Consider the following 55,891-nt stretch of genomic DNA (forward strand, 5'->3'; position numbering starts at 1 on the left):
TATAATCAAATATGAGAAAATCATTAACCAAACATAACGACATAACATTAATGTTTATGTGTGTGGTCACACATTGAGATAACCTTATTTGAGCCCAATAATTTTCTCTACTCTATTATAATGGTGGAGTCAGTTAGGCTATGTTTGATTCCCAAAAAAATTTGAGGAAAAATGTGAAGAAAAGAAAAAGTAAAGGAAAATAAAATATATTCCCTGAAAAATGTTAAGGCTGAGCCATTGTACTGAGTTCCACATTGTTCATAAGTGGCAAATTTATGTCCTAAAAATAATTGGTGGAGACTTGAAGCGTGGAGGAAGGAAAGGAGTTAAGCCCGGGTGAGGGAAAATAAAATATAGAGTCCTGGCAAAATGAACAATGCTCAAAAATTTTCCTTTCTGCTTTATCATTTCGTTTACATGTGCTAATCACAAGCTCACTATTACATGAATGCAACTATCATTATGCATTTTTCGGATCCAGAACTGGATCTCTCTCTTCTCTCTCTCTCTCTCTCATGTGAAGAATAATTTTACAACCATAATCTAATCACCAGCTCTTCTTTCCTGGAACCGAGGATGGAGAAGTTTGCCTGGGCTGATTACAATGGCCGCTCATTGTGTATCTTACATGCTGTGTCAGCCCGAGTCAGAAGGAGCAGCACTCATCGAAGCATTTGCTGGAGCTGAATGACTTCTTGCTGCTGTTCTGGTGGCAGTGAACTTAGCTGCTCTGGTGTGAGGTTTAATACTTGCTGCAGCAAGGCTGACTCAATCTCAGGTGGAAGCTGCAACTGCAGAAACAAAGCAAAATTTCAAATGCAAGAAAACAATTGCGCCAAAAACCTAACATTTGCAGCACCTTTCAAAACAATATGCATTGAAAAGACTTTGACCAGCTTGAATAATTTCAAGAAATTATGTGTTGAGTAAACTATCTAGGACAAGTTACAGAAGGGGAGGGAGTGGTGTGGGGAAGGTTGGCATCTATTTAAAAAACCACAAACTTCAACCCCAACCACCCGGAAATCCATTTTATATCACAAAATTATAAACTAAAAGGGTAAATCGACAACCCTCTATAGTCCTGTGGCGCCTGCTACTGCCTTTTATCTAACTTAATGATGTCATGTCTTGCTTCTTTTTGTGTGAATGCAAATTGCAATAGGATCAGCAAGCAGCAAGCAACTATTTAACTTGTAGGTTACATTGAGGCAGAAATATCCTTCAAACAGAGCATTCACCCAAACTCTAATACACTCAACCTAGAGATTCCAAATTCCTCTTCCATTTGACATCATATCACACCTAGAGCAGGCACAAGAAAATACAAAGCTGAACCAAGATCACTAATTACCTAAGAGTCTTCTCCTCTTAACTTTGTCCTTTCTCATATTAGATAACTAAAGTTCCTGGAAATTTACATCTATCTCATGATAATAATAACAATAGTAATAGTAGCAATAATAATAATAATAATACTAAATAAACTCCATACATGGCTTCACTTAGTTACTCCGTAGGAGTGCTATAGAGAATAAGCTTGAATGAGCTTGAATATCTGCTTCTATAGCAAACTCGACTCAAGCAAGCTTAGAATAAGCTTGAACAAGGACACTCCTCATAATAGTCTCCCTGATGCCCACCTGGCCTAGTTTACCCAGAGACCACCTATCAAAATTGAACTGAAAGTTTCAGCAAGAGCAAGAGTTTATTAAAGAGTATCACTCACTTTACTCTGATTTCCAAAGAAGTAGCCCCCCTAGCGGAAAACAATGGCCTAGAGGTAATGTCATTGAATTACCTGGAGATAGAAACTCAAAAAGCAGTTCAAACCGGAACAGGCTTTGTACCACATATTTTTAGCATTCCCCATATTCTCTTCGAAAAAATTATGCACGTCTTTCCAACCAGATGACCTGAATAGTATCTACAGAAGCACACCTCCTGAGAACTTTACACTTTAACCCAGTAACCAAACCATCAAAGGAGATAACCATCAAATTTGAAACTCCCTAACCAGGACTTAAAACAAGCAAGTGAGAAGCTTGACTAAGAGAAACAAGGGTAAGGTTAGTCATAGATTAGCTGCAGGCTAAGCATAGATGAGTTTTGATCCAAGAGGAGAAAACTGAAGGGTACACTGTGGCATAGTAAAGAAGCATCCACAGCTCATTAGAAAGTGATAAGTAACAGATCAAATTGAATAGGAACTCTTTCATCTAGTATGTTCCAATTGTGAGAAGATGAAAACTTAGTGGTCAACATATCATTACTTTGATAGGAGCATACCTGGTGAGCAGTTTGGATTTTGAGAATGGAAGCATGTCCCTTTTAGGCTTTCTACTAAGAGTCTAAATAGTTTAGAAGTAGGGATACAAAGATACAGTACATGCATATTGTAATACAAATGGACTAGATATGAACAACCAAGCCAATCCAAGAAGATCAATTATATTTGACCATATCTGGCATGATAGAGGAAAATGAAGAAAAAATACTGATTATTTGTCCATTTCTCCATGCACAATAAACAAATGTCAGTGGCAATAGCCTTGTGGGTGGATTTGGTGTGAGTTAATGGTATCGAGTCTATTGATGCTCTTGCAACTTCTAAGCAAGAAAATTGAAGAAACCAATGCCTTCTGTCTTCCAAATTGAAGAAGCTGATGGGAAAGTGGACCATTCATTACTTCTAGGGAGGGTAGAACGAATGAGAGGAAAGTAAAATCTGAATTTTCTGAACTTCATGGATGAATGGAGATGAGAGGAGAAAACACAGAAAAACCTTGGAAGATGTCCAAGGGCAAAATAAGAGTTTTCACTATGAGTTTAGCATCACATCCATTAAACTGCAGATTATACTTCGTTTTAATAAAAGAGTTCCAAAGAGGAGTTCAGTACTTAGGGATCCTCCAAAGCCATTTACTTGTAAACTCAAATAAAATGGCCCCCATACCGAACTCCCGTCTCTTTCAGGGCTTGATGCACCTCCCAACTACTGAGAGGACAGCATCTAACCTCCCCCCTACTGAGAGGATAGCATCTAACCTCCCCATGCCTAAACCATGCTCAGAATTTTCTCTAGAACAGTGGCAACATCATTGGAGATTTTAGAGACAGACACGCTTTAAATGGGGATACAAGCCAGGCAAAACAGGATGACGTGACTCTTCCTAACCAACCAAACCCAAACCATATAAACCCACCCTACTCACCCTAGGCCCAACAACTGGAATCTTTCTTCTATACATCCAAACACTTGGAAGCTTTCTCTGCAACTGAATAACAGAAACTCAAACCTCTTAAGGTTTCCTCCTAAACGTAGGCCTAAATGTTGTATGGGTCACTGATAGATGCTACCTCAGAATAGAAGTTGACCAAGTTACGCAGTTTGGATTAGCATTAATCTTTAGAGGGGGATGCCTGTATAACAGACATATGGTAGACATCCGCCAATTCACCTGGGGCACCTGTTCTGAAATCCCCTTTTTTGCTAATGGTATGACTTTGGAAATCCAAACCACAAGGGCATAGATCATATATTACTTTCTTGACCAATATGATAAGGGGATAAATGCAACACGATATCTACATGACCTATTGTAGGCTTACTTTTACCTCAACCAGGACTTGAATGAAACTAAAAGCTGGAAAACTACTTCATAGCCATCAACCAGGAAGCAGAATTAGTGGCTAATAGCTGCACTTTGATGCAATCAAGATTGAGTTGCTCTTGAGAACAAAGGTGAATGATTGAAATCCAAAAGAATTAAGCAATGGTGTTATTGGTCAGTCTAACTTCATCTATGCTGTCTAATTTGTTATTTTTAAATGGCCGATTTCAAGCCTGGATAAGGGAGAACAATGATAGGCAGAAGGCTAACACGAAAAACAGTCAAGATATGAATGATAATCTTGAAAAAGAATGTGTTGGGCCATTCCCTACTAGAAATGCATTCTATTGGACCTCAAGCTTAGTGAGAAGTGGACAAGGGTTATCTAGATTTCCCAGGGTGAAAAGCACCACATCATAGCCTGGATACAGTGTAAGTAGGCAAAGGTGTGTTGCACAGTTCAACTGATGACACAAGGTGAAGAAGCTAGCTCAAGAGAGTAGAATTCAATTAAGAACTTCAAATATTGTCACTAACAGAGGAAAGGATTGAATCAATAGAGAATTGCTATAGCTTGTGTACAGAAACTAAGTAGATAAAGACAGGCTTAGGGAAAATTTGAAAAAAGAAAAAAAAGAAGGATATGATACTCTAATTTGTTGTTTGTTGAAGATACTCTCATCCTTTATGATGCCAATCAAGAACATTTGGAGTGTTTGCGTTAGTCTTTCATATGATTTGAGATAACATCAGGATTAAAAATCAATTTGGAGAAAAGTTGATCCAGGTCAAGATGAGCGGTAATGAATATGGAGGATCTAGCAAGTGTTTTGGGCTGTAGGGTGGGCACCCTCTTGACTATTTATTTGGGCCTACCATAGGGACCAACTTTCAGATCGTCATGGGTTTGGGATGTGCTGGAGGAAAGAATTAAGAAACGGCTTACTATAGGGAACAAGCAATACCTATCAAAAGAAGGAAGACTAACTCTGATAAAACATACTTTTTTAAGCTTGCCAATCAACTTTATGTCTTTACTTATCATCCTTAGAAAGGTGAGCCCCAGATAGGAGAAGATCTAAAGAGATTTCTTTTGGGGAGGGGAGGTGCCCAAGTGAATAAGCCACATTTGGTGAATTGGCCAACAATTTGTATGCAGAAGAGGAATAGGGCCTTGGGTATTAGAAGCCTATCCATTCTCAATAAGGCCTTTCTCGGCAAATGGTATTGGAGATTCTTTACTAAGGCGAATTCCCTTTGGAATCGGGTGATTGCAAGGAAGCATGGGGAGGAAGATGAGACAGTTAGTGATTTGTTTATCTGCAAGGCTATATGTGCCTATGTCTCTCCACGTGTGGTATGAAGTCACACATGAGGGAGGGGGTGTTGGAATGCATGATATACATTGTGGGCCCAAATCCTACAAGCTTATACTTCTAGGAAACTTGGTTGTCTAATATTTCTCAAAGCCTTGTTCTTTTGGTCTAATGAAGCAATGAGGAATGTAACCTCTCCAATTTTCACTTTGTAGATAGATTGGGTGAGCCACTTAGAAGTGTGTGGTAATTTGTAGTTCCTTTTTTTCCCCCTACTTTTTCACAACTTGTACACAACACGCATACGTGGATTGTGCCCCCTTTGGATAGGAGTCAACATATATGGTAAGAGATGAAGAAATTAAAGAAAAAAAAAAAGCAGTTATTTTCACATAATGCAAAACCAAGTGGGGGAGTAAGTTTGAGATATCTTAGCAATACTACAGGAGACAAATTATACACTTTGGTTTTTAACAATTAGGATAATAGAGGCAAAGAAAGTAATTTTCAAGAAATGATGGCGAAGTTTTTTGAAATGGAGAAAAAGGCTTTCTAGGTAAAGTTTGAAGCCAATGGGGGAACTTGGATCTCAATAACAAAGAGGAGTCGAGGGTTTGTTGTTTCAGTAGGATTTGGAAAGGAGGAATTGGAATGGTTGTCGGAGCATTTGAAGAAAGTTGTGGAGTTGGAGGCTTCCAGGGGTTTTATTCAAAAGATTAGGAGCAAGACTAGGACTCACTTGATGGAGATTTGTTTCAATAGTAGAGGGTGATTCACGAAAATTACAGAAATTGTTACAAAAAGGACATCATTAATCCTTGTTGTTCCCGAGGGTGTTAAAGGCAATGGGTAGGAAGCCCTAAGGAAGGCGATTTCTTCAGTGCTAGATTTTTCTGATCAAGCTGGAAGAGTTTCGAAGGAGACGATTGAAGATTTTCAGGCGAGTAAGGGCATTTATAGAGGATGTCAGTCCTATGCAGATATGGTTGCAGAGGAAGGACCTAGGAACGGAGCTCTATTGCCAGTTGGAAAATGGGTCAGAGCTGTAATTTATGAAAGCAAAGAAAAAGTTCAAGATTGGGTTCATGTAGGAAAAGCTATTGCGGGGATGATGAGTATGAAAGGAATGGTGTCTGTAACCCCTATTTCCGCTTACAAGGGGTGTTTCTTTGTGGATTCTGCAAAGAGAGTTGAATGGTTCCAAGAGCAGGGAAGTTTATTAATGAGAGGAAGGTATATTTTTCTAAGGAGATGGTTGCCAAGAGAAAATACGGCTGTATTTGGAAAATTCAGCAGGGGTTGGTTAGAACTAAAAGGTCTTCCTTTTCATTTGTGGGACGAAGGTCAGTTGAAATACATTCTGAAGAAGTGGGGGAGGGTAACGAAGGTGGCACAGGACTCTTTGAAGCTTGTAGACTTGTCGAAGGTGAAGTTGTGGGTGGAGATGCTTCCAAATGTCGTGCTACTTGCATTGCTAGAGGTGGAAGATGAGGCCTGGTCATTCACAGTTGCAGTTTCAGTCACCGAAGAAGATGAAGAAGACGACCTTTTCAGGTCTGAGTCAACCCATAGCAGGGACGAGTTGATGCCAGCGGGAGGTTGCGTCTCTCAAAGGCCAAAGAATGCAGAGGGGCTATGTGGTAGCACTAGGGATAATGAGTGCTACAGAAGGAGGCCTTTTCCTCGATCACGTTATCGTCTCCTGGGCCCAGCGGAGGGAAACAATAACGGGCCCACTAAGCCTGAGGCCTTGTTTAAAGCCCGGTCTGTTAGGGCCCAGATTGGAGCGAAAAGTCTTGGGCCTCCTGCTGGTCCAATTTTTATTCAAGCCCACAAGACTGTAGCGCGATCGTCCTCAACGCTCCAGTGCGCAGAATCTTCTGCAAAGGAGGTCCCGTTATTTGTAAGTTCTCAAGGTCTAGTCGAAGCTAGGGCCGGCGGGGACAAGGCTTTCTCAGATGAGAATGGTTGGGCCTTTGAGAGAAAGGCCCAGTCTCTTCCCAACCCTAGTCCACTATCTGCCGCAATAGTGGGTTGTAACTTAAAAGGCCCGTCATAGTTGGGCCAAAGAATAGGAGGAATGAAGCCTTCTGTTAAGACGGGTTTGTTACGAAGGGAAGAAGATGCTGCAGTGAGAAGGGGAAAGCTTCTGAGGTTCAGACGAGAGGCTCTGTGAAGAAGAAAGAGAAATTTGGTTCAAGGAAGCTATGGACTACCCTTTTTCCTCCAAGTAGATAGCGAAAAGTGTCCAAAGGAAGAGGATTTCGGGGCGGGATCTCAGGTGGAACGAGGATTTAGAGTGAGTCCTCTCTTTCACTGTCAATCGTCAAGGAATCGAAAGCGGTATTCGGGGGAAGGGACTTCATCGTCAAGAGGCAAAGCGGCTTTGCGCAAACCCTATTTCAAAAAAGACAAAGAAGGATTTTTGGGCCAAGTGGGGTCTGATCTTCGTGGTTCATCAGTCACGGATTTGCCTTCTAATCAAGAAATCAGAGGTAAAGGGCTCAGTTTTAAGGGGAATTGTGGAATGTCGGTAGTGGAAAACATGGAGGTATGCCCGTCTTCACCTTCTTAGTCACCCGAGTCTTCTTTTCTCCCTTCTTGTGGTTTGGCACTTCCTTTGTCGAGTCCCTCTGGTCTAGATCTTCCTACTTCAGTCTTTCATTCTCAGTCTCCTATGGAAAATCGAGTAATTTCTGAAATTTTTTCTAAAAAAGATGTTGGCACTTTTTATCAAAAATCTGTTGGCAATCCTATCCATGATGTGGTGGAGGCCCAATTTGCTTATTCAAACCAAATGTCCAAGAGTTTTAACCCCATTAAGTCTAAACCCAATTTGCCTAAGGAGGTTTCCAACCTGGTTACAGTTAGCCAGGGTGATATTGTGGTCTCCCCATCGGGTGATACTGAAGAAGAGATTTCTAAGGCTATTTTTCAGTTAGATAGGGATAAGGCGCTGGGGCCTGATGACTTTACCATTGCAGTATTTCAAGATTGTTGGGATGTGATCAAGGAGGATTTAGTGAGAGTGTTTGCAGAGTTTCACAGAAGTAGGATTATCAATCAAAGCACTAATGCCTCCTTCATAGTTCTATTACCCAAAAAAAGCTTGACAAAGAAAATCTCAGACTTTAGACCTATTAGCTTGATCACTAGTCTCTACAAGATAATAGCCAAAGTGCTATCAGGGCGTTTAAGAGGGGTACTACATGAAACCATCCATTATACTCAAGGCGCTTTTGTTCAAGGGAGACACATATTGGATGCGGTTCTCATAGCCAATGAGATAGTAAATGAGAAAAGACGATCAAGGGAGGAAGGAGTCGTCTTCAAAATTGACTTTGAAAAGGCTTACGACCATGTGAGTTAGGATTTTTTGGATCATGAGTTGGAGAAGAAGGGGTTTAGTCCTAGATGGAGGAAATGGATGAGTGGTTGTTTGTCCACGATATCTTATGCAGTCTTAGTGAATGGAAACGCTAAAGGGTGGGTCAAGGCATCTAGAGGCTTAAGACAAGGCGACCCTAAATCCCTTTTTTTGTTTACTTTAGTTGCAGATGTACTAAGTAGGATGTTATTAAGAGCAGAGGAAAGAAATTCGTTGGAGGGTTTCAGGGTGGGTAGGTACAGAACTAAGGTGTCCCATTTGCAATTTGCAGATGATACCATTTTCTTTTCTAACACTAGGGAGGAAGAATTGCAGACTCTCAAGAGTCTATTGCTAGTGTTTGGTCATATTTCTGGGCTCAAGGTTAACCTTGACAAGAGTAATATTTATGGCATCAATCTTGATCGGAATCATCTTTCTAGGTTGGCTGAGTTGCTTGATTGCAAGATTTCTGGTTGGCCTATACTCTATCTGGGTCTTCCTTTGGGAGGGAATCCCAAGGCTTGTGGCTTTTGGGATCCAGTGATTGAGAGGATCTCGAGAAGATTAGATGGGTGGCAAAAGACTTATTTATCTTTTGGAGGAAGGATAACTTTTATCCAATCTTGCCTCACCCACATGCCCTGTTACTTGATTTCCTTGTTTAAGATACCCACTTCAGTGGCTGCAAAAATTGAGAGATTGCAAAGGGATTTTTTATGGTTAGGGATTGGGGAAGGTAAAAGAGATTATCTAGTTAGTTAGGATGTAGTATGTAATTCGAAGGCAAAAGGGGGATTGGGATTTGGGAATATTTCTCTAAGGAATCTCGCTCTCTTAGGGAAATGGTTGTGGAGGTACCCTAGAGAGGGTTCAGCTCTATGGCATCAGGTCATTTTAAGTATTTATAGATCACACTCTAATGGTTGGGATGCTAACACTATAGTCAGATGGTCACATCGTTGTCCTTGGAAGGCTATTGCACAAGCCTTTCACGAGTTTTCCAAGTTTACTCAGTTCGTGGTAGGAGATGAGGAAAGAATTCGGTTCTGGGAAGATTTGTGGTGGGGGGACCAACCTTTGAGATCCCAATATCCAAAACTATTTAGAGTAGTCTCGGATAAAAATTTCATATTTCTTCAATTCTCGGTTCTACTCGTCCTTTCTCTTGGAACTTTAATTTCCACCGTAACCTTTTCGATTCTGAGAAAGAAGATTTAGAAGGCCTCATGCGGTCACTTGATGGTTTGCATCTATCACCTTTAGTTTCAGATGCGAGATCCTGACCTTTATCTTCTTCAGGGATTTTTTCAATCAAATCTTTCTTTCTAACCTTATCCCAATTTTCTGGTTCTCCTCCAACTTTTCCTACTAAAAGTTCGTTTGGAATTCTCAAGTCCCTCTTAAAGTCAAGTCCTTTGTCTGGTTAGTAGCACACAAGAAGGTAAATACTAATGACTTGCTACAATTGAGAAGACCCTACAAAGCTCTTAGTCCTGATAATTGTAATATGTGCATGAAGAATCAACAGATCATCTTTTCCTACATTGCTCTTTGACGATGGGGTTGTGGCACAGATTATTTCAGTTAGCCAAGATGGATTGGGTTCCCCCGAGGAGCATCTTCGACATGTTGTCCATCAATTATAATGGTTTTGGTTTATCTAAAAGAGGGATAGTTTTGTGGCAAGCTGCGAACATCGCTTTAATTTGGGTTGTGTGGCGAGAAAGAAATGCGATGATTTTTTAGGATAAAGCAAGGAATTCAAAGTATCTTTGGGATTCTATTCATTTCCTTGCTTCTCTTTAGGCTTTCTGTTCCAAGGTTTTTAAGGGGACTCCCCTTAATGTGTTACAACTTGATTGGTTAGCGGTGTGCAATTCCAAAGGGTTGGTCTAATCTAGAGAGTTTGTTTGTTTTTACTTTGTATTTTCTTGTTTTTATATTCTTGTAGTTTAGTTTTCTTTGGTGGGAGGATTCTTCATCCTTCTCTTGTACTCCTTTTTTCTATCAATATATCCCTTTGTCATTTCCTATTAAAAAAATAATAGAGGCAAAGCAGTGGAGAAAGACAAAAATATAGGGAATAATTTAGGACTAGATCGAATTCTCATCAAAGTAAAATCTATAGTTTTTTTTTTTTGTTTCTAATTAGACAAAATTTGTAGTTGTTAACTCATAAAACATATCATGTATCATTTTTCTATTTTTCTATATCGTGTATCGTAAGTATTTTATATAGTGAAAAAGAAATATAAAAATATGTATATGTGTGTATATCTGTTGAAAGTATGAAGTATAGAGTAATATATAATCAATTTTATGCAAGATAGTAAGATCTAAAGAGTTAAACTATATCATATCACATGAAAACATTGAATGTTAAAATTTTGGAAAGTTTAAATTAACAAAATGACTTTAATATATAGATTCATCACATAATCCACAAAAGCAAACTTCTTCAATTTTTAGCTATAATTTTTAGTTCCAAATTCTAACTAAGTATATACGCTTATTGTGTTGTTAATTGATCCATATATATACACCCTTATAAAAAAAACTAATATTTTAAGTAAAAATATTTATTCATTAATCACCATCATTTTCATTGTCAACATTTAAACCACTCAAATGAAAGTTTTCCAATATTCATTGTAAAAAGAAACTTGACTTCTAATATAGCATTTGATAATAAGAAGGTAGTTTTTCATATAAGATTATTTTACCTATTTCTCCTTTTTACGATCAATTTGTAATCTATTGCGTATCGTATATGTATTGTAAGATACACTTTAAAGTAACATACGGATTGCAATACGTATCAATTTCTATAAGAAATGTATCGTACCATTGTTTTATATCGTATATCGTAAGTTTTTAACAACTATGCAATCTGGTTAAAGCCCCCACAAGCAGCTCAACTAGCAAGCATTCCTGTTTAGGAATGGAGGTCGCAGGTCCAAATCCGGGGCTTACTCAAAATATTGCTCCTAGGGAAGGAGACATTTATCCTTGGTTCTTCAGTCTTACATAGTGGATGTCCACATTACCAAAAAAATGTTGTGGTCTGTTCACGTAATTTGTTCAACAAGATCCCAAGGATGAAGATGTCGAATAAATGGAGTAGAAGCATTTGGAAATATATAAGATCAAAAGTGATATTTCAAAGTTAAGCCAATAATCATGGTATCAAGTTTTTGAGTCATATGATGAAGCTTTGATAGACAATGAACAAAGCTATAGACAACAAATGACAGTGTGGAAAAATTACTTTGGTTTATGCAGATGTAATTCATACTTAACGAGATTCATGGAAAGATTTAAAAAGCAGAAACTAAGACCTCAATATGTTGTTTTGCTTATAAAATGGAAATGATAGGATTGCATGCATCAGGTTATCAGTTTACCCTAGTCAATGGATATGAGGCAGCATTTGATATTTTGAACTTCTCTTATTCACAGTAACCATCTGATCCCAAAATTGAGCAAAAAGAAAACTTAGAACAAACACTTGCGACTACAAATAACAAACATTAAATTAATGGTTAAACTACCGATTTGACACAAAAGTTTCAGTTATTAGGTAATGAGCCAACAATGTATATCAAGCTGATTGAGATAAAACACTAACACCCCACCTCACGGATAACCATCTTTAAGCTTGCACTTTGGTTTAATAAATGAGGAAGGAAACATCAACATGATGATCTCCCTAAATCAAGGCTCTAATGTCATGTCAAGCTACCAAGTTGACCCTAAAGGGTTTGGAAAACAATGAGGGAGTTTAGTCAGGACTTGAGGAGATAACATCTATATGTATTTGTATGTGGACTAGACCTTTTTGTATAGTGGAGGAGTTCAATCATATTTTGATCAGGTTTTTGTAATTGTGGGGAGGACTCTTCATTCTGCTAATGTTCTTTTTATCCATAGTTAATACTTCTTTTGTTTCTGATAAAAAAAAATTGGACCCAAAACCTTAAGTCATTAGGTACTAAGCCAACAACATATATCAGGTTGATTTGGCTGAAGTCTTAACACTAATCAAGCTTAAGCAATGGCCTAATAAGTGGAGAACAGGAAAGCCAGGAATTATTCATATCATAAAATGATAAAACAGTACCTGAGGGGCCTTCTTATCCATGTGTTGCACTTCTTCTGCTTTACTTATTTGGTTTGCAGAGACTGAGCCAATTCCAAGAACTTGGGATGGTCCAGATGCAGATGCAGATGCAGAACTGGTAGATAAATTCAAACCCACAGTAGAAAAAGGGGCCCTCCGTCCATCATCCAATTTCACCATTTTTGAAGGGTGATTCATTGGTTCAGAAGTATCACGGGCCATGCTTTTTTTCATAGATAACCCCGAAGGCATGTTTGAATAGGTGTTATTAGTAACTTGAGAAGATCTATCAGCATTGTTATTAGTTGTCTCCGGAATGCTCGAAAATGTTGAGGAACCAGGCTGTTAGTTAAAAAAAAAAAAAATGAAACAAAAGAAAGAAAGAAAGAAAAAATGGACACAGGAAAAATATATATATATTTAGTAGAATTGAAAACAGGAAAAATAAATATATATTTAATAGAACTAACTAAAACCATTCAAGAAAACAGTATCTATAGCCACTAACTACTACATATTTTGCAGAAGGAAAATAGCAAAAGGCATACTGATTTTTTTCCAGTAATAGAAAAAGTTAGACATGTTTTTCTTAGGTTTTAAATTATCTTCAATAAAACAATAGAATAATTTAGCAAATCTATGGTGACGAAATGATTGAATAATCTCACTAACCAACTAATCTTCTTTTATGCAGCTTATTTTCCTCTCTTATTTTGTTAATCTATGACAAGACCAAAGATGGGAATGCAATCAGGATTATTCTTCCACGAAATAAAGCACAGTTATCACCAAGAGAAGTTCGGCACCTGAAAGCCTGAATCTGGGAATGAAGGACGAGTCATAAGTGTAGGTCGAAGAGTTGCATTTGGAATAACCAGCTGACTATTATTCCCTGATTTTGCAGATCCAAACTGTCCTGGTTGTTGTAACAAAGGGGGTTGCATTTGATGCTTCAAAGAAGAGGAAGATGCCACCTGAATTTGTGGCCTAACAGGCAATTTGGCTGGCGGCTGTGGGCGTACAGATGGAAGCGCCGTAACTCCTGACTGTCCAGCAAATGTGGCTTGTTGTAGAGCTTGGTTGTGGCCTTGGGGTGGAAGCTGAATTTGAGGCTGTGCCGGCTGTTGTGGAAGTGCAGAAAACTGGCTATGAACCAAAGAATTATGAGGCATGGCAGACACTTGGCCTTCTTGTCCTTTGGGCATCAACCCAAGCTGCATCTTGCTCTGTGCAAGAGGGGGTAGCCCACTAAGAGTTTGAACTGCTAGCTGCTGACCCTGTTGACCATCTTGTAACACAGGCTGTGTGGGTGGAACTGAAGCCTGCCGAATATTAGGCATCTGCAACTGCAAGTTCAAAGATTACATAGTATCTGTCATGCAATTCAAGTGTTGAATAATAAATGATCGCACAATAGTTTGAGGTAATGAAACAAACCACTTGAGGAGTCACCATTCCTAGCATTATCTGCGCCTGCAGTGGAAGTTCAACAACAACTTGTCAGATGAAGTAGTGTGTGGCAAATGTCATCATTAAAATGATGACGATGATGTATATAATATTAATAATGACAATTACAATGATGATGATAATAATCGTAAGTGTGTGGAAAATGTCACAATTTAAAAATAATAATAAGAAGAAGAAGTAAACAAATAAAATATTAGACATAAACAATGCACAACAAGATAGCATCACTTGAGTAGAAAATTAATGCACAAAAATGAGAATCTAGCCTCCAAAGGAAGAAGAAGAAGTAAACAATGCACAAAAAGATAATATCTCTTGACTAGAAATTTAATGCACAAAAATGAGAATCTAGCCTGCAAAGAACTGATGGATGTTAATAAGATCTTGTGAAATGGAGAATACATTCACAGAAATTAGGTCAGAGATAGTTAGGACTGAGATCTTTGGTGCTGCCTAATAAGGCCTTACGGGAATTACTATTGAGATCTGGTGACAAGCCTGTACTTTCATGGTTTTGTTTTCTTTCATTGCACCAATCTTGTTAGTCCATTTGACAATTGATCCTTATTGAGAGAGACAGTAATAGAGAATTTACTTGTTAACAATAGGCAGGAAATATATCATCACTAACATGTAGAAATCACCCAAAACATTTCTTTTCTGTGGTTTTCTAAAGCTCAGTTTTATTACAAATAGTCACACATATTGGCTTTCTAAAGAGTGCAACTGAAGTGTCAACCCAAACTGATTCAAGGATTCCTTGTGGTGACCCGAACCTGAAGGCCAGGACACCACAGTCATTTCACATGTGAAACCTGAAAGCTTAACATTAAAGTGATCCAACAAGTGAAGTATAGTAATTAAGCTAACAAAAAGTATGAATAAGAAATTTTGATTCCATATAAAAATCCATAAATCAAAATATTACAATTCTCCCAAAAAGTAGTAGTAAAATAAACCACTAATATCCACTTAAATTAGTCTCATCACTAAAGAAATAAAGTAACTTCTCGAGGCCTTCCTACCCATGTCACTCCTTCTCAGAATCAAGTGTACTCGAAACATTTAATAGGAGTAAGCTTGAAAGCCCAATAAGGGGTAGAGATCGAGTACATTTATTTTTCAAAAATGAAATAGAGAATGTTTGTAACATGAGTACAATCATACAAAATGAACTTGTATTACATGCGCTATTTTTAGAAAGTCTCAAATCAAATTTTTTTTATAAATGTGGATATATTAAAAAAATTTCTCATTGTTAACAAAAGTGTTCATCGTAGTGGGATTTATAGAAGTAGCTAATCTTAGAGTTCTTTACATGTTGGTAGGCAAAATCAGAACCAATATAATGGTATACCATAAGTTAGTAACTACCCAACTAACACAATTTTCAAATCATCATTACCCCCATCAAAGGTAATGAAGGTGAACATATTTTCTCTTGTTGACTAAGGCCAGATAACCAGAATGCACATGCAAGACAAAAGATGGTCAACTCTCGATATTAATACTTCAAACTTATCTAAACATTTTTCAGAATTTACAAAAGAATGTACTTGGTAATTAAAATAAAATAAAAACATTTTTTCACAAAATCCCATTGCATGAGTTTGATAATCCTAAATGAACGAAATTACAGAATTTTCTTATGAAACACCTAAGAAATTTAAATAATCCTTCAGGCTAAAGTTCCAATAATTGTTATACTTTAAAGTATACAATTATTTACTATTGAACCCTATGCCAAGATTAGGTGAATTAATTCATTTAGGGAAACCTCCAATTTCCATCACACAAGGTGACTTGACTTTGTTTTCCTAAAGAATTAACCCAATTTCTTTCCTAAGGAATTTTAGCCTAATGTTTTTTTCTGGCATCCAACCATCCACAATTTATTTTGCCTTACATGTGCATTATGGTTATCTAGCCCTAGTCAATAAGTGAAAAGATGTTGACCGAGATAATAATGATCTGAAATCCCAATTAGTAAGGTAGTTATTGACCTATAGTATACCATTATATTGGTTCTAGTTCCGTCAACCAACATGTAAGGAACATCTAAGGCTAACCACTTCTATCAATCCCACTATGATGAACACTTCTGTTAACAATAAGAAATTTTTTAATATATCCACATTTATAAAAAATTTCAAATTGAAACTTTTTTAAAATAGCACGTGCAATACAAGTTTATTTCATATGATTATACTCATGTTACAAACATTCTCTATTTCATTTTAAAAAAAATAAATGTAATTGATCTCTACCCCTTATTGGGCTTTCAAGCTTACTCCTATTAAATGTTTACAAGTACACTTGATTTTGAGGAGTAACATAGATAGGGAGGGCTCGAGAAGTTCTTTCATTTCTTTGGTTATGAGACTAGTTTAATAAGATATTAATGGTTTATTTTACTACTATTTTTTAGGAGAATTGTCATTTTTTGATTTATGGATTTTTATATGGAACAATAATTTCTCATTAATACTTTCTATTAGCTTAAACTACTTTAGACGGGTTTTGTGATTAGCATGTTACTAATTATTCCAAGTCATTAGGTGACTTTAATGTTAAACCTTCGGGTTTCATATGTGAAATGATCATGGTGTCCTAGCCTTTGAGTTTGGATCGCCACAAAGTGGTATCAGAGTTGATCTCTGACCTTGATGTGGTCCTTTGTTTGTTTAGTCCCACAAAGGGTGTCTACGACCCTGAAATCTCATGATGCACAACAAGGACGTTGTGTCTATATTGGAGATGATTGTGATATCCCACATCATATGAAAAAGTTTTTAACGCTATATATATATATATATGTTCCTCTTAACCTTATAGATGTGTTCTAAAACCATAAGGGATTTTGGGCCTAGAGAAGACAATATCCACATAACTGAGAGCAAGACGTTACAAAAAGTATCAGAATCGATCCTCGACCCCAATATGGGAGTATGTTTAACCCTACAAGGGGTATTTATCTATTAAATTCCACAATCTTGTAAGACACAACTAGGATGTTGTATTTTCATGAGAGGGTGATTGTGATATCTCACATCAGATAAGGAACAAAGCTTTTAGCGTTATATATGTATGAACTCTTCTTAATTTTGTAGACATGTTTCAAAGCTATGAGGGTTCATCGGGCCCATAATGGACAATATCTACACAATTGGGAGCGAGATGTTAAAAATGGTATCAGAACCAATCCCTAACCCCAATATGAGTCTTTGTTTGTTCAATCTCGTAAGGAGTGTCTATTTGTTTAGCCCTGCAATCTCATGAAACACAACGAGAACATTGTGTCCACATAATGGGATGATTGTGATATTCCATGTCGAATAGGGGAAAAAGTTCCCAACACTACATATGTAAGGGTTCTTCTTAACCTTATAGATGCATTTTAAAGTCATGAAAGTCTTTTGGGCCTAAAGTGGACAATATCTACACGGTTAGGAACAAGTCATTACAATTCTCCAACCAATGCTCTCTTTAAGTGGCATTTTCATTCAAAGAGGTTTCCATTTATCAACATTTTCTTTTTGAACTAGTTATCAAGAAAGAGTCAAGTTCAAGTTCAAGTACTAGAAGCAAGTGGATAGAGAAACCATATAGGAGACCATTAAAGGACCACTATCAGGTGGTAAGCAGATATATAGACACTGGACAACATCCTCAAAATTTCAGAACTGACAGTTTAGGATGTGCTATCCATGAAACTTTGCTGCACAAACCACATGAAGACATGCAGAGCAGGGAAACAAGCAATCCTACTTCTAGAGTACTATGGATTCATATGAACTACAAAGGTATGAACAAGAAAAAAAAACATTGCTTAAAACCCACTATGTTTTAATTTACAGAAGCATCAAAAGGGAGATGATAACCTGAAAAAGAGCTTTTGGCAACTGTGGGCTTGTGAGCAGTAGCTGTCTTGCTAATTCCTTGTTTTTTGTAGCCATTACCTGTCATTTAAGAATAAAACTATGCTATATATTTAAAGCTATTCATAAAAAAAAAAAAAAAACGAATGGACTTCTTCAAATATTCACCTTCAGGTCAGAAATGACCTCATTCAGCTGGTTTCTAGACATTTTTGCTAGATGAAGAGTTAAAGGATCACTTCCCAACATTGCCTGACTCTGAAAACCATTTTGATTGGACTTGCTACCAGCCTGAGCACCTCCCAGAGCTCCTGCCATGACAGATGAAGCAGCCATAGCCAATGGAAGACCAACTGGCTGATGCAGAGCAGCATCCCCAAGGATTGCTGGTCCACCCACTTGTTTTTGAGGTTCTGTAATATATCTCGTAAAGAAAAGACACATTATTAGAACTTGTATTAGCCAAAAAGGCAAAAGGAAGTGGATAAAACAAGAAGACTGACCAACATTAGCAACCATCCCAGGCCCACCACGACCCTGCATAAGGAGAAGCGATTATTGCAGTGTTATGCTTACAAAAATAAATGATGCTTAACACCACTTATTGCTCAATCATAAATTATCAAAAAGCTGAGACACAATGCCATGGCATGAAATATCAATGGCTGATCCAAACAGTGGAAGCATAAAGCATCACACTCAAGCTGAGAAAATTACACTTGGAATGAGGATGAATGCTATTTTTATTATTTTTCCATAAAATTGAAACTTTTTTAAAAGCAAGTAGGATAAGATGTAAGATTCCAGAAAACTTAACTCCCCCTTCATTTTAATCATATTATTAGCTCACTTACCAAGGATCAACATAAGCTCCATCTGGAAGTGTAAGACTCTTAGTTATGATAGCAGCAATATTTGTTGCCAATACCTATATTTACATTAAGGTGGTTGGGGGAAAAAGACCAAAAACACCGAGTAATGAAAGTGCAGCATTTTGGTCTGCACCATATTTGAAGAGGCAGGAAGCATATACAAGCTTTTACCGTAAAATAGGGCAAGATATAAGCCTCTCAAAATGTAAGAAAAAAACCATAACTAATTCACAAATAAACCTGGAAAAATACCAAAAATATATTGTTGAAAAAATCAGAGCATACGGAACTTGAAAATTACTTTTTACATGTTATAATAGCCTTAAACAAAAATGTTTTATACTATTTTTGCTATTCATGGGTTTTTTGCTCTTCTATACACCAAAAGATAAAAAGAACCAATAGCTTCTAACTACAAAGCAAAAAAGGAGAAAAAAATCACATGCAACTTTAATTCATCTCAGATTTCAATTCTAACAAATAGTAGGAAAGAACCATACTGAACATTTAAGACACAATCAAATCTACATAGCTGAAATGAGAAAGCTGAGATAATGGGTAGCAATACAAGAAATGATAGAACAAAGAAACTAATGCATTTCTTATATTGATATTCTGGTTAAACCCTCAACTTAACCCAAAAGATGACCTCAGACCTGATTTTGAGGCAAGGTTAGAAAAAGAAAACTGAAACAAGTTAGTCGAGTGTAGCTCAAGCTCTGCTAGGTGGCAAGTTAGTTCAAGCTTACTAGCAAGTCTAGCCAAGCAAGGACCAATCCTGAGCAACACCATACTAGGTACATAAACAGTCAATGTAGGTTTAGTCTTTATTTGGCAACACAGCCCTTGCCATTTCAATGGGTCTATGCTGTATCAGCAACTGCATGTTTCATACAAATGTAGAATTCTAAGATAGATACAAATATCATTTTTTTTTTTTTTTGATAAGTAAGCCAGAATTGTATTAAACCAGAGGCAAAAAGCCACATTGCATACAAGGGGTATACAAGGCAAGCTAAGGCCTCACAAGCAAAAAAGAAAGCCAAAAGAGCCTCACCACCCCTTAAGTGGAAGCTAAACACTCCAAAAAGCCTACAAGGGAGAGAGACTCCTCTCCAATATACAATCTAGCCCAGCTCCATAAATTACAAACAAAAAAATTCTTGAGTTTCTGAATACCTAACCCCCCCCCCCTAAAGGCTAATCTATTTCTCTCCTTCCAAACCGTCCAAAAAATACACAACGGGATGGATTTCCATATCTTTTTCCTTTTCTTCCCCACAAAAGGGTCCCTCCGGCAATTATCATATTAGACCATGAACAAGCAAGGTTACACTCATAAATAGGCTCACCGGCCAAAACCATGCTTGAATTGAATACTTGAACTTGTTTTGTTGTTTCCCCTCATTGCAGATGCTTGGGTGTTGTCTAATAACTGAAGGCTACACTGGCTAGTTCACAAGGCAGTTTTGTGAGGAAGAAAATGCGGAGACTGGCCCCTTAAAGTTTTGCTTGCTGTCTTTGGAATAAGAAAAATTACATAATCTTTTAGGGCTTGGAACTGTCACATTAGAAACTGAAATATTATACACACAGACACGCATATATGTGTAGGTAACATTTTTTTGTTCTTTTCTTCTTTTTTCCGCATATCCCCACCCCAATCCTCGTAACGCTTAAGGCAAAGTGAAATTTATCTTCATTTAAATCTTTGTTTGTCTGGTGGAAGGACTCCCTAGTGAAGGGGAGCTTATCATTTTCAGATTTCATTTGATAGGTTGAAGAAGATCTAAGGCCATTGGTTTTGGCTCTTTATTGTTTTCCTTTCTTTTGCATTGTTGAGTGCAGATTGTATAGCTTTTTATAAGGGAGTTCCTCATATACTCTGATATTCCATAATGCTCCTATCACTTAATAAACACCCAAATTAGCCTTATATATTTGATATATTAAGACTTTACTTTTGCAATTAGAACTGCCATTCAAGTTATTAACAACCCCAAATTCCCTAAAACTCTCTTGGGACCTTCTGATTCTGTAAATATGCAAACTTACAGGACACATGTCACTTTTTACGTATTATTAAGCAAGGAGTACATCTAACAGACTAAGGGTGTGAAGATGAACATCAAACTGGGCAAAAATTAGAGATTGTGTATGAAAAAATGAATATCCCACACTTGGTTTCAACCACTGAAACAGCCAAGCAAATACATTTTCTCTAAAAGAAACCACAATTTATTGAAGAGCAACCAAATTACACAAGAAGAAAACAAGATGTCCTTCAAGAGAAGATAAATAACATGCAAGGAAGAAGAAAATAAACTAAACAAAATATGTGGCCACAAAGGAAAAAATTAACTTCTTCAGACTCCTAAGAAAGTCATGGACCTTCATGATGAAACCAAGCAAAATAAACAGAGAAAATGAAGGATTTCATAGCCAGGCATCTAAAAGTCTTACCTGTTCTCTATTTCGGTCAGCACCTTTATCATTTTCAGCAAAATCGACTCGTAATTGCCGGCCATTGATCTCATAGCCCTGAAGATTACGACGAGCACTTAATGCTGTCTCTTCATCCTTATACTCACAGAATCCATAACCTTTTGGCTTCCCTGTTTCTCGATCAATAACCAATCTGAAGCAAAATAAATAAATAAATAAATAAAGAAAAAGGAAATAGAAACAAATTGCTGTTACTAAAAGAAAGTGAGGGAAATGTGGAGAAAACGTTCATTTCCCAGTTTCTTTAAATCAAAGGACAAAATACTGTTCATCTAAGAAGCTTTGAAGGGTTTAACTTGGATTATTGAAAAAGCAGTTGTGAAACCCTAATGCTGCAGCTGAGGTAAGGAACGAGGACTTTAGTCTAATCAAGCTGCCACCAAGTAATTGTTAGGTTCATGGTCCAGTGGTATCCATAGAGCAACCAGTTAGGAGAGAATTGGGAAACTTCAGGATTGAGTTAAGGAATGCCAATTTATCTCAATTAGGAAGCAATACCATCTAGCAGCAAGTAGGCATGTCTAGACTACACTTACAAATAAAAAGGGGCACCCACCCTATGATGTTTGAATGGGATCGTTATTGCATAATTCCATGAGAAATAAAATATGACCAATAGCAGTTTTACCTAATGGCCCCCAGAGGTAGCTTATTTCTTTACCCCCTATTGTGCATGGTCTTATTTGAAGAATGCATCCATCTACAAGCTACTAATCCAAGTTCAACAGCTTTAATGACCCCAAACAATTGATATCAGGGAACCTCTCATTGATAAGAACTTCCTATCTTTTTTCTTTTATTTTTAATTTTTATTCAACTCTAAATATTCTTATATTCTCTCTTTTTTCAATGTAATAATTAGAGAAAGAAATTCAAAAAAAAAAAAAAATAATCAATCAAAATCAAACAATCATACCAAAAGCAAAGTAAGAGCATCCGAGAAGGATCCCAGACTTACACCCGCATTGCATTGTGTAGACAAGGATACATTGGGTGAAGTTGGAGAGTTTGGGCATCATACGGAATCAAGAACTAACCCCATAGGTTATCACAACCCTTTTTCTTTTTTTTTTCTTTTTTTGATAGGGAAAACAACAAAACGTATTAAAACTGCCTCAAAAAAGGTGCATCAAAAGTCACATGAAGTATACAATAAGTGCCAACAAGCAAGCAAATAAGAAGAGAGAAAACAAAAAACAACCATCCTCTCCTTACTTGAAACTCAACCAATCTATAAAGCCTATCATGGTTATAGAATGATCATCTATGTACACTCTAGCCCACTCCAAAAAGATGTTGTAGGTTTGATAGAGACAAGGGACAGCCACCTTTAAAAGTTTATTTTTTTTTTTGATAGATAAACACACAGAAATATATTAAAAAGGGGCATAAAGGCGACCCAGAGTATACAGGGAGTATACAAGCATCACCTACAAAAAGAACCAGAAACAAAAAGGACAAACCCTTACCAGCCCTCAACAAGCCACCTTTAAAAGTTTATCAAAGGTGCAAAGGAGTGAGCTCCAAGGCCTAAACTTTAATTTGGCACTCTCTGAATGATGATGGGCTTAATTCGAATCTTATATAATTCAATATGGGTTCAGCCTAGAAAGTACTTCTCAAAAATTAAATTATGAGCCTAGTCAATGGTCATAAGTTGTTATTTTCAGTTATTAATATTGTCATTTTCCAAGAGTCTTTAGTATGGTCTCGTAGTCAGTCCAAGTTTTTGTCATTTTCAAGTTGCATCACTATTATGTGAATAAATCCAAGGATTTATAAGTCCCTAGAAAAGTTTTATACAGTAGTTGATGTATCTTTTGAAAATAATTGATGAATGAATGATAAAATTTTCAATAGCCACTATCTTCTTTGAGTAATACAAAGAGCACTCGGGTGTGAAGCCTAAAGGTTTCTACTTTCCTGTCCTGTAGCAATTTTGGCATCAAAGCTAGGGTGAGATCATGGCTACACAATCTAGAAGGAATTGTAGAGGAAGAATAATTAATAGCCAGCGTGATGAGATGCTAATTCAAATGGTGGATCAGCTTGATAGCCTCCACATTCAGTTAAGCAACGTTAAGACACGAATATCTCAGCCCACTAATGAATCATCACATGTTGAGCAAGGGGAAACATCTCAGGCTAACAACCAAGAAAATGAGAAGCAGCAAGAGGCAATTCAAGCACCACAATACCCTATGTCCAAAGGGCTTCAACTCTGAACCATTCTTTATTTATTTGCTTGGGTGTCTCCAACATGTTTGTACATGAGATGCATGAAAATGAAAGTTGTTACACCATCAAGCTGTCTGATAGCTAGTGAATAACATCATGTGCCTAAGTCATAGGACATTATGAAGCTAAAAGCCATCCTGAGGCATCTCCCTGTGCCAATAGACTTAAAGAATGTTCCTACATGACAAGATCAATTTGATCCGGCACTCGTCATCTATTTTCCTTGTGCAATCGCCTTTTATAATATACTCACTCCACCTTCTCTTTGCAACCTAGCTTTCATGCCTATCATGGTACCACTCCTTGTTCAATCCCACTTCCCTGTCCTCTGCTTATCAGAAACAAGGCTAGAATCCTGGTATCAGCAATTCCCATTGATACAATCTCTTAAGCTTCAATTGGATCTCAGAAGGTATCAGGGAAAAAAGGAAAAATAGAAAGGAATCTTAAGGATTTCATATGGTTTCGATCTGGAAAACATTTACACCATTCTCACCACTACTTGGTAGTGGGTCCCTATAAGGTTAGATATTTAAACCCAAAATTGGTTCTTTTACCAACTTTAAACATTGCAAGAATGAGACAAACATGACTTGTATTCAACTATCCCCGATTCCCCCTCCCAATTTAAACCATTCCTGATAAACCCCTACTGTAATCCCGATATCCCGCAGTCCCCCATTCCCAATTTCCAATCTTTTTCTAATACCGATGTTATTTTCCTTCTCAAATATCAATCACAGCAGTGGGAAGAAAAGAAAAAAGAGAACTTCACACCCAAGGTCGTTGCCAATTTCAAAAAAGATTCAACTTTCGCACTCGAATTGATTCCCAAAAAACAATCATAAAAACTCATAAACGGAGAGAATTTAAATATCGAAAGAAAAAAAAAATAGAATTCTAGGGTTGTTGAACAGGGAATTTGATAGGAATGGACCTGAAGGACACGACTGGACCGACCTCCTCGCAGATTTGAATAAGCTGTTCTTCAGTAGCGTCATAGGGTATGTTCCCAACTGTACAGAAAAAATCAAGAAACCAAAAAGATGAGATTTTCCATTCGGATTTCTCAGCAACCAAGCAAAGAACAACGATGGAGGAAGAAAAAAAGAAAGGAAAAGAAAGAAAGAAAGAAGAGAGAGACCAAAAACGCAGCGGTGTTGAGAAGAGGCCATGACTGAAGAATGAATACGTCGTCATAAGAAGAAGGTGAAGCAGAGCTTCAGCTTCTTCTTCTTCCTCCTCCTCCTCTCTGCAACTTCATATTTATTTCTGGGTCTTATTGGAGGCGGCCTTCGCAATTAGAATCGAGTCAGATGCCCAAATCCAAATAGCGTGTTTGGACTTCAAACTCCAAAATATTCAGAAAACATTAGGTTTTAAAATATTAAATATTATTTATGGAATCTCTATCAATCGCAATCCATCTTATTCACTTTATAGTTTATATTTCCTTTCTTAATATAGAAATAATCTATAAATAATTTTTTTTGAAATAATTTCCTATTTTTAAAATATAAAACAATTTTTCTAATTCAAAAATAAGTTAGATAAAATCAATTTTTTGAGAATTTATTCAAAAATATTTTTTTTATTCTTAAAAAATAAAAAATATTTTTAAAATTTTTTTTAAAATAAGAATATTTGACAAGTTGTTTTTAATAAATAAAAAGGATATTGTTTGGATAAATTGTTTTTAAAAATAATTTTTTATTTTAATTTTATACAATCATTATAAATTCAATTTACATAATATTAATTAAAATTAATTTTAAGTCTTGTTAAAAATGAAAATAGTCTTATAATTATAAATAAATTTTAAAATAACTATTTTTTAGTCAAATATGTATTTCAATATTATAATAAAACAATATACTATTTTTTATTATAATAAAATCATAAATAATTTCTTTTTTATATTATAAGAATATGGATATCGAAAAATAATAAAATCATTGTAGATCAATTTTTGTTCATAAATTTTAAATTTGTTTAAAAATTAGTAGACTCATTAATATATTAAACACATTAAGTTTTATTTTATTCAAAGTTTATTTATATAATAAAAAAATTACAAAAATATGATTATATGCAAATAAAAAATTAGTCAACTCAGTAAAAATGAATTTTGATATATGATTTTTTATTTTATTAAATTTTATGACTTTTTAGTACTTGTTAAATCAGTTTTTTAATTTTAAATTATTTTAAAAATTAATAAATTTTATACATCAATTATAACTTGATTTGGCAATTATTTTTTTAGTAAAAAATTTAGAGAAGTTAAAAGAAATTTAGGTAAAAAAAAACACTTATGATTTAAAGGAATATCATATTTAAATATTTTCAATATTGATATTGAATCATGGAGTGAGAAAAATAGAGATATCATGTTTACTTTTATTTATTTATTATAATTTATTATATTTTTATATTTTTCTTTTGATTTTAAATAAGATTAAAAACAATTTTTAGTCATTCTCTAAATATTGTTCTCTATTTTATTTTGTTTTTAAAAACTTATTTCTATGTTTATAATAATTTTAAATTTTCATTAACAAGTTTAAATCATTATATTTATAATAATTTTTTAATCTCTTTCAAAAAAAATATATTTTAATATCGCGCTTATAGTTTATATCAACCAACTTTACCTTTTTTTTTTTCTTTAAGTTTAATTTTCTTTATGAAGTGCCACTTTAATCCTTTTTGTTTTTTTTCTGTTAATAGCAATCATAAATCAATGCTAGGTTAGTCTATTAGTAATTTTTGTTTAAAATTTGATGAAAACAATCCTTATGAAAAAAAAAAAAAATAGGATTTTGTTAAGTAGATGATTGTAGGAAGTGCTTTTAACAAAAAAAAAAAAAAAAAATGTTTTTGAAACAAATTATGTGTTTGTTGGATAACTGTTTTTTAGAACAGTGTTTTGTTTTTCATAAAATAAAATAAAAAGGCTATTGAAGAAAAATACGTTTGACAACTAGAAAACTATTTTATGTTTTCTCTTTTCAAGAACAGAAAGCATAGTGTTTAAAAAAACATATTTTTGTTGTTTTTAGTTGTTATTACTTGATTTTGTTGAGTTATTTAAAGAAATAATTATACAAAACATGTATAATGATTAAAAGTAAAGCTCTAGACATAAAAATTATTTTTAAAACATATTTTAAAATATCAAAAATAGATTAAAAATATTTTAAATTGCCAAATAGACTTTTGTTTTATAAAACATCAAATAATAGTTTTTAAAAATTATTATTTCAAATTGTTTTAAAAAACAGTTACCAAATAAAGTTTGTATTTGACAAAATTTAGGAAACATTTTTAAAAATAAAAAAATCACTTAAAACCCGTTTGGTAATGCTTTTAGTAGAAGTGTTTTCTTCTGCAGTACTTATATGAAAAACGCTTTTATGAGAATTTGAAAAAATGATTATTTTTTATAATGTTTCACACTTTTAATATTAATAAATTACTAGAAATGATATTCATTGCAAAAATAAAATATTATAATAAACCAAAAGTTTTTATTCTAATTACATATATATATATATACACACACAATTATATTGTTAAAAAAACTCAAAAAAAATATTTTTATGATTATGAAAATAGAAACAATGTAGAATATAGGAAAAATTAAAAATTGATGTCATTGCAGTGATTTTCAATAAGATTGTACAAAATCTCAAAATTATTTTATACATATTAGTTCTTTGGCTTTTTGTGAGATATTTTCATAAAAAATAGAAAAGAGTGAAAGGAAAAGAAGGGTAGTGGCTAGTGGGAAACAAAAGAAGGGTAGCAAGAAAAGTATTTTAGAAATATTTGAAATTTTTTGAAGTATTTTTTTAAAAAACACGCTCAAGTGCTTTCCTCAAAAACATTTCAAGTGTTTATCTGAATTTTTTAAAATATTACCAAATACCTATAGTGTTTTTAGGGGGTAGAAACACTTTTAAAAAGCATTATCAGACGGACTCTTATAATGTTGAAAAATCACTTGTAGTGTTTTATGGAGAAACACTTGATGATTATTTTAAAAACACTCTAAAGGAAAATACTTTCACTAAAAATATTATCAAGCGCACTTTAAATTGTATATTTTAAAACATATAATATTAAAATCATTAATATCTATTTGCATACGGTATCATTTTTATTAAAGGATTAATTTTATGCATCCTCGTTAAGATTTTAACTAAAATACATCTAATTTTTGATGGTTTGAAATTCTATCACATATATTTCTTATTTCAAGTTAAAGGATGTCAGTGAATATAACAAATAAAAATAGTAGACGAGGTATTTAATGAAAATTTTCAAATCAATAAGAGCTAAGTGTATTTAGTCCAAACATCGGGGAAGCAAGTAAAATTAACCCTTTATTAAAATTTAACAAAAATTATAATAAAAACATTTATTAGGCATTGAACATAATTTATGATTAATATTATTCAAAAAATTAAATTAATAGAGGAATAATTTTTAATTTTGTAACTAACACAAACATTTACCATAAACCCCTTCTAATATATTAGATTTACTTTGAATTTAAAAAAGCGACAATTATGATTCAAAGAAGTGGCACATTCGCATGATGATTAAAGTGATATGAGACTCGCGGCTGAAACCAAATACCACATTCATAATATATATATATTTTTAAATAAAAATTAGGTATTTTAGGTATTAAGTTTAAGTACTTTTGGAAAAATAAATAAAAGCTATATCATACTTATATTTAATTTTTAAAACCAAAAAAATGAATATATATATAAATATTACTTTTTACTGTTTGATATTTGCTAAAAAAATATAAAATTTCTTTTACTTTCAACAATATTTATTTTTTATATCACATTATTCAATAAATAAAAATAATACATATATTAATATTTTTTTATAATATATTTTATAAATGTTTTTTTTAGTTTTTTTTTAACAACAAATTTAATTTTTCAATCATTTTTTTTAAAGAAAAAACTTATGATATATGGGAAATGTGTGTTTTAGCTTAAAATTAATATATTTCATGTATAATATAACGGAAGATGAAGAATATATCTTATTGTTTTATAAAATAAGTAATATAAAAAAAACCTTATGCTATTTAGCTTTTAAGCTTAAAATTAATATATTTTATATATATATATATATATATATAAACCAATAACGATAACTTATCTTATTCTATTACACCCATGATATAAAATATATTATCCTTTTTTAAATCCTATTACATACTATAATCAATCAATCAATCAAAATAACTCTCTTAGTGGATCAAAGATAACCCCCAATGGTTAAGTACATTCACCACTTGGGTTATTTTAAAACTACACTAAAATCTAGTAGAAATTAAAAATTAAAAAATTAAATTTTGTAAAAAGCTGCGTTAGAAATCTTACAAATTGCTGAGTTAAGTTTCCTCCTCTTTCATCTGACTTAAGTTATATTTGAGAAAATATTACACGACTATAGATGTAAATGAATGGGGAATAATGATCAAAGACTTGTACTCACAGCAAACAAATACCCACTAAAACCTCTGTATATACTGCCAAATAAAATTTCTCCCATTGCGTCTGAGAGCTTTAAAATTTGAATCTGGCTAAGGAGTCTCATAACAAGAAACACCCATCTTCATCTTTCGTCTTCATCTTTTCATTTACATAAAATACTTAGTTTTATTCATTACCCATGACTCATGAGGGGAGGCATCTTCCTAACATCTTCACAGGTCCTAGCATTAGGACCCAGAATATAGCTATCAGTGCTCCAATAACTGAAAGAATGATGAATCCCCCCTTATTTATACCTCCCTTCCATGTGGCTGCACCTCCATTACCTGCATTTGTGTTCAATGCATTCATTCTCATCCTACTAAAGCTAGACATTCTCACCAATGCCCGATTTACCAACGCATTTTCTGAAGCTGATGCAGGTGTGGTAGGTATTGACTCCACAAAGGACCATAGAGCAGAAGTGAATCGGTTCCCTGCACCGTTACCCCCTTCGCCATTCATGTTTTGATTTCCTTCGGTGGGAACATTTGTAGAACTGCTGGCATATACAACACCTAGACAATAGCAGAAACTTGGAGTATTAGAATACTATACTACCTGAGTTGGAGGAAGAACTCTTGAAGTTGGCTGAAAACTCCTCCCCTGATGAGAGAGGAAAGGCTACATTTTTTCTCAACATTTCATTGAACGTTGGATGAATCCAAAATTGCATTAGAAGAGATCTTGAAGCCAAGTCAAAACCCTTCATCCGCTTAGTTTTTTCTTTTTTCTTTTTATTTATTTTTTATTATTTTTTTGCCACGTGGATGTGACATGTCAACCAAAACCATCCATCTGATTCAAGTCCTCCAGCCAGATATGCAATGTAGAAAGTTGTGCTTTGGACAAATCAAAACATAGTTTAGGAAAATTTGTAGCTTCAGTTGCAGGCTCATTGCCAAGGAGAAGAATGGACATTGAGGTCTTTGCAGATATATGTACCTGAGGTTGGCTGCCCAATGATCCCCTGAATAGATTCTGCTGAGGTACAGACACTTTGATCGAGTGTCCACAGCTGACCACTAATCTGATCTGCACCAACAGAATGGGGCTGCAGCTGGTAATTCAACTGGTTCACCATCTCATTCTCAATGGTATTCAAATATGGATGCGGAACCGTTCCTTGATCAATAGGGCCAATGTCACGAAGAAACATGGCTGCATCATGGTACAGGTCAAGTATGCTCAATCCATCGCCTTCAAACTGCAAGTTCTCCTCAGTTTTTTCATAGTTTTGAGGAATGGGTTCTGGACCAAGGAGATCATCCATTTCTAGAAAGTCCTCCTCACTTAATCCACGTTCCTGCTCACTAATGTTAGGAGCAGATGTGACCTCAGGTGCCTCGTGCAATTGCAACTGAGAGGAGGCTGATTGTGTAAACTCAACGTTCTCTGGCACAGCATACTGCTGAGAGGTAGGGGTTAATACTGTGCTTATTGGATCAGCAACGAAAGCTCCATTGAGTGATGAATCCACCAAAGGAGTTTGAGCTTCTTCTTCACCAATAACCTACAACAAATTATATAAATCAATAATCCGTCCACAAATGAATAAATGTAAACAAACAAGCACATGTGCAAGCACAAGCACAAGCACAAGCACAATAAACTACCACATTTTTTCGCCAATGCAACTGTTATGCTCACAGGTTACTGTTGTATAAATAAATGGTTGAAATAGGTTCGATTTCCCCCCTATGAGACAAGGATACATGCAAGGATGAAAATATCGGTAATCACGGATATATCGGTAACTTGATTTTACGGATATATCGGAGAAATATCAAAGGATATTTTGGAAAAAAATTTCGGTATGCCAAAATTTGATCAAAACTCATGGAAATGTAAGAAAAACCTCATAGCAATGTAATTAGAAATATAATAGACAATTTAAAGTTGTTTTGTTGAAGAATTTGATATATGTATGATATAATTTGCGATATTAAATGTAATTATATCTTGTCAATCGATAAGAAATGTGAATTTTGTAATTGTACACTCATTATGAAGCTTCATGAAAGACTTGATTTCATTAAATATCAATAATTTGTACATGTTACATTGCAATGACCCTTTAGTTCTATGAAAATCTACTAATTCATTCAAGATTTAAAAAATGTACTAATTAATTCAAATGTACTAATTAATTACGATTGAAAATATAAAAAAAAAATTTAAAAATTGAGAAGCTACTAATATTGTTAATTAAGTTAATAAATTAACTAAACTAAATTAATTCTATGAAAATCTACTAATTCATTCAAGATTTAAAAAATGTACTGATTAATTGGGAAAAATGTACTAATTCAAATCAATGCGGGGAAGTTGGGAGCCGTCGGATCAATAGCAGGTGCAAGGCGCCAATTTTTTCAAAAAATCGGCGAAAAATTGCCGAAATAAATAGAAAGAAAAGGAAATTTCTCCGAAATTTGGCGAAATTTACGGATATTTCTTCCGTCGACATTTTGCCCCCCTTTTTCGTTTCGCTGACCCCCAAAACACGAAATTTCGGCAAAAAAAACCAAAATTTTCATCCTTGGATACATGAACAAAATGTAAAAGTAACCTGCTTTGCAGTCAATACAACCACTTTGATTGTCAATGGAAGTATATAAAAAGTAATAAAACACGAGCTATTTCCACCTATAAAAAGGGGATATTCTAACCCCCTCATTATATGGAGCAATTAAGATCAAGAAAAAGAAAGAGAAAAGAACACATCTGCATTTATTTCTAATTTTTTTTAAAGGGGACAAGAAACACCTTTCTCCATTTCTATAAGGAATCTGGCATTCCAATCACCACTCAGTAGATCCCACACTGTCCCATATGGTGCAGAGCATACATTTTTTTCTTGAAAATAACCCCATTTGAATATGTTTTTCTTTTAATCAGCATAACCCAATTCAAAGATTACCAGCAAGGGAAAGCTAGCATACCAGAACTTGAACAAGATATAAAAAATTTAAACCTCATTTCAACAATGCAGCCATTACTATTTTCTAATACAAAAAATTAGAAATCATTACAAAATAGAAAATAAAATAGTGAAGGAGAGTTAACCAACCTGAGCTAGTAGATTAACATAATCATCAACACGCAGAGGAACAACTGGAGGTGCTTCTGCAAGTCCTTTCCAGATGTCATCCCAAGCATCTGCTTGACAGTCTTGCCCATTAGGTTTGGAATTATTGACAGAAATAACGCCATTCAACTGCTCTGGAGGAGTCTCTTCAACAGAGTAGTTACTAACATCTAGGTCATCTTCGTCAGCCCATTCCTCTTCTTTAAATGGAGCCCCGTATTGCTCACCATTTTTGGGACCAGGTCCACTCTTCTTGAAGACCTTATAAAGTGCATAATAATCCTGAAACATGGAAAGATAACCAATTTCAATAGACAATTATCGACATAAGATACTAATAATTAAAAAAAAAAATCATTTTGAGCAAAATACCTGCACATTCGGGCATCTCTTGAGCTCCTCTTCATCCATTGTATACTCATGCATCACCCAGTCTGTGCGCTCTTTACTTGGAGCACGGCCTTTATAGAAAACCAAGGTCTTCTTCACACCAACTGACCGAATATTACAGCTAATAGTTCGATCCTTTCCTGTTGCTTTCCAGTATCCATGCCTGGTTGCCCTATTAGACCTAGCTCCATTAGGGTACTTCCTGTCTCTGGGGCTAAAAAAGAACCATTGCCTATCTCCTGTCTTCAATTTAGATAGTCCTGCATTTAATTTGTTAAAACAGAATCAATTAACTGACCAAACTTTTCTCAAAACCAATAATTTGAAATTCTTAAACATCAATAAATAATCGACCTCACCCCAACCCCCCTCCCACAAAACCAAGAGAGAGAGAGAGAGAGAATTTACTGCCAAACCTTTCAACACAAATTCTATATTATCTCAGAAAAGCAAGGTGGATACTAAAGGACTCAACAAAATGCAAGAGACCTTATCATTACCTATTCCTGTTTTGTGCAAAAATAGTGTATATGCCAACGCTTGAAGAGTGATTTCCCTCCATTCAAAGTTTCCACAAATAAACCAATCATACAAACTTTACCTTAGTCCTCACCAATCTTTCAATAAAACAAATCAGTTAACCAAAGAAAGTCAGAATTGCACCCACCAATGTTACAAACCAAATTTAAGCAAACAGCAATTTTTATTAGAATTCAAACCAAAATTACAGAAAATCAATCAACTAAACAAAACCAGAATGAATCAGCCAAGCAGAATGTTCACTTCAAAGTGTAGCTTTGGCTTGAATCCAACCCACTTTAAAACAATAAAAAATAATTTATTTCCAAAAACAAACAAAAAAACTCACTCTTATATTCAAATATTGAGACAAAACCAATCAAACAATTAACCAAACAACATATTGACATGAGTCCAAACCTATGTTTCAATTGACAGAACAAACTAATCCAGAAAATTTTTGACCTGAATATATGATCAATCCTAAACCACACAAAACCTTAAACCACAGACCGAATTGATGCCTCAATAAAACAAATCAGATCAGCAAACAGAACTTCAACTCCAGTTCAAACAAATCCCTAGTACAACAAAACTATCTAATATCATCCAAACAACATTTCGGTCTGTGGAACATTTCCAACCAAAACAAAATTACACACTTATCCCTCATGAAAATTTCAAATGTAACAAATAAACTAAATAACACTTTCACTTGTGTCAAAACCAATCATAAACAACCAGAAAACCCCAAAAAAGAAAACAATTGAACCCAAATCAAATATCAACCACAGAACCACAATTCTTATCATAATCAAAACACTCGAATCCGAAACGAACCAAACCAACTCAAACTCAGATGAATAAACGCAATAGTTAACCTGTAAAGCAGGTCAATGAAGAAAACCAATACCCCAGGCATTCAAATTACATTCAAGACAATCCCCAACTCATAACCAAATTACCACAACCCAGTTCTCCATCCAAGAATCCAATCCCGTACTAAGATAAAACAAACCCAGATAATAAAAAACACAAATTCATTCCTTCATCAAGTCCAAGGAGAAGAAAATCAAAGGCAAGAAATGGGTTTGATACCAGGCAAATCCTCGGGGTCCCACTTGTAGACATCGACCTCGGCGATGATATCGAGCTTCAGCCGTCGCCGGCAGATCTTCTTCTTCAGATAATACAGAACCAGCTCTTCATCGGTGGGATGGAATCGGAACCCGGGTGGCCACGCAGACTTTTCGTCTCCGTCAAAGCACGGCGACGAATCACCCACTGTCACCTTCATCGATTCGGGTCAGATTCTACTGAAACAGAGTGAGAATAGAAGATGGAAATGGGGAGAATCGGGAATGAGAAAACCCTAAAAGAGAGCGAGTTTTGGAAGAAGAGAGGGCATAGTCAAAGAAGTAATAGGATAGAGAGCGAGGTGGTGGGCGAAGGGAAACTTCCTATTTCTGAATTAATTATATTGAGAGAGGATTGGGTGAGGAAGGGTTTAGTGTGGGTTTTTAAGGGTTCGACTTTTAAGTGAAAAAAATGATTCTTTCTACTTTCGATTTTATTTTTTAAAACAAAAATAAAAATAAAAGCGAAAACCAACTTTTTCTTCCATGATTGAAGAAATTTTTTCTTCCTTTTTTGGTTTTTTTTTTTTTTTGTGAAATTTTAAAGTTTGTTCACAATTGATAAACCTTGGATCAAATGTGTATGCCAATTCCCATTTTAAAATTTGTTGGAAACTTCTTTTTAATTTTGGCTATTCAATTTTGAAAATAAAAAATAATTTTTGAGAATGATTATTAAAAGTAGTTTTTAATTATTTTCATAAATAAAAATCATGTTTTAAAACTCAAATATGAAAAAAAAAACTCCACTTATCCTCCAAGATGGTGTCATATACAAAATTTCAAAATTTCTCACTTATTTCAAAATAAATTCTCAAAATTATTAGATATTTTAAATAATGAAAAATGGAAAATGTGAATTTTCATGTACTCATATAAAAATAATCATAAAATATGAATTTTTTAAAAATAATTCAAATTTTATCCACTCATCGATCAAAGGTTACTATCTAAGACGGTGAAATGTAGTACTTATATCATTAAAAGATAGTACTAAATGATAAAAGAAAGTACCTTTGATCATCACTTAATAGCATAATAAGAGTATAAGGACATTTTTTCCTTGTGCTCCCATTTGTTGGAACACGAGTAATTTACTAGTAAAAAACTATATAATAAACTTGTGAAAGAAAATATATATATATATTCTTGTAATTCTTTAGGTTGAGCTTAGTTTGTAATCGAGGATAATCCATTTTGATTTTTGAATATGTTAAATTATAAATTTTAGTTATATAATTGAAGTTTTGATTTTCTTAAATAAAATAGACTTATATCAATTGTTTTACGAAGATAACGTAATATATATTTGATACCATTGCAATGTTCTTGGCTTAAAGTAAAATTGTATCTTACTAGTAAATTGATAGAAAAAGACAATGTTTAAGCATGTACAATTGACAAGATATATAAGTGTATTAATAGTATTAAGATATGATACTTCAAGATCAAGTAATTTTTCACTGTTTTTACAAAAAACAAAATTGGTCTTTTTTCACTTTAAGTGATCAAACAACCATTAAAGAACTTAATAGATGTGTTTTATCCATATGAAAATGCTTCAAGATTTTTTATATATATTTTGATTGATGTATTGAAACTTTATTTCGCAAATGCTCGATCTGTAGGCTAAAACAATTTTTTTTTCTAACATCTTTCATCTCAAATTCCTTTTTCGAACATTTTTATTGTTCTTGAGAACTCCTTCAATAGTCATAATAAGATTTAAACTTACATTGCAATAATTGAAAATTTGGTTTTTGATTTCTTAATGAGAATGCATGGATTATAGGATAATTCATATATTCTTTGTTTAATAGGCATTTGCTAAGGCAATTATACCACATGTGTATGGATTACTTCAATCCATATAAGGATCATTATAGCTTAATTGAGTACATGTTATGAGTCTTTGTATTATTTGTTTTAGGCAATTTAAATCCTTAAGAGATTTTCATGTATATTTTATATTCCATAAATCCATATAAATATGTCGTAATGACATCCATGATATACATATCTAGTCTTTTTGAGATAACTAAACTAGTTGAAAATTGAAATGTGATTGCATCCATGACAAGAGAGTTTATTTCCTCGTAGTCAATGCCATGTCCTTGTGAGGAAGCTTGTGCTACTAATTGTATTTTATATTTTATAATCTCATTTTTCTTATTATTCTTTTATACAAATACCCACTTGTACCTATCAAACTTTTTGTCTTTAGGTATTTGAACTATAAATCCAAATACTTCTTATTTTATTAACGAGTTTAACTCTCAGTATGACTTCTTTCTAATTTGACTGATCATTTTATGTCAGTATTCTTCCACATTTTGTGGTTTGAGATCCTTTCATTTGTTATGATGTCCAAGGTCATTTGGAGAGAAAGAATATTATTAATAACAATATTATTTTGATCATATTTTTCTCCCATATGTACATAATTTATTAATATCTCATTATTTTGGGGTACTTGTGCCTCTTCAATGTTACTCTTTTAATTTATATATCTTCAATGGTTACTTGTTCAATATGTGTCTCTTCTAGGGCTATATATTTTTTTTGTGTTTTTTTTTGTGGGCTATTGGTTCATTAATTTTAGATTGATCAATAATTTTTATGGCATTTTTGAAAGTGACAAGTTTTCCTTGTATTTTCCTTTTTTTAAGGAATCACATCCTTTGAGCTAATAGGTATACTACGCTTTAAAAATATTTTAAATTCATTTACTAACTGTCCTATATGGACATCAATCAATGTCGAAGTATTTGCAGTAAGAATATGTGACTTTATCACTTTTGTTATATCAATGAATGTATTTGGTAATTGGTTTGCAAGATTTTGTAAATAAATGACCCTTTAAACTTCTAGTTCGCATTGATTGATACAATGATCAAAATGAGACAAAGTTGATGCATTCAAAGTAATTTCTCGTTGTTCTTCATGAATTGACTTTGCTCCACCTAAGTGGGAAAATAGTTTCATCAAAATGGTAATAAAAAAAGTGCACCATAAAAATATCATCTATGAAGGGTTCAAGATACCTTATGATATATGAAGAATGAGAATTACATAAATCTTAAGTCTTTGTTGAGGACCTAATTTAGTGCATTGTGTGGATGAAATTGTTGCATATATTGCACAACTAAAGATTCATAAGTAAGAGACGTTTGGTAGTGTTCTCAATGCAAGTTGAAGGAAACTATTCATGGTAAACTATAGCTCAAATGTACACCAAAGTCATAGTTGTTGAAATAAGACCCTTAAAATCATAACATTATGTAACAATATTAGATTTCATTAATATGATTTTAGTTTCACTTTACTATCTTAGGCAAACTATAGGTAGAATGTAGATTAAATAATTGGGATAAAGCTCTTAAAAGCATAATATGATGTAATAACATAATATTTAATTAATATAATTTTAGATTTACTTTAATATCTTAATTTACATTAATATTATCTAAGCATTCATACTTGCATTGTATATGACTTCAGTGCATTAGGAGTTACATAAAACATATGGGTTCCTTATGAATTGATGAGTAGTTTACAATTGGTTCATAGACTTAGGTAATCCATCTAATGATGTAGTGTACTATTATAGACCCTCTGTTTTGTCTCCTTAGCACATGCCTTAGGTGTTTTTTTTTTTTTTTTTTTTTCAGTACTCCACAACAGTTCCTTGGTAGTCCATTGCTACTTATACAACTTACTTTTTTAAGCCATCTTTTAGACTCTGGTTGAGGGGTTTATCTAACCTTTCATTGTGACCCTTGGTAGCCCCGATTTAGATCTAGGACTTTCATTTTTTCTTTTAGAATTAGGTACACCTTTAAAACAACTTGCTTAGGCATATTTAGGTACATTTTTAGGAGACTTACACATACTCGCCCTAGGTCACTTAGGCACCTTGCTAATCACCTTAGGTCACATAGGACCATTGAGCCACACATTAGGCCACTTAGGACAACTGAGTCACACCTTAAGTCACTTAGGATTACTGAGCCACACCTTAGGTCACTCAGAACCATTAAGTCACACCTTAGGTCACTTAGGCTCACCCTAGATCACCTAGGCACATTATATTTCACCTAAATTCACTTAGGGCACATTTAGGCTCACCATAGGTCACCTAGGCACATTACACTTCACCCTAGGTCACTTAGGCACATTTCAAATTCACCTAAGCCCATTTACGTTCATCTAGGCTCACTTAAATTCACTGAGACACACCTTGACCCATCTCTAGGCACATCTAGGCCCACTTAGATTCATTGAGGCATACCTTGACCCATCTTGATGCACCACAACTCATTTAGGTCACCTTTAGGTAATTCCTGCATAGCTTACATAGTTCGTATGATTTGCATTTTTTAACACTTGCATGTACTTGATTTCTTATTTATTTATTTATCTATTTTATTTATTTATTTATTTATTTATTTATTTATTTATTTATTATCATTATTTTTTGTATAGTTATTTGTTTATTTATTTATTTTAAAAAAATTGCATGTGATTGATGATCTTATCTTATTATTATTATTATTTTTGTTATTGTTGCTAAAGTTGCATTAATTAATACTTAGGTTTTTCTTATATATACATGTATTGATATTTTCCATTTTTCTTTTCCAAATTGGCATGATTTTTTTATTTTTATTTTGTCTATTATAAGGTTTCTAACTTGTATATATATATATATATATATATATATATATATATATATATATATTTTTGGATGGGAATTCAACGACTCTCCAAAAAGGAAGACAAAGACTGCCAACTTTCCAAAAAAAAAAGACACATTCACACACCTTGGAGAGATTTTGAACATGTATAGTCTACCTTTCTAAAGGAATTCTCCATGGGTGTCATTGAGAAAGGATAACACGGTGCAACTAGGAGAGGATTCCCATAATAACATGCAGCCACATACAGGAATAAGAGCTTACTTTCCAAAAAGAATAAAAGATTCTCTCCAAGCGACATTACAACTGCATCTTTGAAATTCTCTCTAAGGAAGCACGTATGTGAGCATATGGAAAGAGGATTAGAAAAGATTTTGAAGGTGACATCTTGGTTGAAATGTGGACTACATGCATTGGGAAGGTAGACATTGCATCTTTTGGAAGGTCTTCACAACATGCGGGTGAAAAAGAAAGAGAATGACACATAAGGGTGACATGGAAATGATAATCAAGTCATTAGAGAAAGGCATGTAGGTTGTTACTTGATATTCATTAGCGGACTTGAGGGCTGCCATTTGAATGTGGGGATCATGTTATTGGAGTTCGAGAAGACTTAGGGATGTTGGAGAATTTGAGATGGGATGCGACATCTTTTGATGGAGAGCTTTGGAGATGAAATATCAAAATTTTCAGGGAAAAAGCTTTTGAAGTTGAAAAATCAGAATTTTCGGTGAAGAGCTTTTAGAGATGAAAAATCAAGACTTTTGGTGGAGATCTTTGGAGATAAAAATCAGAATTTTTGATGGATAGCTTTGGAGATAAAAATAAAAAATAAAATCAGAATTTTCAGTGGAGAGCCTTGAAGATGATGATCATATTTCTCTTGGTGGAGAACAATTAGAATTTTGTCTTTGAAAATTGAAGAACATGGATTTTTATTGTAGAGATATCAAATTTTTTGGGCACAACCATGGATATTGGGAGGATCAGCACTCATAGTTTTTGTTTTAGGGAGAATGAGTCCACCACACTGTCACTTTGGAGACACATGACAGGGAAAGATGAAAAAGAATTCCGTTTGGAGAGTCGAACACTCAAGGAGAGATTTTTAAGAGACTTTGTGGAAGGAACCCTATGAATTGGGGTGGTCGAAATAGTGATCTTGGAGAGGAGATTGAGAGCAAAAATAAAAAATGAAAAATTGGGGAGGAAATCATGATCATTTGTTGAATTTTGGAGAGTGGTTGCTAATGTACCAAGATAAAGCAATTACACGACTTATTTGTTTTTGGGAGTTGCAGTATTGAATGGCTTCAATGGAGACTTATGCAGACTGATAAAGAAGAGATCAATGAAATGTATGAATGTTCCAATAGAGAAAAACCTTAATGGGTATTAATTCATGGCTAAGGTATGGCCGCTTAGTGGAGAGATTTAATGAAGATGGGAGTTTGGTGGTTGCATAGATGAAGATTTAATGGCCAAATTCAAAGAGAAAAAACCATGGATATGTAGTCCATGATATGAGACCACATAAGTGAATATAAGTGGTTGAAAAATTCAAAGTTGTGCATGTAAAGATCTCATGGTTGTTTAAGTAATATTGTTGACTGAATTGAGGAAGTTGTGTGGTTGGAATTTTGTGCTGTTAATGGAGAATTTAATGACAAAAAATTATGGTGAAAATGCAATGGAGGAAAGATGAATTTTAGTGGCTGCATAAGGTGAATTTAGAGATTGGGTTGGTGGTAAAATAACGAGGTTTCGGTGGTTGTATGTGCATGAATTTGGAGGCTAGTTTTATGGTAAAATAATGGAAAATTTTGGTAGTTGTATTAGGTGAATTTAGAGGGTGGGTTTGTGGTAAAATAATAGGGTTTTGGTGGTTGCATGTACATGAATTTGGAGGCTGGTTTTGTGGTAAGATTATGGGGTTTTGGTGGCTTTAATGGGAAGTCTTCAAGTTGAATTCCTTAATGGTGTTTAATGGTTGCATATAGAAAAGGCAGCATGCACCACTTTTGGAGAGCATGTTATCATAAAAGTGAATTCATATGCATAAGGACAATCCACCATTTGAGAGGATCACTTGTAAGCCCATCATCCATGCTTCAAAGAGGCTTCCATGTGGTGTGCATTGTAGAAGGGAGTAACACAAGCATGCACAATTCATTAAATCTTTTCACGACCTACACTTTTAAAGAGATTCAAGCCACACCGCACCTTCAAATTTCAAAATAGCCTTGTGGACGTACGCTCCTACTCGATGGTATGACTCGTTTTTTGTTGGTGAAAATTTGATTTTTTTTAAAAAGACATGGAGTCGCTACTTATTTTAGTTTATTTTTTAAAGGAAAAACAAAATAAGAAAGAAAACCTTGTGTGACTCATTATTTGGAAAAAACATGTCTGCAAAAACCAAGTCTAAATTCAGGAGACAGGTTAACTATCGGGAAGGTACGGTTGTGAGACGTAGCACGCCTTTAAACTTGTATACTTATGGTCTCTACTAAACGAATGAAGGGAATTGTGACAATTAATCAATTAATCATGGATACCAAAATTAATGATACAAATCAATATATCGGAAAATAATAATAAAAGCATATTACAAGAATGCACAAAATAAATGACATGAGGATTATGAAAATTGATTTATTAAATTGATTAAAAAAAAGATATTTCAAAAATTAGTTTTTCAAGAAATTTAAATTAAATAAATGATTTTAATTTATTTATTTACAAAAAAGGTTTCAATTTATTTTTAATAAGCGCTTTGATTCAAATTTTATTCTAATAAAGTTATTTACACTTATTATTATCAAAAGAATTTATTGAAAAAAAATCAACTTGACAATAGAAATTATTTTTAGTTGCTTTTACAAAAATAAAAAATAAAAAAATAAAATTTACAACTTTATTTGCAAATGTATTTCAATTTAATTTTATTTACAAATGAATTAATTTCTTTAAAAACTTTATTTTGAAATATTTTCAATCCAATTTTATTAAAAAAAAAAGAAAAGAAAAGATTTCTACAACTTTAATTTGCAAAAATGACTCTCATCATATTATCATTAAAAGATTATTTAAGACCTTTATCTACAAAAATTACTTTTAATTTCATTATAATTAAGGAAATATAATTTATTAAATTTTTTTTTGGAAAATTTAATTAAAAAAATAACCTTTTGGGCAATTTTATTTAAAAACCAATTTTTTGAATAATTTTTATTAAACAAATAAATTTTAGATAATTATGACTAAAACCAATTTTTCGAATTTTGTTAAAAACAATTTTTTTTTTGGATTTTCCTAAAAACGTTTTTCTGAATTTTTATTAATAAAAAAAACTTTCTTTTATTAAGAATAATATTTTCTAAACTATTATTTTTATTAAACAAATTTATTGAATTGTTCTTTTATTTAAACAAATTTTTCTTATTTGTTTGATATTTAATCTTGTACACAACGAGTAAGCATATGCAAACGAATATTTATAGAAACCAATAAAAATGAAACCGAATGGAAGTGGAAAATAAAAGGTGTACCCGAACAAGCCTACAACAAATCCAATGTCTCATTTACAGCCTTCCTGAGCCTCATTTTCTTCCATGAAATTTGATTTTTCATGTGTCATTGATCCATACTCAACGGAATGGGCCCTGTAAAACAAAAATAAACCAAAAAATAAAAAATAAAAAATATCCCACTTACTATAGGTCTTAGCCCAAAATTTTCAAATTAATAATATAAATATAAGCATAATCAGTTAAACCCAAATGTAACAAATTAAATTAAGTTCAATTAGGCATAAACTTAGTTGCCCATAATCCAAGCCTAATTTAATATACAAATCGAAAATCTATAACTGCAATCAAGTCAAATTTAATATGTAAAGTCCAAATGTAACACAGATATACCACAATATTATATCATGTCCAAATTAAATAATTCAAATGAGCAAAACCATATAAATTATCAACCAATTTAACAAATTTCACCAATAACAAATGAGCTCAAATTTCATATTAATTCACCAATAACCAATGAACTCGAATTCCATATTAATTCACCAACCCAAATTTCACAAACGATTACTATTAAAGTCAAAGCAAGAAAAAAATAAAATAAAATAAAACAAAACAAAATAAACTTAAACAATTTTTTTGGAGACCATGGAAGTTGGGGGTAGCAGTGTGTTGAGAGAGGAAAATAAAATTAAAAATTAAAAATAAAATTTTAAAAATGAAAAAAAAAATGAGAGAGAGAGAGAGAGAGAAGTGAGGGGGCGCCAGAAGTGGCGCTGATGATTGCCAAAGTGGAAGATGGTGTGGTGAGGGGAAATGAAAAAAGAGAAAGGAAGAGAAAAAAAATGAAGAAAAGAAGAAAAGAAAAGGAAATAAGGAAGAATAGAGGAGGGGATGACGTGTGGCAGTGGAGTGGAGTGTGGCTAGAAGTAGAAGAAGAAATGGAGAAAAAAAAAATGGGGGGAGAAAAGAGGAAAAAAAAAAGAAAAAAAAAACCCCTAAATCAAAATGAGAAAAGAAATAATGGAATAATGGAGAATAGGGGTATGGTTGTGGGAATGAGGGGGTATGGTAGGAGAGAGAAAATAGAAAGTGAGTGGAGTAGGCGAGAAAAAAAAAAGAAAAAGGAAAAGGAAAAACTAAACTAAAATAAAATAATATAAAAAAAATAAAACAAAATAATAAAAATTAAGATTTAAATGGTATAAGTGAACCAAAAAAAAAAAAAAACTCAAATGTATTGGAGTTTGGAATCTAAGGATAAAAATGGGTTCAAAATCAATGTAAAAATAAATTTGGGACAAATTTTAGGGATTTTTATAATAAGTGCATTAGTGTGTATGTTAAATATGCATAAAACTAATAGTAAGTTATGACATTGGCTCTCGGTTCGTCATACCTTCACCAAGCTACTATGCTGCATGGACTCTTGACCTTGAGAGAATATGGAGCTAGTAATGGGGTCTTCACTGACTTTGAGTTAAGTTAAGACCTTGAGGTGGTAATATTTTCCTTATAGAATGTGTGAAACCAATGTTTAATTAATCTCGGTTTTGATGATAACAAAACAAGGTTTAGAACTAATGATTATATTTCAAGTGTGATTAGGCAAGACGATTTCCATAGTGGCAATTACAAAGACAAATCAAGGCAAAGAGAAATCATGAAGAAGAAGACCTCAAAGAGAAGTGTTTTTTAAGACCTAAGTTTCGTAAGATCTCTTTGTAAGGTTGTTGGTGCACTAGGGTTTTCATGCATCACATTCTTCACTTATGCACCAAAATTGGTATATTAATTTACCTAAAAACCTTGCCTAAGTGCTAGAAGAGAAAAGAATAAAAAAAGATAGGTTTTCGGGGTCAAAACGTTGAACCGGTCGTGACACTAGGCTAACTGGCTCAACTGGCAAGGGTACTGGTCGATCGATACCCTTTGCCCGGTCGAGGTCCGGTCGAGGAGTGCTAAAAACACACACCCTTTCTCTTCTAGCAGCCTTTCTTTCCTGCTTAAGGTATCTTCCTTTCCAGTCGACTCCTAGTCGAGGTCCGATTGAGGCCCAACGGTCACTTACCAAGCATCAAATGCTAACGGCTAGTCAACCGGTCGACCCCCAGCTTAACCGGTCGAACCTCCAATGACTAGTTTGGATTTTTCTTTTATAAAAAGGCTCCAAATCTTCATTGTTTATGAGCTTAACTTTCCCAAACCTTTCTTGAATATATTTGAGCATTGGAAGAATATTTTTTAGTGTACCATTATTCTAAAACTTTCATATCATTAGTGCACCATTCAATTTTAGTTTTCTTGTATCATTTGAGTTTAAAGTTTTTGTACTAGGATTTTGTGAGATCATTTATTTATAAATCTTTGAGATGAATTTTCTTAAGTGTGGGGTATCACTTGAGGGGTTGTTTAAGAGTAAGGTATCTCTTGAGAAGTGTAAAGGGTGCTTGGAGCCAAAAGTCCAAGATGGTGAATTGGAACCATAATCCAATTGTATTGCTTGAAGGCTTGGTCTGGAAGCCTTGAATTAGTGAAACCTCAAGTTTGAGATAGAAACTAGAGCAGAGTGGATGTAGGCCGCCGAATTGCGCTGAACTACTATAAAATCTTGTGTTTATATTCTCTCTTCCCTATTTTTTTACTTTATATGCAATTGTCTTTATATTGTTTTATTATATACTTGCATATATTTGTCTCTTACATTCACATAGTTTAAATTTTTTTTTTTTAAAAAAGACCATCATCCTATTCACCCCCCCCCCCCCTCCCTCCTTTCCTCCATCTAGGGTGATTACCATAGGTTGGATTAACCTATTTTTTCTAACAATTGGTATCAGAGTTAGGTCTCTTGTTTAAGACTTAACCGTCTAAGAGGTAATGGCTAATCCATCAAGCTCATCTCACATTGAAAGTTTTTCAACCACCTGATATCCATTCTTTATGAGAATTGATTATACCTATTGAAAAACTAAAATAACTTGGTTTTTACAATCTACTAATCTTGATTTATGGGATGTCATTGAAGATGGTCCCCACATTTCTTCAAAATTAGAAAATGGAATGATGGTTCCAAAACCTAAGCAAGAATGGGATGAACTTGATAAAAAGAAAGTTCAATTAAATGCCAAAGTCGTTTATATCTTACATTGTGCTATTGATATAAATGAATTTAATCGTGTTTGGCAATGTAAGTTAGCTAAAGAAATTTGGAGACTATTAGAAATCACTCATGAGGGAACCAACCAAGTTAAAGAGTCTACAATCAACATCCTTGTGCATGATTATGAATTATTTTCTATAAAGGATTTTGAATCTATTATAGAGATGTTTTCTAGGTTCATGGTGATGGTGAATGAACTTGAAAGCTTGGGAAAGACCTACACCGAAGTAGAGAAAGTCATGAAGATATTAAGGTCTCTACCAAAGAAATGGGAAATAGAAGTGACGACTATTCAAGAAGCAAAGGATCTCACCAAACTCTCACTTGAAGAACTCATTGGATCACTCATGACTTATGAGATAAATTTGAACAATCATCAAAGAGTTGAAGAAAATAAGAAAGTATAACTTTTATGGCTTCAACAAATGATGATGAAATGGAAGAGAGTGAAAGTGATGAAGACTTCATGGAAGAAGAATCCACAAATGAGGATGCCAACATGTGCTTCATGGCTTTGGAGGAACATGAAGATGAGGTAAATTCCAACTCTAACTATAATGAGTTTCAAGATGTACTTCAAGAATTATATTTTGATCTTGCAAAACTTGAGTTAAAAAATGTCTCTCTCAAGAAAAATATTTCTTGTCTTCAAAATGAGCTCAATGAGCTTAAAGAAAAATTTGAAAATATTGAGAAGACAAAAATCTCTTTTGAAAAGGAAAATGAGGAGTTGAAAAAGAAAAATGAATGGTTAATATCCTCTCTACAAAAATTCTCAAATGGTAAAAAAACTTTTGATATGATTTTGACAAGTCAAAAGTGCATTTTTGATAAAAAAAAAATGGGTTAGGCTACAAGCCTTTCAAAAATAAAAAATATTTTAAGAATTATTTTATGAAGGAAACCTCTAGTTTTTCATCTTCAACTATTTGTAATCTTTGTGGAAGAAGAGGTCACATTAGTGATATTTGTCCCTTAAGAAAATCTCCTCATGTTCTTCAAAATTCTAAATTATTTTAGATTCCAAAGGGAAGAAAGACTAACCCTTTAGGACCCAAAAAGATATGGGTACCAAAGGTTACTTAATTTGTTTTGTAGGGATCCATGTAATAAGGAGGATATGCTTACATTGGAAAGAATGCATTGATAATATTGGTAATGGTATCCCTTCTAAAGCTTAATTTGCAATATCATTTTATCATTTTGATAACTCTTGGTATAATTTTTGTTAATAATATAACATTTAGTATCACTTTGATAAAATTGGTATATTTTTAAACCAAGGTTTGGATTAAAAAGAATTTTTTTTATATACCTAGGTAAAATTGAATGATCATATGCTTGTATACTCTAATAGTGTTATTCAATGCATGTTATATATCTTTTTAAATGCATATGTTCTCCCACATATATTTCCAAATCTTGCTTTAAATTGGGAATGCTCTAAGATTGAGCAATCTTTTATTTGGAAAATGTTCTTAAATGAAAAAGAGGGAGATTCATTTCTATGAGAAATCATATCATGCTTATTATTTATTTTTTAAAACTTTTGATAGCATGTGATTCCCCTTATATACTTTATTGAGACTTTTTGTTGACGACAAAAAGAGGTAGAAGTAATGGTAGGTTGCTAACTTGGGAAAAAATGTTTATTGTTTTAGCAATCCTATTCATATTGATGCTATATGTTTTATTGTTTATAATTGCATGCATCATATTTAATAATAATGTCTTTCCAATTGCTAAATTGCTCTTTATGCTATTTATGTTTGATTATATCATTTTGAGCATCCTTAATATACTCCTTGAAGTTTCTAAATTTGAATATTTTCTAAATTCAAAGGATCATATATTGAGAGGGAGATTTTTAGCAACCATGGTTTTGTCATCATAAAAAATGGGGAGATTGTGAAACCAAGGTTTGGTTAATCTCGGTTTTGATGATAACAAAACAAGGTTTAAAACTAATGATTATATTTCAAGTGTGATTAGGCAAGACGATTTCCAAAGTGACAATCACAAAGAGAAATCAAGCCAAAGAGAAATCATGAAGAAGAAGAAGAAGACCTCAAAGAGAAGTGTTTTTTAAGACCCAAGCTTCATAAGATCTTTTTGTAAGGTTGTTGGTGCACTAGGATTTTCATGTATTACATTATTTACTTATGCACCAAAATCATCCAAGATTTATTTTGTTTAAAATATTTTAAAATTGGATGATTTCATGTTTTCAATTAAAACCTGTGTTATATCAAATGTACCTTAGGTAAAACGTTTAAAAATTGGCATATTAATTTACCTAAAAACCTTGTCTAAGTGCTAGAAGAGAAAATAATAGAAAAAAATAGGTTTTTGGGGCCAAAACGTTGAATCGGTCGTAGCATTGGGCCAACCGGCTTAATTGGCCAAGGTACCGGTCGACCAATTCCCTTTACCCAGTCGAGGTCCGATCGAGGAGTGCTAAAAACACACTCTCTCTTCTAGTAGCCTTCCTTTCCCGGTCGAGGTATCCTCCTTCCTGGTGGACCTTTGATTGAGGTCCGATCGACGTCCAACGGTCACTTACCAAACATTAAATGCTAACAGCTAGTCAATCGGTCGACCTCCAACTCGACTGGTCGAACCTCCAATGGCTAGTTTGACTTTTTTCTTCTATAAAAAGGCTCTAAATCTTCATTGTTTATGAGTTTAACCTTCCTAAACCTTTCTTGAATATATTTGAGCCTTGGAAGAGTATTTTTGAGTGCACAATTGTTCTAAAACTTGCATATCATTAGTGCACCATAGCCTTGGTCGTGGCACTAGGCCAACTGACTTAATCGGCCAGGGTACCGGTCTATCCATTCCTTTTGCCCGATTGAGGTCCGATTGAGGAGTGCTAAAAATACTCTCTCTTCCAGTAACCTTTTCTTCCCGGTCAAGGTATCCTTTTTCCCAATCGACCTCTGATTGAGGTCTGGTTGAGGTTCGGTCGAGGTCCAACGGTCACCTGCCAAGCATTAAATGTTAACGGCTGGTCAACCGATTGACCCTCAACTCCACCGGTTGAACCTCCAACAACTAGTTTGGTTTTTTTCTTTTATAAAAAGGCTCTAAATCTTCATTGTTTATGAGCTTAACCTTCCCAAACCTTTCTTGAATATATTTGAGCATTGGAAGAGTATTTTTGAGTGCACCATTATTCTAAAACTTGCATATCATTAGTGCATCATTCAATCCTAGTTTTCTTGTATCATTTGAGCTTAAAGTTTTTGTATTAATATTTTGTGAGATCATTTATTTATAAATCTTTGAGAGGAAGTTTCTCAAGTGTGGGGTATCACTTGAAGGGTTGTTCAAAAGTTGGGTATCTCTTGAGAAGCGTAAAGGGTGCTTGGAGCCAAAAGTCCAAGAGGGTGAATTGGAACCATAATCCAATTGTATTGCTTGAAGGCTTGGTTTGGAAACCTTGAATTAGTGGAACCTCAAACTTGGGATTGAAGTTAGAGGAGATTGGATGTAGGTCGAGTTGCGTTGAACCACTATAAAATCTTATGTTTGCATTCTCTCTTCCATACTCTTTTACTTTATTTGCAATTGACTTTATATTGTTTTATTATATATTTGCATATATTTGTCTCTTACATTCGTATAGTTTAAATTTAAAAAAAAATGACCATCACCTTATTCACCCTCTCTCTAGGGTGATTACCATAGGTTGGATTAACCTATTTTTTTCTAACAAAATGGATCACTGTTAATTAAGATAGGTTGCAATAGGTATTCTTAAGAAAGACAACATGATATCTCGTGGGATGAAGATTATATATCCCTTGAGTGATCTTAAGGACTTGTGATTATGAATTCAATGGTTGTAGTAAGTTCCTTAATGGAATTTTACATGTCTTTTATAAACTAGAGTATGTTAGTTGATTACGAATACTAGTTTATGGGACCCTACATGTGGTGGTTAATAGGTAACACACTTGAGAAATTGATTAAATTAGATTCAATCCATTTTCACCTCAACTTAATTTAATAAGATATTGGAGTGTAGTTGATTCTCTAAAGTGGAGTATAAAGTCAACTTTATAATTAGATTATGAAGGAGTTGATATTTTCCTATGGGTCCTAGTGGTACCCATTCAAGCTCACTCTCTTTGGATGAGATATACTTTAAGGAAAATTGGTTTTTATTTATATATGTGCATAAGGGTGTTTTGATAAAAAATGCACAATTGCATAAGAACATATGACTTAAGATTTTCTGGTTTGGGTTAACTAGTTAATTGAAGTCCATTAGAAGTAATTAATTAATTAAGGCCTTGTGGGATAGATTAAGTAACCTAAGCCCATGATGAACTCGAGTCACTTAAGCCCACAATAGAGTCTATATAAACCCACTCAACGTTTAGGGATGAACCTTGAACTCACTCTAACTCATCAAGTAGAGTATAGAATCAATTTTTGAGGGAGTTGATATTTCCTTATGGATCTTAGTGATACGCACTCAAGCTCACACTTTTTAGACGACATATACTTTAAGGCTATGTTTACTTGGAAGGATATGATGTGTATATCTTAGGATATCCTATCCCATTGGATAAGATATGCATATACTAGGATATGATTTCCAATAGGATATGATTTCCAATGGGATATGATGTTCATAGATATACATATCATATGAACATAATATTTTAAGGTAGCATATCTATTGTGATATGCTATATTATATTATATTTATATTTAATTTGTGAAATGAATAAAAAATAATATGAAATGTATATTATTTTCAATGTTTAAAATAAAAAATATCACATTCAAATGTTTTATATTTTTTAAAATGAAAATTTTGTTATCTTTAACAATATTCATGATTAAAATATTTAAACTTTACAACTATTTTTTTTTAATATTATGTTACTTTATATATACAAATAATTTATATATCATATATTAATATTATTTTATAAATATTTTTTTAGTTTTTCTTTTTTAATCATAAAATTAATTTATAATGAAAAAAATTATTTTATAAAATGAGTATATTAAAAAATAAAAAATTGATAAAAAATAACATTTATATATTGTTTTTATTCTATAGAGATGTTTTATTAAATATGAATAATGCATGTTTTAAAATAGAAAGTTTTAGGGCTCATTTGAAAATTGTTTTTTAAAATAGTTCTAAAAAATAGTTTTTAGGAATAGTTTTTGAAAATTGTTTTTTGAAGTTTTGTAAAACAAAAGTTTGTTTGAGAATTTAAAATGTTTTAACCTATTTTTAATATTTTTAAATATGTTTTAAAAATAATTTCTAAGTCCACAACTTTATTTTTAATCATTATATATGTTTGTATAATTATTTTTTAAAACATATCTAAAAAAACAATTGAAAACAACTGAAAATAACTAAAAGATATTTTTTGAAAGACTGCTACCAAATAAGGATATTTATTTAAATTGGAGAGTGCATGAGGGAAAATTTTTGGGAAAAGATTATAATAGTTAAGAAAATCTTTTTCCTTTTACAAAAAATTATTCTTAAATATTTTATTGTAGAAATTTTCTTAAAATCATTTTGAGATCTTTAAGAATCATTTTTTTTTTTGTTCTAGGTAAAATGTCTTTTTTTCCCTAAATCTTATAAAAATAGTATTTTTCTTATTACACAAGATTCCAATATAAGAAAATAAATATTATTTTGAAAAGTTTTATTATAAACAATTTACTATTAAGGAAGTTACTAAAATTAAAAGGCTCTTAATTTACCAAAATATTAAGTAGGAGAGGGCCCTTGGCAAGCCTGAAATCTTCAAGATCAAGATCATCTTTGTTTTAGTTCCTCATCATCCTAAAGATGGTTTAAGCCAATGAATCAAGAGACATGGATTTTTCTTTTAAGGATTAGACTATATATGTTAATAGTGAGAGTGACCAATCCTAAAGATGGAATCTTACTTGGTAACATTGATGTCAAAAGTCTTGGTTATACGCTTAAATATGCAAGTGAGCTAATTAAAGTTGTTTCACTTTCATAGTCTAAGGGCTAAACATAAAAGGTTTTGTTAATCTTGTCTTAGGAACTTTCCAAGTTTAAGGCAAAAAGATTTATCTAAGAGGGTGTTTAACTAACAGACTTGATTCTTATGATTCTAGGATATTTTGCATATGAAAAATGTAGTATAAAAGCACTACATTTTTCTAAACTTTCTTTTTGCCTTGAATGCTCAATGATTAATGCATGTGGTTTTATTGTTAAATAATCATGTCTTATAATCCAATCACTCTCTTTTTTACTATAAATAAATTAATCAAAGCTAATTATGTGGGCTAGAAAAGAAAATTGGACATAATACTCACATAAGAAGAGCTAAAATAGGTATCACGAGAATTTGCTCATATCATTCCTAATGAACAATCCTTGTAGGAGAATAAAGAAACTTATTAAAGATGGAATAAGGCGAATGCGAAGGCCAAGTGTCTTATACTTGAGTCTTTAGATTTCAATAATAACACATGTAACATCCCATGACTTATGATATTCTCTTTAGCTTGCAAAAGATGTTTGGTGATAAGTGTGGGTTAGTTAGACAAACAATCCTTAAGATTATTATAAACACCAAGATGATGGAAGGAATTTTTATTAAAGATCATATGGTTTGTATGATCGGACCTTTTAATGAGATGAAGATCATTGAACTCAAAATTAATGGTGAGACCAAGGTTCACATGATCTTAGAGATCTTATTGGATTCCTTCAAGTATTTAAGCTTAACTATTCTATGAATAAGAGGTTGTTAAACTTGCAAGAATTGATGAGGGAACTCCAAATGGTTGAGAACATTTTCAAATATCATATATGTGTTCATATGACAGTTAAGGGGGTTCTTCAAATTATTTTAACAAAAAGAAGAACAACAAGAAGGTTAATACCAAATAGAGTAAGTTCAAGGTTAGGAATGGAAAAGGCAAAGGAAATGGTAAGTGTGTCTTCTATGGCAGGAAGGGTCACTAGAAAAAAGAGTGTCCAGAATACCTGAAGAAAAAAAAAAGGTACACATCATTTTCTCATAGTTGAATTGTTTTTAGTGATAGATTTCTCCAACTCTTAATGGATAGATTCTAAAGCCACTAATTATCTTTGTAATTCTTTACAGGGGTGTCAACTGTTGGAATTAAGTCCCTTAAAACAAGACATGATGTAACAAAGTTAGACTTAATTGTCCCTTTGCTATTTTTTTTTTTTTTTTATGTACTGACATTGATTTGAGCATTCAACCCATAACACTTGTATTGTATCTAACTTGGGAGCATTAGGAGTTATACAACGGATACAAATCATGAGTTCCTTACAAGATGATAAGTTATTCATAATCGATTCATAGATTTGGACAATCCAGTGGAGGTTGTAGTGCATTACCTCTTAATTGGAAGGATAGCTTGTCTTGACCATCGGGATGGGGTTCCCATGGTGAGTACACTAGTGTGTATGGTTACATATTAGATAGGACTTGTGATGAATCATGACATAAAACTATTATATTGTCATGATTTACCAAGCTTCTATGTTGCATGACTCTTAACTTTGAGAGGATATTGAGTATGTATTGAAATCAACAGAAAACTTTGACCTATGGGTGAGACTTTAAAGTAGTTCTAATTGATTAAATAACTACACAAAACCATCTAATTAATCAATTACCCTAATCTAGAGACCTTATTTATTATTCTTTATGCAATCTTACACAATTACTAAAACATCTTTTGCATAAGACTAAACCTAGAACCAATTCAACCCTCATAAACCATGCCATCATAGTATATGAGTTTAGAATAGGGATCACTGGGACCCATAAGAGTACTGGCTCTCTCATAATCCAATTCTAAAGTTGATGCAACAACCCACTATAGAGAATCAACTGCACTTAATACCCTATGTAAATAACAATGAGATGAAGTTTGGGTTTGTGACTTACTATCCACTGCATGCAGACTCTGTATAAATCGGTATTCATAATCTAATAAGGTAGTGCTATCACTTATCAAAATTACCTCTCAAATCTTGAGTTATAGATCTCACTTATTATGTGATCAGTTGACATACTCTAATTCTAAGGAGCATATATCAAAGTTTTACTAAAGAAAATGTTATGGTCATAGTCTTCTAGATCACATGTCATTTGAATCACTCAAGGGAACACATCGTTTCAATCCATGATATATCATGATTTCTATTGAAAATACCTGTTGCCACCAATCTCTATCAATAGTGACCTAATTCATAAGGATATGTGACCACTTTAGGGTCTCACTCATGATCAATGGCATTACCCCATGTCCTATAAGGAAATTCTGAAGCCAAACAACTTCCTTTGTTGTTTAGAAGCAACAACATACTTGACTTTTATATTAGAGTCAACAATATAAGATTGTTGCAAACTTCTTCAACTAATAGCCTCACCGGTTAGAGTGAACACAAAACTAGAGATAGACTTGCAAGACTTTCTATTAGACTAAAAGTTTAGATCTGTATACTCAAGGGGTGACAACTCATCATAACGATATACTAGCATATAATCTTTTGTTCTCCGAAGATACTTGAGTATATGCTTGATTGTCGTTTAATGCTCCATGCTCGAATTAAACTAATACTTACTCACAAAACCCACAGTAAAGTAAATATCTAGTCTAATACATAACATCACATACATAAAGTTACCCACTACTAAAGGATAGAGTACTACCTTTTTGCTATCTTTCTCCTTAGTAGTCCTAGGACATTGATCTTGAGAAAGTAAAACACTTTCATCTTTTTCTACCTCAAAGATATATAACCGCTTTAAACAAGTGCTAAATCTTAAAGAAGTGATTAAGTGGAAGATCATGAGGTATTTGAGATCCTCTTCATTGACTAGAACTTGATCTAGGAACATTTAGATTAGAAGGTAAAATGTTTTAGATTCTCTTTCACTTTATGTCTTTGGTTACAATTAGATTTAGTATCCTTAGGTTGATAAGAGTACACATCTATGATCTAAGGGTTTTCCCAACAAAGTTAACTTTCCTATCTTTCTTTATTTATGCTTAAAAATCTACATAGTTCAATTGTGTGCAAGGTTTCAAAACTATTAGTTGTTGTAAGTCTTGAACTTTTTTGTCTATTTAAGTGCTTTTTTTTTTTCTTTTAATACGGATGGGAGTGCTCTTACATTTTTTAGTCCTATTAGGAACATGTGGTTTAAATGAAATGAGCTCAAACCAAACTTATGCATTATGAATGATTGATTTTTACATTAACATGATATACAAATGATTTTGGTGAAATGAATTATTGATTTTACATTAACATAATAGACAAATGATTTATTGTTTCATCAAAGGGTGGAGACAAATAAGCAAATAGACACCTAAGACATATCCAAATGTGTCATCAACCAGTGACATTTTATATTTGAGAAATTTTCTCTTAAATCTTATGCTAACAAGAAATATTTATATGATCTTTGTTTCTCATATTATGATAATTTACTAAAGTATATTTATTATAAACTATTTAGCTATGTTGTTAGTTTTTTTTTTTCTTTAAATGCTACTTTTATAAGGGGTGTTCTTAGGGGAGTCATTCATGTCACTCAAGTACTTCAAATCTATCATCATCAAATAAAGTCGAAAATATAAGCATAGATGGTAAAGGAATATTAGGAAAATGATTGGTTGAGTTATTACTTCGATTGCTAAGTGAAAAGTGTATTAATAAGTAACAAATTATCCATCTAATCGATTACATGTCTGCTTTTCATTTAAGAGCTTTTAGATATATGCTTCATTTAGCATAACACCATATAATCTAATATTAACAAAAATCTATAAATTTATTTTTGTCTATAGTATATTTTGAGAAAGGATGATTTATCTATAATAAACATTTGAATGTTGAAGAGAAAATGATTATATTTTTAATGATTATTATTTACGATATGATTTAGCTAATTAAAAATAAACTTTGTAATAGTGCAATTTACATTATTCAAATTTAAGTTAAACCCCACATAAATTGAATTTATTAATAAGTTAATTTTTACCAAATTTCCCATCAAACAAACTAATAATTTTTTGCATCCATATTTTAAGTCATATAGAGTCTATTCGTATAACTTAAAAATGGTTTTCTATTTTTAAAAATAAAAAATTGTTTTTAAAATTTTCTAATACTGTTTGACCTTTGTTATTTGAAAATAATTTTTAAAAATAAGGTGAAATGGAGAATAATTCTTGAAGAATAAGTAAAAGTTGTTTTCAACAATTTTTAAGAACAAAAGGAAAACATGGACCCATTTGATTATGTTTTTTGAAACTTATTTTTAAGTTAAAGAATAAAAAATAATTTTTAAAGGCAAATTTTAGAAAATATGGCCAAACGGCGCATAACCTCTTTA

General features: G+C 33.1%; 2 protein-coding genes across 2 annotated transcripts; both read right to left on the minus strand.

Moving 5' to 3' along the window:
- Positions 1-370: 370 nt before the first annotated feature.
- On the minus strand, positions 371-24,752 carry LOC100256296 (cleavage stimulating factor 64). The gene is made up of 10 exons (XM_002264581.5): positions 24,528-24,752; positions 24,321-24,399; positions 21,104-21,278; positions 18,272-18,305; positions 17,937-18,181; positions 17,772-17,849; positions 13,858-13,893; positions 13,227-13,766; positions 12,421-12,762; positions 371-791 (listed from the first exon to the last, which is right to left on the minus strand). The coding sequence occupies exons 1-10, from the start codon at positions 24,556-24,558 to the stop codon at positions 663-665; spliced, it is 1,689 nt and encodes a 562-aa protein (XP_002264617.2). The 5' UTR covers positions 24,559-24,752; the 3' UTR covers positions 371-662.
- Positions 24,753-28,908: 4,156 nt separating this feature from the next.
- Positions 28,909-34,456, minus strand: LOC100249427 (NAC domain-containing protein 17). Its single transcript, XM_002265575.5, has 5 exons — positions 34,046-34,456; positions 32,411-32,688; positions 32,021-32,320; positions 29,896-30,463; positions 28,909-29,468 (listed from the first exon to the last, which is right to left on the minus strand). The coding sequence occupies exons 1-5, from the start codon at positions 34,242-34,244 to the stop codon at positions 29,095-29,097; spliced, it is 1,719 nt and encodes a 572-aa protein (XP_002265611.1). The 5' UTR covers positions 34,245-34,456; the 3' UTR covers positions 28,909-29,094.
- Between the last annotated feature and the right edge of the window lie 21,435 nt (positions 34,457-55,891).

The sequence above is a fragment of the Vitis vinifera genome, chromosome 18 (assembly GCF_030704535.1).
Source record: "Vitis vinifera cultivar Pinot Noir 40024 chromosome 18, ASM3070453v1".
In the NCBI taxonomy this organism is placed as follows: domain Eukaryota; kingdom Viridiplantae; phylum Streptophyta; class Magnoliopsida; order Vitales; family Vitaceae; genus Vitis; species Vitis vinifera.

What these genes read in the sequence shown, in the direction of transcription:
- LOC100256296 (XM_002264581.5), bottom strand. Translation starts at nt 24,558, where the DNA reads ATGGCCTCTTCTCAACACCGCTGCGTTTTTG. An exon ending in TGCCAAAAGCTCTTTTTCAG is followed by an intron (nt 13,894 to 17,771) that starts GTTATCATCTCC and finishes CTTCCACTGCAG; the next exon opens with GCGCAGATAATGCTAGGAAT. An exon ending in TCCCAGATTCAGGCTTTCAG is followed by an intron (nt 12,763 to 13,226) that starts GTGCCGAACTTC and finishes TTTAACTAACAG; the next exon opens with CCTGGTTCCTCAACATTTTC.
- LOC100249427 (XM_002265575.5), bottom strand. Translation starts at nt 34,244, where the DNA reads ATGAAGGTGACAGTGGGTGATTCGTCGCCGTGCTTTGACGGAGACGAA. An exon ending in GGACCCCGAGGATTTGCCTG is followed by an intron (nt 32,689 to 34,045) that starts GTATCAAACCCA and finishes AATTAAATGCAG; the next exon opens with GACTATCTAAATTGAAGACA. An exon ending in ATGTTAATCTACTAGCTCAG is followed by an intron (nt 30,464 to 32,020) that starts GTTGGTTAACTC and finishes AATTTGTTGTAG; the next exon opens with GTTATTGGTGAAGAAGAAGC.